Source organism: Ascaphus truei, chromosome 3 (genome assembly GCF_040206685.1).
Source record: "Ascaphus truei isolate aAscTru1 chromosome 3, aAscTru1.hap1, whole genome shotgun sequence".
NCBI classification, from domain to species: Eukaryota; Metazoa; Chordata; class Amphibia; order Anura; family Ascaphidae; genus Ascaphus; species Ascaphus truei.
The window spans coordinates 419761262-419833350 of NC_134485.1; the positions used below are offsets into that span (position 1 = coordinate 419761262).

A 72089-nucleotide genomic window follows, 5' to 3' on the forward strand; every position below is an offset into this window, starting at 1 on the left:
CTTCTAATTCTTCGTTGTCAGAGAGGCTACCATCGGCTTGAGGCCCTTGCCCTCTCATAGAGTGAATTTCATTAACACCCTTTGGGGTGTAGATAGAACTCTTTGGTTCAAGAGACCGCCTGACTGCTTCAACTGGGTATGGTTCCTTAGTAACAGGACCATGGCCTTATCCTTCGTTGGAGTTTGAAGATGTCCCTTCTAAGGGATCCTCACTTTCCTCAGATAACTGATCCAGTATAACGTTTGAATCTTCTACTTGTCTTGCCTTTGAAAGGTCAGCTTCACACTTGAGGAATGGGTAACAGGTGATTGCGATGCCAGACCTTTACCCTGCCTTCCGAATTCTTGATGCGGTAAACAGGGAGCCCAGGCATCTGAGATTCCACTTCAAAGGGAACGTCTCTCCAACGGCCAGCTAACTTGTGCTTCCCCAGTATTCCCAGGTTCCGTAGAAGAACCTTGTCTCCAGGCTGAAGCTCCCAAAATAGTACCTTGCAATCATACCTCCACTTGTTCTTGTTTAGCTTAGCAGTGGCTTCATCCGCCAAGCTATATGCTCTCTGGAGGTTGTCCTGCAGCCATTGTATGTACTGGTATTGAGTGGTATTGGAGATTCCATCGGTGGACACCCTCAGGCGAATATCCACCAGCAACCTGGCTCAACTGGATCAAAATCGCGCACCCCTTTGCATGCGTGCAGGGGTGCCCAGAGACTTTGCCATCCAGTTATTCATTCTGTGGACATTTTATTTAGTTTCCCCACCCCAGTAAGTGGTCATTAAGTGTAATTGTGAAGATTTGTGCGTTTGTTTGAAAATAAATAAATCACAATTTATTTTGCCCGCCTTCTTGTGCTCAATCCAGAATCCCAAAATATAAATATGTTCATAAGTACTGGTCTACCGTGACAACACCACTCCTGTTCAGGATCCTAGAAGCTGTCTGAGCTCTTCTCTTACCCCTTGGTAGGGTAAGAGGAATTGGTTTCCCTACCACTCCCCTGCGGGAGGGCCTCAAGCTTGTCAGATCCCTGACAGCCTGGATAGGGTAAACCTTGCCTCTCTCACGGTAGAGGCAGGCTGACTAAATTCAGGAAGTCAGTCCACTAAGTACAGATCCAGTAAGACCCACCCCTGTGCCTCTTATTGAACACAGGGCCTGAGTGCCTACCTTCTCTGACTCACTGCACTGCACTGTGTGGGGAAAACCCATGATTACTCCTGGCAAACCAGCCCTTACCAGGTATTACTGCACAGGAGGGGAGGCAGAATAGTAGTCCAAACTAGCCATGGCTACATATGTAAGGATAGAACAAAAGAGAAAGCGCACAAACACCCATAGAGAAGTACAGTTTTAATAAAAATGTATATAAAAACACATGGCTTTTCACTTACATGGTGTCCTAACTAAAACCCTTCACACTTTTAAGGGGAAGAGTGGCGCCCACTCAGGGGTCCTATCAAGGCCTGCGTAGTCCGGATCCTTGTGTGCTGTGTACACTGTCGGTACAGTTGCTGTGACGTCACCCACTGTGCAATCTCCGCAGCAATTTTTTTGATAACCGGAGGGACCAGGACTTCATCTCAAGAATATGGGCTACCAGCCAAACTTCAGGAAACACTGCCAACCCTACGCGTTTCGTGATATCAATCACTTCATCAGGGCAGTTACATTTACATTACATTTAATTAGCTGATTACATTTGTTTATTTGATATTTCACTGTATTATTTAGACACTTTTGGAAAATAGTTATCCCTTACACTTTGTATTCATTTTTGATTTATATCTTTATATTATTTCCCTTAGATCATCACTTTAGTAGCACACTATTATCTTCCCTTCAACATGTGAGGATTGATGTAACACACTAAAGACTACTACTATAGCACAGTGGACAATTTCCACTCCGACCAGCATTATTAACTGCTAATTCCTCCAAAGCTACAGTATCATAACAACCAAGCATGGAGAGCAGTGTGGGTGAGGGAGGAGGGTATTGAGAAGCCTGATACTTTTGGGAGGCGGAGGGTGAGTAGAGAAAGGGATCTGAATTGTAAGCTCTCCGAGGCAGGAATTTCCTTTCCTTTTGTCTGCTCTTATGTAAGGGATCGGGGGACATGTGCCTCTCAGTGGGTCCCCGTCACCTCAGACCCCAGTGCGGCTGTCAGCTCCGGTTCCCCGCTGCCTTGGCTCCTTACCTGTCCTGCCCCCACGCCATGCCGCTCTTCCGCGGCGCACGCCAGATCCTCCCGCACGCGGCCGGGGCGCGCGCACGGCAAGCTTACAAAGTGCACGCGCACCCGATCCTCTTACCAGTCCTCCTGTGCCACTGGCTCCGCCCCCATCGACTGCAGGCAATTGCCATTACTCACACCTCTGACTCCCTCCCTGATCACCTGGACCTATCCCTGGGATCACCCAGACAGGCCTCCACTCCACCCCTTGCTACCATTGGCCCTCCTGCCTTTATAACCCCAGTCTGCCCTCTTCTTCCTTGCTCTGTATAGTTTCTCTGTGACTCTTGTATGCAGTGTCTATGCCAAGCTCTGTTCTCTGTTACAGCTCTTGTTCCTGTCCCTGCCTTGTTGGATACCTTTGGATTTGATCTCGGCTCTGTTTGACTACGTGCACCTCGCAACCCCTGGATTCGGCTTTGGACCTCACTACTATCTCCTTCCCCTGACCCACGGCTCTTGGATTTGGATCTCCGTACCTCTGGCACCCCGGACTCAGCAAGTATCACGTTAACCCTTTCTCACCAGGCCCGGCAACGCACCTTACCACACTCCGGGCATGCCTTCACTGCTGTGGGTGCGTGTTATACCCTTACCCACCTCAGTACTGGGGACTGGCCAGGTCTGCGGGCATACAGGCGTTATATTATGCAGAGCCCAACAAATGCAGACCCCCCTGAGGTGGGCTACGGTGTCACTATGGATCACTGGCAATTTCTAAGTGACCAAGTAACCGCCGTGGTGCAAAAACTTTCTAGACTCTCCCTGTGGGAATCTCCAGCTGCACCATCACCCCCTGCCCCAGTACCTATGGGCAACTCGGAGCCACGTATTCCTCCTCCCAACCGGTATGCCGGTGACCCTGTTTCTTGCCGGGGATTCTCGAACCAATGTGATGTCAAGTTCGAAATGTCCCCATCTCGGTTTCCCACTGGTCGTTCTAAAGTGGCCTATGTCTATGCCCTGCTCACTGGCGACGCTCTCGCTTGGGCTTCTCCCCTCTAGAAACACAGATCCGACATAACCCAAGACTATCCCAAATTCCGGCGAGAGTTCCAGCAGGTCTTTGACACACCAGCGCATAGGGAGACTGCCGCTTCTTCCTTATTTCATCTCTACCAGGGTCACAGGTCGGCTGTAAGATACGCGGTGGAGTTCCGCACCATCGCTGCAGAGACTCAGTGGAATGATGAAGCTCTCACCGCGGCATACTGGCAGGGCTTGTCCGAATCCCTCAAGGATGACCTCGCGGCTCATGTTCGGCCCTCAGCTCAAGAGGATCTCATTGCCCTCAGCATCCGGATGGACCAGCGCCCCCGTTTACTGTCGCCCTTGCCTGTTTCTCCTAGGCCTCCTCCCTTGGCTCTTCCTGCATTGGACGCTCCCGAACCGATGCAAATCGGTAGCCAACAGCTTCGGACCGCTGAGAGAACACGCCGCCAAGATGAGGGTCTCTGCTACTACTGCGGTTCCCCGGAACACCAACTACGTCACTGTTGCTTGAAACCGGGAAACGAGAACGCCCAGTAAAGGTAGAGGGGCTTCTACTGGGTACCATTTCTCCTTGCCCCTCTTCCCCCAAGGAGCTACCGAAGAGAATCCTTCTTCCCATAACTCTTTAGGGTCCTAATGTTAAGGAAGAGATTGAAGCCTTCATCGACTCCGGGTCTGGTGGTAACTTTTTGGATCACGATTATGCCTGCAACAACCAAATCCCGTTAGTCAAGAAGAAGTCACCCATCGGCCTGGAGGCTATCAACGGCCGACTGCTTCAACCAGCCTTCATTATATTCCCCCCACCCTGACCACCACGGATGGTCATACTGAAGTCATCACCTTCGATGTTTTCCACTCTCCTACTGTCCAGGTCATCTTGGGATTGCTGTGGCTCCAGCTTCACAACCCGCATTTTGATTTGACAAAGGAACTACCGATCCAGTGGGCTTTACCTTGAAGAAGACGGTCACTCCTCCCGTTACTGTGCTCGCTGGCCTCAACACCACTTCTCCTTCTCTCTCTACCCTGCCGGAGGTATACCATGACCTTTTGGATGTCTTTAACAAGACTCAGGCTGAAGTTTTACCTCCTCATTGTTCATACGACTGCCCCATCGAATTAATTCCTGGAACCACACTCCCCAAGTCTAAGTCGTACCCCCTGTCTGTGCCCGAGACCGAGGCCATGGCGACCTACATCCAGGAGAACCTTAAGAAATTTTTTATTCGGAATTCCACCTCCCCCGCCGGGGCAGGTTTCTTCTTCGTGAAAAAGAAGGATGGCTCTTTAAGACCCTGTATCGACTTTCGTGGGCTTAACAAGATTACAGTTAAAAACCGGTACCCTCTTCCTCTAATTTTGGAACTCTTTGACCGGCTCCAAGGAGCCTCTATATTTTCCAAGCTCGACCTGAGAGGAGCCTACAATCTTATCCGAATACGAGATGGTGACGAATGGAAAACTGCATTTAACACCTGTTCGGGTCATTATGAATATCTAGTGATGCCGTTCGGCCTTTGCAATGCCCCTGCCGTCTTCTAAGAATTTATGAATGATATCTTCCGGGACATTCTGGGTATTTTCATCATAGTATACTTAGACGATATCCTCATTTTCTCCAAGAACCTGGAAGAGCACATTCGTCACACCAAAGTGGTTCTCTCTCGGCTTTGTGCTAATAGCCTCTACGCGAAGATGGACTGCGGCTGTCAGCTCCGGTTCCCTGCTCCCTCGGCTCCTTACCTGTCCTGCCCCCATGCCATGCCGCTCCTCCGCGGCGCACGCCAGATCCTCCCGCACGCGGCCGCGGCGCGCGCACGGCAAGCTTACAAAGTGCGCGCGCACCCGATCCTCTTACCAGTCCTCCCGTGCCACTGGCTCCGCCCCCCATCGGCTGCAGGCGATTGCCATTACTCACAACTCTGACTCCCTCCCTGCTCACCTGGACCTATCCCTGGGATCACCCAGACAGGCCTCTGCTCCACCCCTTGCTACCATTGGCCCTCCGCCTTTATAACCCCAGTCTGCCCTCTCCTTCCTTGCTCTGCATAGTTTCTCTGTGACTACTGTGTGCAGTTGTCTATGCCAAGCTCTGTTCTCTGTTACAGCTCTTGTTCCTGTCCCTGCCCCTGTTGGATACCTTTGGATTTGATCTCGGCTCTGTTTGACTACGCGTACCTCGCAACCCCTGGACTCGGCTTTGGACCTCACTACTCTACTAACTCCTGCCCCTGACCCACGGCTCTTGGATTTGGATCTCCGTACCTCTGGCACCCAGTATCACGTTAACCCTTTCTCACCAGGCCCGGCAATGCACATTACCACACTCCGGGCACGCCCTCACTGCTGTGGGTGCGTGTTATACCCTTACCAACCTCAGAACTGGGGACTGGCCAGGTGTGTGGGCATACAGGTGTTACATCTTATTTGCTGCACTTATGGTTATTGTGCTATAATTAAATGTACTGCAATGTCTCTCTTGTCAAACGCTACTGTAGGTATAGCGTGAGGCGCTATATACTGTAAATAAAGATATACATATATACATATACAGTATAAGAGCGGACTGATGCTTGTGGAGATGTGGTTGGGATAAAAGTTCAGCAGAACGCTGATATCAGGGAGGCAAGGAAAACAAAGGGTTCACAGAAGCGGAGGGGGGTAGTGAGAAAGCCTGATGTAAGGAAGACAAAGAGATTGGACATGCCTCACGCCTCTAGTTGGCGGGTGGAGAAAGGCACCAGGGAAACCTAATGCTTGTGGGGTAAGAGAAGAGAGGGTCCAGAGAATCCATATGCGTGGGGGGGTGAGAGAGTGAAGGGATTGGAGAGGCTTGATGTTTCTGGGGAGCGAGAGGAGAGGTGAATCGAAGGTGTGATGTTTGGAGGGGAGAGGAGAAGGGTCCAGAAAAGCCTAATGTTTGAGGAGTGGGCTGGGGAAGAACTAGCCTGGAGAAGTCTGGTTCTTTGGGGATGTATCCAAAATTAACTGATGTAATGGAATCATGTAATTTGTGATGTCATCAGTAATTTCATTTGTGACATCATGTATGATGACATCACTAAAGCATTGGGGGGGGGGGAGAGGGGGTTGTGACGGTGAAGGGGTACCCAGGCCAGTAAATAAAGGTATTTTGCCCAGTTGGGTGCCCCTGAGCCATATTGGGGATTGTAGTTTGTCAGCTCGGCAACCCAGTAATGGCAGTAACCCTGTGATTTTAATAAAAATGCCTGTGTGTCTCCCACCATCTATAAGGTGGCGAGAATAATGTTCTTTCTACTGTGAAATGTATTACAACAGCAGTGTTTCCCTGTAAACGCGCAAAGGAAAAATGTTTTTAAAACCCAGAAGCTCCCGCCTTATACCTTTCTCACTGACTGCCCCGCACCTCTGGAATGCCGTTCCCCTCCACACCCGACTAGCACCCTCTATATTTACCGTTAAGACCCACCTAAAACCACACCTGCTTAACGAAGCATATGAGTAGCTCCGTATTGTATTGTATGTCTTTATTTATATAGCGCCATTAATGTACATAGCGCTTCACAGTAGTAATACATGTGGTAATCAAATAAATAACAGATAATATAAATAACAGATCATGGGAATAAGTGCTTTAGACATTAAGGAAGAGTAGTCCCTGCTCCGAGGAGCTTACAGTCTAATTGGTAGGTAGGGAGAACGTACAGAGACAGTAGGAGGGAGTTCTGGTAAGTGCGTCTGCAGGGAGCCAAGCTTTATGTATCATGTGTCCAGTATTATCCACAGTGCTATTCATATTCTTGTTTAAGCAAATGTGTCTTAAGGTGGGTCTTATAGGTGGATAGAGAGGGTGCTAGTCGGGTATTGAGGGGAAGGGCATTCCAGAGGTGCGGGGCAGTCAGTGAAAAAGGTTTAAGGCGGGAGAGAGCTTTAGATACAAAGGGGGTAGAAAGAAGACATCCTTGAGGAGAACCCAAGAGTCGGATGGTGTGTAACGAGAAATTAGGGCTGAGCTGTAAGGCGGGGCAAAAGAGTGTAAAGCTTTAAAAGTGAGGAGGAGAATTGAGTGTGATATGCAGGATTTGATCGGAAGCCAGGAGAGTGATTTCATGAGGGGAGATGCTGAGACATATCTAGGAAAGAGTAGAGTGATTCTGGCAGCAGCGTTTAGGATAGATTGTAGGGGAGACAGGTGAGAGGCAGGAAGGCCGGACAGCAGGAGGTTACAGTAATCAAGACGGGAGAGAATGAGGGCCTGAGTCAGAGTTTTAGCAGTCGAGCAACAGAGGAACGGGCGTATCTTTGTTATATTGCGGAGGTAAAAGCGACAGGTTTTAGAAACGTTTTGAATGTGAGAGGAGAATGTGAGAGAGGAGTCAAGTGTGACCCCTAAGCAGTGTGCTTGAGCTACTGGGTGAATGATCGTACTTCCAACAGTAATGTGGAAGGAGGTAGTGGGGCCAGATTTGGGAGGAAGTATAAGGAGTTCTGTTTTTGCCAGGTTGAGTATAAGGCGACGGAGGGCCATCCAGGATGATATAGCAGAGAGACATTCAGAAACTTTGGTTTGTACAGCAGGTGTAAGGTCGGGTGTTGAAAAGTAAATTTGTGTGTCGTCAGCGTAGAGGTGATATTTAAACCCAAGAGATGTTATTAGGTCACCTAGAGAGAGTGTGTACAGAGAAAAGAGAAGAGGTGCCAGGACAGAGCCCTGGGTACCCACACAGTGAGATCAATAGAGGAGGAGGTGGTGTTAGCAGAAGAGACAATGAAAGTACGATGGGAGTGGTAAGAGGAGATCCAGGATAGAGCTTTGTTCCGAATACCAAGAGTATGGAGAATGTGAAGGAGAAGAGGGTGGTCCACGGTGTCAAATGCTGTGGAAAGGTTGAGTAATATGAGCAGAGTATAATGACCTCTGTCTTTGGCAGCATGGAGGTCATCAGTTATTTTAGTGAGGGCTGTTTCCGTGGAGTGAGCAGTGCGGAAGCCAGATTGTAGAGGGTCTAGGAGAGAATAGGTGTTGAGAAAATGAAGCAAGCGAGAGAATGCAAGATGTTCAAGGAGTTTAGTGGCAAAAGGCAGGAGGGAGACAGGTCGATAGTTAGATGGACAGGTAGGATCAAGCTTGCTGTTTTTGAGTAATGGTATAACTGTTGCATGTTTGAAGGAGGAGGGAAAAGTACCAGAGTAGAGTTAGGCGTTAAAACTGTGTGTGATCATAGGGATTATAGTAGGACTAAGAGGTTTTAGGAGATGGGAGGGAATGGGGTCAAGAGGGCAAGTGTAAGAGGAAGAAGAGGAGATCAACAGTGATACATCCTCCTCTGAGACCGTGGAAAAAAAGTCAAGAAAGGCAGGAGGTGAGTAAGGAAGAGGTGTAGTATGGGAGGAAAAAACAGATGGGATGTTCTGACGTCTGGATTCCACCTTTTCCTTAAAATAGTCAGCAAAGTTCTGAGCGGAGATGGAGGAAGAAGCGGCAGCTTAGGGTGGTTTGAGTAGAGCGTCAAAGACAGTCGGCGTGGGTTAGACTTTTGCGTGTTGATAAGTGAAGAAAAGTAGGCTTGTTTAGCTTGCAAGAGGGCAGAGTTGAGACAGGATAGCATAAATTTGTAGTGAAGGAAGTCTGCGAGAGTATGAGATTTCCTCCAGAGGCGTTCAGAGGAACGAGTGGAGTAATGTAGCATGCGCGTGTGGGAATTTAGCCAGGGTCTGGGGTTAGAAGGGCGAGGACGGCAAAGAGAAAGCGGGGCATGTAGATCAAGAGAGGAGGATAAGGCAGAGTTTTAGTTCCTGAACAGGTTGTCAGGGTCTGCAGCAGAGCTGGGAGTGGAGAGGGGGGAGCGTAAAGTGGACTCAAAGTCAGGTAGGTGAATAGAGCGCAGGTTTCTGCAGAACCGGGGGGTAGATGGAGTTGGAGAAGGGGAGAAGCGAGATAGAGAGAATCCGTGGCTAATACTATACACCTGATACATGAAGCTTGGCCCCTTGCAGACACACTTACCAGAATGTCCTCCTACTGTCTCTGTACATGCTTCCTACTTACCAATTCGATTGTAAGCTCCTCAGATCAGGGACTCCATCTCCTAAATGTTAATTTTTAAGTCTGAAGCACTTATTCCCATGATCTGTTAATTTTATTTGTTATTTATATGATTGTCACGTGTATTACTACTGTGAAGCGCTATGTACATTAATGTCGCTATACATACATACAAAAATGCATACATTAGAAGCCCAGACTTTAATAGGCCTATTATCATGCAGACCGATGCATCAGAGATAGGGCTAGGATCAGTGCTGTCACAACAGTTTGGAGGGGGTAGAACATCCGATCCTTTTTCTGAGTAGGAAATTGTTCCTGAGGGAAAAAAACTACTCAGTGATTGAGAAGGAGTGCCTCGCTGTAAAGTGGGCAATTGAGGTCTTGAGGCCTTATCTGGCAGGAGTCCATTTTACCTTGGTTATAGACCATGCTCTATTAAAGTGATTAAATTCAATGAAAGACTCCAATACTAGGTTGACCAGGTGGTATATTGCCTTCCAACCCTTCTCGTTTAAGATTCAGCACAGGCCTTGAAAGGAAAATACAAAAGCCGATTTCATCTCTAGAGAAGGGGTGGTTGGTCGGTCATCAGGCATGCGTGGCCCCAGCCACACACTAACAGGGGAGGAATGTAACAGGGTGAATACAATATACCAGCCCTCTGCCTGGTAGACCTATGTGTAGGTCTGCAGTGCAGCAGTGACCAGGTTAAAATTCAGCTAGGAAAAAGTTTTGTTAATTGGTCAGGTCCCAACTGCCTCGTTAAGGGGCTTTAAAAACCCAGGCTGATCACGCATGCCTGGCTGTCTGACCCAGTGAAACACACTGAAACAATGAAATGATGTACTTGCTGTCTTTCCTATAATAACTGTTTGCTATATTGATACTTTGGACTTAAAACAGCCCATGTTGGGAAAAGGGGAAATCCCTGCTCAGGAATGATCTTTCAGTTTTGTTTATGTTTTGCAGAGAAGAAGCTGTATTATTTTTGAATGCCACATTTTTTAAGCTAAATAAACAAGCCAATTCAGAACCTCACATGTTGTTGCATTGACCCTGCAACAGGGGGGCTATCACTAAAAGGGACATATGCGTAGTTTAGAAGGCAATAATTGATCGGCAGACACCTGGGCTGTCAGCTTCAAAGGAAACTGTCACGATTGTGCTCGCCACAAACCGGGACGGATCGCAGGGCTGAGGCTGGGATATGAAATCACCAACCTTAGACCACGCAGACTTGTCCGGAGTGCGCAGTTCATAGTCAAACAGGCCGGGTTCAGGACTGGAGATAACAGCATAGTCGTTGGATGAGCCAGAGTCGGGGTAGGAGATATCCGGGTAGTCGTAGTCCAAGCAGGGAGTCGGCAACAGGAAATCAAGCTGGTCTTTTTGCGTCAGCGCAATCGCTGCAGGTCGGGAACGAGGTTTGCGCGAGTGGCGTCCACGACCCATGGCGCCGGTCTAGGAGAGGGAAGACTGACCGCAATGGGCACACCGCCAGGCAGCACTAGTAACCCCGTGTTACACCGCAAAAGAAGCAGGTCTCTAAGAACCAGGAACTCAGCGTAGCAGCAGCAGGCCTGGAGGAAACTGGACGAGTACAACGAACTGGAACAAAAACAGAGATACGTAACGAGAGAACAGGGCTTGTGGCAGAAACACAGGTAACATCCCAAAAGGATCTACGCTCGGCAAGGAAGTGAAGGCAAAGCAGGATATTTAAAGCGACAGTGACCAATCCGGACGAGGAGCATGGCAGAGGCGTGTTGAGGAGCTGCTTGTGATTGGCTGAGAGACCAGGAAGTAGTGGAGCACAGCTGAGAGTCTGTAACACCAGTGCCAGAATCCAAGATGGCGATGGCAGAGTTCAAGGTATGCACTGGGCGACGGCATGGGAAGCGACGGGGGGCAGGGGCAGCAGCCGCTGCAGTACTGGTAGTGGGTAAGGAGGGGTCACGCCGCAAGGGACTTGGCCCCCGATTCCTTACAGAAACTAACATTCCTGAAACATCCCTTGTACATCACAGAAAGGAGACGACACACTGTTTACTTGGAGGATTTTATTAAAAATGAGAATATCCTGTAATGTCATCTAATGTGCATAATAAGAGTTACATATCTGTGATCGTTGTAAGAAGACAAATCAAATTGTAGCACACACTACATTGGTAAGAGGTGCCAAGGACAGATATCCATTTGTCACTCAAATTTAGTTGCAAGACGGTCATAATTCTGTTTATGTCCGTCATAATCGCCCGAATCTACTGATATGACTCACGTGTGTCTAAGTGTTAGAGAAGGGAACTTAAGAGTGTGTTTACTGTATATATCTAGGCACTTTTTTTTTTTATTATTTTTTTTTTCAATGTTTTTATTAGGCATTTTTAGAAAATACAACATTTCTAACATATATCGTAGCCTAATATTTTCCAAAACATATTTTTTTAAGGGGGGAAAAAGAAAGGCAACCTAAGTTGTCCAGGAAAGAGAGGGGGAGCCTTCATAGAGAGAAGGTAAGAGGGAGGGTGATGGGGTAGATGAGGGGGTGTGAGGGAGGGGAGGGGGAGGGGGCTGGGGAGGGTTATTGTCGACCCACTTGGCTGTTAGGGTGTTTCTGGTGAGATTTGTGTGAGTTTTTTCTTATGGAGGGGGAGTTGGTCTCCCTCTCACCTGGGATGGTCGGGGCGCTCTAGTAAAGTGGAACCAGGGTTCCCAGATATCCTCAAAGGCCGGGGTTTTTTGTCTGATGTTGGCTGTGAGCCTTTCCATAGTCATTACATCCCCAATCCTTTTCTTTATCGTGTTGAGCGCCGGCGTAGTCATTTTCCTCCAGGAGGCCGCAATACAGCATCTCACCGCAGTGAGAATGAAGGATATTCATTTCCTGGTGGGCCGAATTATATTCGGCATGGGTGCAGCCAACAGGAAGGTCAATGGTTCAATAGGAAGTTCTAGGTCGGTGACCTCTTTTATAAGAATTTGGACCTTGGCCCAGTATTTCACAATTTCTGGACAGGTCCACCAGATGTGGGCCATGTCCCCTCTATTACCACAGCCTCTCCAACATTGGTCTGATGCCAGAGGGTAGATCTGGTTTAATCGTGCTGGGGTAAGATACCAGCCAAACATAATTTTGTAGATGTTTTCCTTAATTGTGGTGCAAAGGGAAGTTTCTGAGGCTGCCTGCCAGATTTCCTCCCATGTCTCTCTTTCTATGTTAACGTTTAGATCAGCTGACCATCGCAGCATATAGTCGTGCTGTGTCGGGGACGTTGAGCGCATTAGGATATTGTATATGTCCGAGATAAGTCCCTTCTGGTAAGACTGGTCCTCACATAGATGTTCAAACGTAGTGAGAGCGGGGTATTCTGGATGAGGGCACGTAGCTCTAACAAAATTTCTAATTTGTAGATATTTAAAGGTGTCCAATTCTGTAATTTAAAATTTGTTCCTCAGTTCTTGGTAGGTCAGGAGCTTCCCTAGGCTCAGTATGTCGGCAATCGCCTCTATACCCCGTGTGTGAAAGTGGGCGAACAGCTTAGATCCGCATCCTGGAGGGAATTTAGGGTTATTAACGAGGGGAGTGAGTTGTGAGTTTGTGGATGAGAGATTAAATTTAAGTTTACATCTGGACCAGGTGTCCCACGTGAATCGTGAGGCCTGTAGTTTAAGATTGTGTAAGTGGCCATCTCCTCTGTTCAGGCTCCAGAGGGAGGCTTGCAGAGAAGGCAATTTGGCACACCGAGTTTCCATTCCCACCCAGCAACATCGGGTCGGGTCTGAGTTCCACATTACTACCTGCCTGAGCTGAGCGGCTAGATAGTATTTGTATACTGCACCGACACACTTTATTCGAGCAAATACCCGGTATGTACCTGGCAGATACCTGGAATGCGCCGCTCCTCACCTCTGACAAGCCCCGTTGTGTTTGCCTTCCCAGCCTGGGTTCATGCCTGGCTGATGGGCGGCTGATCTGTTAAATGATAATGATTAGGATTTAATAGGCTGCAATGCTTCGCATGTCTACCAGATGGCATAAATTCATGAATTGTAATGCAGTATATATATATATACTGTGCAGTATTGCAGCCAGCGGGAATAAAATGCTTCAATCCCTGCTTGGAAAATACCTCAATGCACTCGGGCAGAAAACAGTCACAAACCTCAATACACCCGGGTATACCCGAATTCGTGGGACTAGCCAAGCTCGGATAAAGTGTGTCGCCAGTGTAGGTCAGGCACCCCCATCCCTCCTCTGGATCTCGTGGTCATCAGGACTGATCTGGCGACCCTGGGCCTCTTACCCTGCCAAATGAAGTGGAGTAGTCTATTCTGTATATATTTTAGATCAGCGGCCGGGACCTGGATTGGGAGCATCTGGAATAGGTACAACATTCTTGGGAGTATATTCATTTTGGTAGAGATCATCCTCCCAATCCATGAGATCTGATAACCTTCCCACCGATCTAGATCCCTTTTGATCTGATCCCATAGTTTCGGGTAGTTATCCCTATATAGGTCCCGATAGTGCCTAGATACATTAATTCTCAGATACTTAATGCATGAGGGGCACCATCGGTAGCTGAAATTTAGCTTAAGGAGTTTGACTGTGGGGTCGGGAAGACTAAGATTTAGGGCCTCAGATTTGTCGCTGTTTATTTTATACCCTGATACCTTTCCAAACTCCGTCAGTTCCATCTGGAGGTTGGGGAGGGAAGTTAGGGGTCTGGTCAAGGTCAGGATAATATCGTCAGCGAATAGGGAAATTTTGTATTGTTCAGTGGCCATGGGTATACCCTGGATGTTTGGGTTTTGTCTTATTTTGGCCGCCAGTGGTTCAATCGTGAGAGCGAAAAGGAGAGGGGAGAGGGGGCAACCCTGTCGGGTGCCATTTCTAATGTGAATTTGTTCCGCTCCTCCACCCGATAGTCTAACTGAGGCGGATGGAGTTTGGTAGAGCGCCTGGACACCCTTAAGAAAGGAATCCCTGAATCCGAATTTTTTTAATGTTTGGTCTAGGAACAGCCAGTCAATTCTGTCAAATGCCTTCTCTGCGTCTAAGCTTAGTAACATAGCTTGTGAGTCTGTAAGGTGGGCATGGTCAACTAAGTTAATGATTTTACGGGTATTGTCTGAGGCCTGGCGGCCCAGGACAAACCCGACCTGGTCCATGTGTACTAGTCTCGGGAGAATTGGATTAAGTCTGTTCGCCAGTATTTTACTGTATAGTTTTAGATCATTGTTCAACAGCGAGATTGGTCTATAGCTACCGCATTGTGTGGGGTCCTTCCCTTCTTTGAGGATTATGGCCAAATTGGCGGACGACATTGAAGATGGGATAGGACATCCTTCTAGAAATGAGTTGAACAATTGTAAAAGGTGGGTGGACAGAATGGGGAGAAACTTCTTATAGTAGGCATTCGTGAAACCATCAGGGCCCGGGGCTTTAGAAATTTTGGAGGCCTTAACGGCCCATTCTAGTTCTTCCGCCGTTATTGTGGCGTTCAGGAGAAGGATTTCCTCCTCTGTTAATGAGGGGAGGTCGCAATCAGCTAGATAGTCAATGGTAGCCGATAGCTCCTTCGGGTCTGGGCTAGCAGAGTGAGCCCTTAGGTTATATAGTTTAGAGTAAAATTTAGTAACGTCTTTTGAGAGCAAGATTTTTTTAAGTCGTAAAACCGTCAACCTAGAAGCTGACTTACAACAGGGGTGAAGAAACAACGACAAAGCCCTGGTCTGTGGAGCCATTCCACGAATCTAGCAGCATATCCTCACATTTAAAGTAACAGGTTTACATTAACTTTATCACTGAAAATAATCACTGTTTTAAACACATAATCACGATTAATAGAGCGCAGTTCACTCTTTGTTTCTATTACAACAGGGGTGGACTTATGTTGTTTCAATGGGGAAAAATTAGTACATAAGTCTTAGCAGGGTATTATGAAAATCAGAATTCAACAGAGGTGTGTTTGAGACCAAACACGTGAATTTTTATATTTTTACATCAGTGACCTCTCTGGTGGAAAACCCTAACATATTGTAATGTACTGTATAGCGATTTCTATTTTTTCCTGTTATTTTAAGAAACTGTTCTGCATTTACTGTAGCTGTTGTGACAGAGTCACTGACTCAGTAAGCTGGAATTGAGGATGTGTGTACTTTCCAGCACTAAACCAGTTAACCTACAGTTGGAGATCAGCATACACCTGCAGCCTAATTAAACAGGAGACCTGAGAGACTGCTGGTTTAAAAGCAGGAAGTGACTCACACACAAGGAGAGCTTGTTTTTTCCCCAGGAGGGTGGAAAGAATTCTCCCGGCTAGGAAGCCGTAGCTGCTGCTGCTGCTCTGGTCCCCCAGTCCTGCGAGGAGCTATGCTGCTGGGACCAGCTGGGACCCCAACCCAGGATAAAGATAAAGATAGCTGCGAGCTGGATACAGCCTGCTCCCCGGAACCGTGTTAGTGTTTGCTGTTGGAGCTGCATTACAGATAAGACTTTATTATGATACTTATTGGTGATACTTTGAGTAGCATATGTTTTGGGCATAACCAGATTAGCTGGCTGACCTGGTAGTAAGGGCTCAAGAAGTGAGTTAGTTTCCCTAACGGGAATAGGCTTTAATTTCTAGGAAGTAGTTTTTTAAAGGGACAGTGCACCCGTACTTTATTTTTGCTGTGGCTAATGAACCTCTATAGTTTTACGTTTCCCAACATGTCTAGTGTCTTACTGACCCCGCCGCGAGGCCATCCTGCCACACTGTACAGTATGTTCTTGTAATGATCTTTTTCTGTAATCTGAAGCATTGTATTTTTATATATATATGAAGCCCTTGGACCCCCACCCTAGGTGAGATTTGGTCTGCTACTCCATATTATGTGGTGGTGCATACCTGTGAGGTAACAAGAGGGCTGAGTGCTCTGCAGTGTTGTGGGGAGAACAGGACAGGGTTTACAGGGTACCTTATTTGTGGCTGCAGCGTCCATACTGACACCTTTCTTTGTTCTTAGACAGTGAATAACTCTCATAGATGGAACAATGGTGTTTATTGCATGCTCAGGTACATATCTTTCCTTGCTTCCCCTACTGGTAGGGCTGGAGTCCCACACCAGGCCTTCTGCATGGTTCTCCTCCTGAGGCCTCCTTGTGAAACCCAGGGTAGCTGTTACTCACTGCACAGGGGGAGGAAAGAGACATCCACTTTTGTGAGAGTGCCAGTATTTATACCCTTTGGGTTGATTGTAACGCTGCCCCTAACAAGAAAGATCTGGATACTGACAGGTCATCACATCCTGTATGTGACCCAAATGGTACCCACCCCTCAGGCTGACACTCTCTGGCTGTTGCTAGGACCGGCCTTAGTTACATCAAATGTATCTAAGACTGCAAAAGCACACAAGGCCTTTCTGAAGGAATAAACCCATTCAGTCCCTGCACCTAACAGGACTTACACTGGTAGGGCCCAGGAAAATAACTAGCGGCCGGAGCCTATGCTACATATATTAAACAATTCTTTAATAAGTAATGCTTTGGGGCTCAATTAACTGATGCATGCTCTGGAGAGAGTATTTACATGTTTAGACACATTTTGCTACAACAGATTGTTTTGTGTTAACTGCATAGTTTTTTCTATAATATTAAGGGACCTGAGACCCTGGCAGATATATTAATTACATAGTTTACATAAATTCTCGGTTGGTGGCAGTGGATAGACGTGTGTATTAACCCTGGTTGCATATATAAGTCACGTGCTCACTTGTGTGCTGTTTGTGACAGATGGTATATTGGGACGAATTTAGCTGAGATATTGTTCATTTGAGGGACTTTTGCGATAGTCAACATCACGTGCTCATAGGTGTGTCGTACTTGACAATCAGCAAGAGATTTTTTTTATAGGTGTATTCTATGCAGGGTTTTCAAAATCTCACAGGTTTCTTCTTCATGTCTATTGAAGCATGTGTACTAAAAGTTAAGTGTGTTACATACTCTTGACATTGTACACTGTAAGGTCTCTGGTGGTTCTATCCTAAAGTGATTGCAAAAGAGTGCCACTTTATTATATATTTGCGCAACACTTCGTCCCTAATCCCATAAATGAAAGGACTGAGAAACCGAGGCAGGCACATCAATAGGAGGAAGTTGGTTATAGGAAAAAAAGCAAAATAATCTTTGAGGTATGTCTCCGTAAAATGAGATGTGAAAGCGGACATGCATAACAGGAGCTGGAAAGCGTGGAGTATGACTGTTTTCCCAGCCTTAAAAGCAGATGATTTGTTTGAACTAAGCTTCCGTGCAATCAGCATGATCCTGATGTACGTGTACACGATTATCAGTCCCACCATGGTAAAGCTGAAGATGATGGTGATGTATCTCATGTTGTTTTGCATTGGGGTCTTTATCAACATTGGCCGGCCACAAATCCCACTGAGAGAGAAATACTTTGTCTCAACTGAGGAGCTCAGGGCAATGAAATCAGCAACACAAGGGCTGAATCCCACGGCCCATATGATTGCAATGGCAGCATGAGATCTCTGTGGGGTGCAAAGCTGTGCATGTCTTAGTGGGTAGCAAATGGCTACATAGCGTTCAAGAGACATGACTGCCAAGTAATAGGGGGTGGCCATAAAGGAAGTTAAGGATAGAATCACTAAGACAATGCATAATGGCACAGGGAGGTTTATCACGTATATGTTAAACACCACCAGAAAAAACCCCAGGACGAGATACAGTGTGTCATTAATGAGCATATAGACAAAAAGGACATAGCGAGTGTTCTCTCGAATATGAGCTGTGGTAAAGTAGACACTGAGTATAATTGTAAGGAAGTACAAGAAGATGCAGAAGCAGAGGACCAACAAGATTAGATAAGCCATCCTCAGACTCTCAATGTTCTTGTTGCTATCGACGGACACTTGGGTGATATTGCTGTGCAGAGCCGTAGAGTTCGCCATTTGCTGAATGACTGCGGCTGAGTTTTCTTGAGGTTTTCAAACTTATAACAAAAAAACAAACAAAAATAAGATTATGATCAGCGTAGAACCCGAAATCTATTCCAAAAGCGTGAACGTGTTGCAACATCTTATTTTGTTATTGCTCGGTTTTTCATTTTAAAAACAAAATCCATACTGTACTTGCAGTAAATAATTAAAAAGCAAAGACAGCTGAAAATAGTCTTCAATGAAAAGGACTAATCTGATTCGTACAGACAGTCACATTATAAAGGGCAATAAAATGTCCTTTTCTTGCCATTTTACGCTTTTTGGATAATGAGAAGAGCTGGACAGGAGATGTTTACTCCATATTCAATATGGTAAGAAGTTAACAACATGAATGGTGCATCAAAATTCCCCTGAGTGGAAGTTGATGCATCCTTAACTTTGCACCAACAATACCTCTCAGTAGCCCAGATACATGCACCTCTGTTAAAACTGAGTTTATATCGCACCGATAACATTTTATGATGGAATTAATCAAGATTGAGTTACTAATAAACCAGGTGCACGAAGTCACGATGTGGGAATGAATGTGACCATTAATAATGTGTTAATCACTGCATCTTGATCACTATTATAATATTTCTATCATAACTTTTTGTAATATATATTATTACAGAACCCTACGGTAGAAATAACATGAACCCATTTGATGCCTGTGGTTACCAAGGTTAACCCCTACCGCATTCCCCCAGAATGCCTAACCACCCACCCAGGTGAACTATCCCAATCATTGATCCCCCTACTTCCCCTCAAATAAACCTACTGCCCCCCTATAGACTAATATCCAATAACCCTATTAGCCAAATGTGGCTAATCGTGCTCATGGCCACTAAAAAAACATCATAAAACACGTATTAAAAAAAGGCCATTAATTGTCACTGTGGCTACCTAGGCCATCTCAATGGGGATCTAGATAGCCACATTGGTAAGAAATGGTAACGTAATAAAAAATAGGATACATTATCGATATTAAAACACACTACCTACCCCCCTTCCAACCATTCTTGCAATCACTGAAACCTGGTTAAATGACAGTAACACCGCCCTGTACAAAATTATCCCACAAGACCATAAAACCTATGCCAACAGCAGCCCATCAGGGTACAGAGGGGGCATACCCAGTGCCGTCTTAGTGCATGGGCACGCTGGGCAGTTGCCCGGGGCCCCCACAAGCATAGGAGCCCCATGCTAATCTATGCACAGACCAGAATTTAACACAAATTTTCAGATCACCCGCCTCAACATTTAAATCTCCCGCTAACTCGGTAGAAGGAGAAAAATTACGACTTGTAGCGGAGGGTTGGGATGTCTGCATTTGCGAGATAAATTTTGCAGTTTTTATTGCTTGCAATGTTACAGTATGTGAGTGGTTGTGTAGGCAGGGCCCAGTACACTGCTTTGCCCGGGGGCCTATAATGCTGTTAAGATGGCCCTGGGCATACCCAGGGTTTATAAAGAAAATATTAAATGTACTGTCACCAAAAGAAACACTTTTCTTTCTTTTGAGAATCTTACCATTAAAATTTAACTAGATAATTGTACAAACGTCTCTGACACTGTCATATTCTGACCTCTGGGACCTTTCAGTACATTTCTGATCGACATACAGAAAGTAGCCACAAAGCAAATCACTCCAACCAACAAAAATATCCTCTGGAGGTGAATTCCACTCTTACAGATGCAGCTGCCGTTATCCGATCATTTACCGAATTGGTTTTCGAGATTTCCCCGAATTTCTCATAAACTTTGCCACAGCAGACTAATGGCCCAACAGATTAACACAGCAGGGGTCGCCTTTCCAAACCCTGATTGATTATTTGCTCCACCTTTGGAGTTTTCAATGGGTGCATCGGAGCAGGGTTTGCTCTGTGTATGCGATATTCAAAACAATGAGATAAAAACCTCAGTGGCTAATAAAGCACAATGCTTTACTAAGCACAAAGATAATCAAGAAGTTAACCTCTCCCATCCCCACCCCCCTGGGTGGCCTATGCACCCATCCCGGGGCAACTACTTTGTTTATCATGTGATTTAAAAAATGTATTTCCTTTCAAATGTTTTTATTTAAAACAAAATTATCGCAAAAGCTCTATTACCCACATTTGGCTAATAGGGTTATTGCCAATTAGTCAAGTTGGGGGATGGGTAGTTTTTTTTGGGGGGGGGGTGAGGGCGGGGGGTAAGTGATGGGTGTAGTTGCCTGAGAGTGGTTGATTAGGCCACCCAGGCGTGGTTGTCGGGGCTTGGAAGAGCAGTGCTAGTAGAGAGAACCTCATCTCCTAAAACCTCTTGCTCCTACTCTAATTCCTATGCTCATACATATTTTCAACTCCTCCCTCTACTCTGGTACATTTCCCTCCTCTTTCATACATGCAGCAGTCATACCATTACTCAGAAACAGCAAGCTTGACCCTACCTGTCTCTCTACCTATCATACTGTCTCTCTCCTGCCTTTTGTCTCTAAAATCCTTGCACACCCTGTATTCTCTCGCTTGTTCCATTTTCTCACCACTGATTCTCTCCTAGACACTCTACAATCTGGCTTCCGCACTGCTCACTCCACTGAAACAGCCCTCACTTAAATAACTAATGACCTCCATGCTTCCAAAGACAGAGTTCATTATACTCTGCACATATTACTCGACTTCTCTGCAGCCTTTGATACTGTGGATCACCCTCTTCTCCTTCACATTCGCCATACACTTGGTATCCGTAACAAAGTTCTATCCTGGATCTCCTCTTACCTCTCTCATTGTACTTTCAGTGACTCTTTTGCCAACACCTCCTACTCCTCTATCGATCTCTCTGCGGGGGTACCCAGGGCTCTGTCCTCGGACCTCTTCTCTTTTCTCTGTGCACACTCTTTAGGTGACCTTACCACATCTCTTGGGTTCAAATATAACCTCTATGCAGATGGCATACACATTTAATTTTCAACCCCTGACCTTACACTTGCTGTAAAGACCAGTTTCTGAATGTCTCTCTGCCATATCATCCTCGATGGGCCCCCGCCTACTCAAACTTAACTTCTCAAGAATGGAGCTTGTCATATTTCCTCCCAAACCTTGTCCTACAACCTCCTTCTGCATTACTCTTGGAAGCACTATCATACAGTATACCCAGTATCACAAGCATGCTGCCTAGCGTCATATTTGACTCCTCTATTACATTCTCCTCTCATATTCAATATGTAACCAAATCTTGTTGCTTTTTTCCTCCGTAATATTACAAAGGTACACCTTTTCCTCTGTTGCTCTACTGCTAAAACTCTGACACAGGCACTCAGTCTCTCCCGTCTCCACTACTGTAACTTCCTGCTGTCCAGCCTTCTTGCCTCCCACCTGTCTCCCTTACAATCTATCCTAAACGCTGCTGCCAAAATCACTCTACTCTTTCCTAAATCTGTCTCAGCGCCTCCCCTGCTGAAAATCCTCTCCTGCCTGCCTATCAAATCCCGTATCACACACTCAATTCTCCTCAATTTTAAAGCATTACACTCTTCTTTCTATCCTTATATCTCAGCCCTAATTTCTGCCTATACACCATCATGACTCGTTCTGCTCAAGGATGTCTTCTCTCTACCCCCTTTGTATCTAATGCCCTCTCCCGCCTTAAACCTTTCTCACTGACTGCCACAAACCTCTGGAATGCCCATTCCCTCAATAACCAATATCTTAAATCTCACCTCCTTAACGAAGCATTTGGGAAGGTCCGTGGCTGGTACTATATACTTCATACATCGACCTTCGCCCCTTGCAGACGCACTTACCAGAACACCTTCCTTCTGTCTCTGTACATTCTTCCAGTTACCAATTGTATTGTAAGCTCTTCGGAACAGAGACTCTTTTTTCTAATGTTAATTTTACGGTATGTTTGAAGCGCTTATTCCCATTATGTGTTATTTGTATTATTTGTTATTTATATTTTTATGTAACATGTATTACTGCAGTGAAGCGCTATTTACATTAATGGTGCAATATAAATAAAGGCAAACTGTGACGGTTCTCGTCTCAAATCAGGAAGCGGACCCTCAGGGCTGAGGTAGGAATGCAGAATAACCGACTAGAGCCCAGCGACAGAGTCCTAAAGGAGTATACGTAGTCGGTAGGCAGACAGTCAGGGCTGGCGTCAGTGGTTCAGAGTCCAGACGACAGGCAAATGGTCAGGGCAGGTGGAAGGCAGCGAGGTTGGGGTCACGGTCAGGGTCAGCAACAGGGATTCCAAATAGGCAAAAGGGTAATGCGTGACAGCGAAGATCAAACGGAGCTGCAGCAAACAGAATTTTGCTTGGCGTCTCCCACCAGGAACAGCAGCCTTATATAGCAGGCTGCCAGTACACAAAAGGACCAGTTTGAGCAGAAAGGGCAGGCAGTCTGGAAAATCTGAGCTGGCAGCAAAACCTGGCATGTATCAAGCAAAATCCTTACACAGATATGTAGCAGGGTACCCTCCCTTGCTTCCTCCTTGGCAGTGCTCCCGTCGTGTGGAAGGGTTTAGTGAGCTGTGTCGGCCATGTTGTGGTTGGTGCAGTCACATACATATGGACTACATGTAAAGCAGCGGCCATCTTGAGGTTGGCGCTGCAAGAGGAGGAGATCCTGTCATTCAGGATATCCTCCGCTGACTGGAGATGGCGTGTCAGTCCAGACGGAGCAGGCGTAGGGAGAGGTAGCCTCTGGACTAGGCCATACACGTTCCCATAGGCCCCAGTTAGTTTCCGCTACACTGGCTGGAGCGCCTCGCATCAAAAGTGCTACTGGGTGTGATGGTAGTGATCCCATCAGCCGTTGTTTGAACCGGTACTGATCCACCACTGCGGCCAAAATTATTTTCTTAGAGATCAGTGTCCAAAGGGATAGTTGGAGCCTGCGTGCAAATGCAGATAATGCTTCTCCCTCCTTTTGGCGGAAAACCTTAATCTGAGCCAGGAGCCCATCCTCGTCGCCTTTGCTGGTATAAGATTGGGTTAAGAGTTCCACTAACTCGTGAGCGGTAACGTCACCATCTGTGTCTCGGTGTATCCGTACAAGTTGCGAGGCCGGGGATAGGAGGCATTCGGCCAGCCTCTGTCTCTAGACGGCCTCTGAGCAAGAAAACTCATCTAGAACGCGGAGAGCGTGTTCCCTCCAAGCCTCGAACTCTTCTTCTCCTAAAGGCATGGGTACTATCCCGGAGAAGGCCTTGAGATTTCTGTAATTCTGCGACTGTGAAGACATATTAAGGGCCTACAGTAGTTGCGGTAAGGTCAATCCCAGTGCGGAGCCGCCACTTGATAAGCGACCATCATTTCCAGCCCTTGGACTAGGGATGGGTGACTGTGGGGGACTCCCGGCCCAGCTGAGGGCCCCAAGTGCGGCACTTGGGGTGAAGGTTACACGGGGTACAGGTACGTCTACCCTGTTGGGGGTACTGGAGATTGGTGCAGGAGTCGGCCATCCCCCGAGGAGATGGGGGACGTTGCGGCTTGAGAGGGGGCCTCTGAGGAGAGTCATGAGATGAACATTTTCCAGATCTCTACTAACTAAGGATATATGAGCGGGTAGCCTTCGGGCGGGGCCTCTGGTGTATGGAGAGCCTGTGGAGCATCTCCCTGGCATATTTCTTGACCCGACGTTAGTAATATCGTGCTCTACTGATATGTGGTATGAAATTCGCGCCTTCTAATCCATGCTTTGCTTAGACCGAGAAAGTCATATTTAGGTGGTCCCTGATCCCTGTTTGGAAAATGAGAGCGGGGACATTCCCCACTGCAACCGTGGCTGGGTGGTTCTTTGACCTTAAAGGCCCAGGCATGGACCTCCTGTCTTGAGGGCACCAGCATGGTGGAGAATTAGATTGACTTAATTTGGACTGAATAGGGCACCCCAGGTCTGAGCTCTCAGCAGCGCCTCCAATTGTAGCACAATTTTCCCCACCCCCTGGGAGATATGGCGGCTACTGTGTGTTATGGTGCGTTACCTGTGGCTCACAGGAGGGCTGAGCCTCCACTGCTTGGAGCCTGGGATGTGTCTGATTCGTCTGGTGACATTGCCTCCACCTGTACGGGATCCTACTATGTGGGATAACCCCGTTACAGGACCTCATGCAATAAAACACACACTGCTAAGAGTAACAGTTTTGCTGTATGCAATAGAACAAACACAATGTACAATTCTACCAACTAGGCCACGCTCGACCGTACCCTCAGCACCTTCCCACATCATGTCCACACCTGGGTAGATAGATAGTCCCCCAAAGTCCTGAGGGGCCCTTGGGCACCCAACCACCCTGGTGTCCATGAATAAAACCAGAGCAAAATCGCTCAAAATTCTGGTGCTATAAAGTAATCACCAGTCTCTTGAAGAACAGAGGAACAGTTCTGTTGTATATGGTATAAATTTCGCTCTCAATGAGAGTCAGTTACTCACGGCTTGGGGATTAGGCTGGTCAGTAGAGGAAGTCATGCTGTTTTGGATCCTGTGGGTCCGTTGATCAACCGCTCCGCGTGTCCTGACTGGATGCAAACTTCGAATGGCTTATCACTTGTTGCACCAATGATGTCGAATGCAGGGTCTCAGTACCCCCCACGCCGTGTATCACTCCATTGTTAGCGGTCTCTGCAGTTCAGCGTCTCCGCCTGCAGAGAGTCTTGATGGGATTCCCAGCCTCTCCTCACTGATAGCCTGACGTCACCTCTTGCCGGGTAGATAATAATGCGCTAGTATGGCAGCCTGCATTCACAAACAGCATGTAGATGATCTTCTGTTCTTCGTGCTGCCTGGTGTGTGGAAACCAGCATGCAACAACTCCCATCCAGGAAAAACCGGGGCACAGCATCAATCGTTGGATAAGTAATTCAAAAGGTTTATTCATATTAAAAACATGGACAAAAACAAAGTACTGATACAGTCACTCTAACGCGTTTCACACGCAGGGTGCTTTATCAAAGAGTAACAGGTGCCTTCTGAATAACTTTCTTATAGCACCTCCCTGAAGCCTCCTTCAGACTTCGTCCAATCACACAAATAATTGTGATCTCTTCCAGGTGGTAGTATGTAAATGAAGAGATCACAATTATTTGTGTGATTGGAAGAAGTCTGAAGGAGACTTCAGGGAGGTGCTATAAAAACATTATTCAGAAGTCACCTGTTACTCTTTGATAAAGCACCCTGCGTGTGAAACGCGTTAGAGTGACTGTATTAGTACTTTGTTTTTGTCCATGTTATTAATATGAATAAACCCTTTTGAATGACTTATCCCACAATTGATGCTGTGCCCCGGTTTTTTCCTGGATGGGAGTTGTTGCACCCTGGTGTCCACAAGTAGCAATTCCCACCCGTGTGTCCGCCTCAGAGTTGGGTGGTGTCCGGAAGGAGTGTCCCACCGTAACAGTCTCTCTCTCCTAAAGGTTGGTCTGGTGCCAGACCCCAAGCGCCAGTCCACAGCCGCATCCTGGCTGTATACCTGAACTGACGGTGCAAAGCGGGGCAATGTCCCTGTCTAAGGGGCAAGTCCCTATCGCAACCACAACCTATGTGGCAGGCGGGGCCTAGCTTGGGCTTAACTGGGGTCTCTGGCTCAGTGCAGGGGCCACTGACACCTTGCACATACACACCCTACCCCTCTGATGTCCCATCTCCGACTGACGAGGTCCAAGCACGCAAATTGTATCTATATTTGTGGAGCAGGGAATCTGAGAGCCCCTTTGGCTTATCTGGGGCACCTGCATACTTGCCCCTATTCCTTATGGGGCTTGTAGTCCCATCGGAGCCCTGTTTCTCTAAGGGTCGCCTCTTGCGCATGCGCGATCTCACTGCGTATGAGTGCGCAACTTCACCATGGCAGCGCCCTGCACAGGGAGCCGCCGGGAACCTCCGGCAATGCAGTCGCTGCTCCACAAATCCTGTAGCGGAGGTAAATGGGGAAACCAGGGGAGAGACCCTGCTATATATATATATATATGTTACACTACAACATTCTCCCCCCTGTCCCACACCCAATGTAATAGTATATATATAACAGTCTTCGACAAATACGGTCCCCTGGACGCCCGGGGCGACTGCATTTTACCCCCTGACGAGTTGTTTCGGAGGGGCGGCAGTTTGGCATTCTCCTCCTCCAACTGCACTTAAAATGGCCGCGCAGCAAAAGCAGCGCGCCACATGAGCAGTGTCAGCCCCCTCCCCCCGCCCTTAGCCTCATCCTACAGAAGCGTGGGAGGAGCACCATCAGACAGGAGCCACCAGGAGTGTTGCAGGGCCTGAGGGGGGAGTGCGCCTGATGCCAACATGAGGTGGAGGATATGAGGTGGAGGCAGTGGCAACAGGGACTGGACCAGGTACCGTGGAAAGGGGGACACATGCACACACCACCGCACCCCACCCCCTGCAGAGCCGAGGTAACTATCCCGGGCCGGGTGGCTGCGGTGGGTCGAGCCCCAGCCATCCCGGTGCTGTGTCTTCCCAGGTCCCCGCTTCCCCCCCGGTCCCCGTGTCCCCCCACCCCCCCGGTCCCCGTGTCAGCCTGCGGGGCAGGAGATGGGAGCGGGGCTTTCCCCTCAGGTCCCTGCTTCCCCCCGTTCCCAGCGTTAGCCCGTGGGGCAGGGATGTCCCCTCAGGTCCCCGCTTTCCCCCGGTCCCCGTGTCAGCCCGCGGTGCGGGAGATGGGAGCGGTGAAGTCTCCTTAGGTCCCCGCGTACCCCCGGTCCCTGTGTCCGACCGCGGGGCGGGAGATGGGATGTCCCCCCCTGTCCCTGTGTCAGACCGTGGGACGGGAGATGGGTTGTCCCCCCCTGTCCCCGTGTCAGACCGCGGGGCTGGAGATGGGATGTCCCCGTGTCAGACCGTGGGGCGGGAGATGGGATGTCCCCCCCTGTCCCCGTGTCTGACCGCGATGGGTGCGGGGCTGTCCCCTCAGGTCCCCGCTTCCCCCCGGTCCCCGTGTCAGCCCGCGGGGCATGAGATGGGAGCTTGGATGTCCCCTCAAGTCCCCGCTTTCCCCCGGTCCCCGTGTCAGCCCGCGGGGCGGGAGATGGGAGCGTGGATATCCCCTCAGGTCCCCATTTCCCCCCAGTCCCTGTGTCAGCCCGCGGGGCATTTGATGGGAGCTGGGATGTCCCCTCAGGTCCCCGCTTCCCCCCGGTCCCTGCGTCAGCCAGTGGGGCGGGGATGTCCCCTCAAGTCCCCTCTTTCCCCCGGTCAGCGTGTCAGCCCGCGGGGCAGGAGATGGGAGCGGGGAAGTCCCCTCAGGTCCCCACTTACCCCCGGTCCCCATGTCAGCCCGCGGGGTAGGGATGGGATGTCCCCACCTGTCCCTGTCCCCGTGTCAGCTCGCGGGGCGGGAGATGGGAGCGGGGATATCCCCTCAGGTCCCCATTTCCCCCCAGTCCCTGTGTCAGCCCGCGGGGCATGAGATGGGAGCTGGGATGTCCCCTCAGGTCCCCGCTTCCCCCCGGTCCCTGCGTCAGCCAGTGGGGCGGGGATGTCCCCTCAAGTCCCCGCTTTCCCCCGGTCACCGTGTCAGCCCGCGGGGCGGGAGATGGGAGCGGGGAAGTCCCCTCAGGTCCCCACTTACCCCTGGTCCCCATGTCAGACCGCGGGGTGGGGATGGGATGTCCCCACCTGTCCCTGTCCCTGTGTCTGACCGCGGGGCAGGAGATGGGATGTCCCCCCCTGTCCCCGTGTCAGACCGCGGGGCGAAAGATGGGATGTCCTCCCCTTGTCCCTGTGTCAGACCGCGGGGCAGGAGATGGGAGCAGGGATGTCCCCCCAGGTCCCTGGTTTCCCCCGGTCCCGGGGCGGGAGATGGGCACGCGGGATGAGGGGAGCGTGGTGGTGCTGGTCGCGGCCTTTCCTCTCCCCCCCACGTGTGTGTGTAGAGAGAGAGTGTGTGTGTGTATATATGGGAGAATGTGTGTGTGTGTGTGTATATATATGTGGGAGAATGTGTGTGTGTGTGTGTGTGTGTGTGTATATGGGAGAATGTGTGTGTGTGTGTGTGTGTGTGTGTTTGTGTATACATGGGATAATGTGTGTGTGTGTGTGTGTGTGTGTGTATGGGAGAATGTGTATGGCAGTGTGTGTGTGTGTGTGTGTGTGTGTGTGTGTGTGTGTGTGTGTGTGTGTGTGTGTGTGTGTGTGTGTGTGTGTGTGTGTGTGTGTGTGTGTGTGTGGATGGGAGTGTGTGTGTGTGGATGGGAGTTTGTGTGTATGGGAGTTTGTGTGTGTATGGGAGTGTGTGTGTATGGGTGTGTGTGTGTCTGTGTGTGCATGTGACACCACAGGTACCCCCCCAATTAGTCAACCCCTCACCAACCAGTAGCCCAGTCCCCAGTCACCCCCCCTGTCAGTCAGTCACTCACCCTCCAGTAAGTCAGTCACCCCCACCCCCCAGTCAGTCACCCCCCAGTCAGTCAGTCACCCCCAGTCAGTCAGCCACTCCCCCAGTCAGTCAGTCACCCCCCAGTCAGCCAGTCACCCCTCCAGTCAGTCAGTCTGTCACCCCCCGTCAGTCAGTCAACCCCCCAGTCAGTCAGTCACCCCCCCCCCAGTCATTCACCCCCCCCCAGTCAGTCCCCCCCTCTCTGGTCTCCCCTATCTCCCCTCTCTCTGGTCTCCCCCCTCTCTGGTCTACCCCCTCCCTGGTCTCCCCTCTCTCTGGTCTCCCCCCTCTCTGGTCTCCCCCTTTCTCATCTCCCCCCTCTCTGGTCTCCGCTCTCTCGTCTCTCTCCCCCGTCTCCCCTCTCTCCCGATGTCTCCCCTCTCTCCCCCGTCTCCCCTCTCTTCCCCGTCTCCCTCTCTCGTCTCTCTCCCCCCTCTTTCTCTCTCTCCTCTCCCCACACTCTTTATCGCTCTCCTTCTCTCTCTCTTCTCCCCTCTCTCTTTCTCTCTCTGTCCTCTCCCCTCTCTCTTCCTCTCTCTCCTCTCCCCTCTCTCTTGCTCTCTGTCCTCTCCCCTCTCTCTTCCTCTCTCTCCTACCCCCTCTCCCTTTCTCTCTCTCCTCTCCCCTCTCTCCCCTCCCTTTCTCTCTCTCCTCTCCCCTCTCTGTTGCTCTCTCCTCTACCCTCTCTCTCCTCTCCCCTCTCTCTTGCTCTCTCTCCTCTCCCCTCTCTCTTCCTCTTTCTCCTTCCCCCTCTCTCTTTCTCTCTGTCCTCTCCCCTCTCTCCTCCTCTCTCCTCCTCTCTCCTCTCTCTTTCTCTCTCCTCTCTCTTGCTCTCTCTCCCCTCTCTGTCTCCCCTCTCTGTCTCCCCTCTCTGTCTCCCTTCTCTGTCTCCCTTCTCTGTCTCCCCTCTCTATCTCCCCTCTTTGTCTCCCCTCTCTGTCTCGGTATCTGGATATCTTATTTACCCTGTATATCTTAAATGTCCTATACAGTACTAGACCAAAATAACCTATACTGCTTTTTTCCAGATTTGACTCTCAAGCTTCAGATGGGAGACATCGGAATCCCCCCTAACCCAGAAGACAGGTAGGGAACGCCTCCCCTCCAACATATAACATTGCAGGAATGAGGTACCTGGACATTGAGGGACTGCGGATCAGGTAAGATCCCAGGTGGGATTGCTGCTTCAGATATTGTGAAGCGGGTGCATCCAGGCACTGGTTAAGGGGTGCAGGAAACTAGTCATGCACATCAGGCTTTTTTTTGTAAATCTGACATGTATACACACATGTATACACACACGCGTAACCAGGACTAATTGTAGTATAATGTAATACAATAAATAAACTTTTGTCAAAAACGAATGTTGTTCTTACTAGGAATTTATTCAATTTCTTTATCTTTGAAAGCGGGGCGGGACTAGGTGGCGAGTCGATTTTGTTTGTTTGGGTGATTTGTCGACGTGTGTGTGTGTGTGTGTGCAGTCACAGCTGGCGGGAGGTGGGGAGCCACCTGTTCGGATCGCCGGACGTTCCACTCTCCCTACCCCCCTCCTCCTTTCCACTTTGTGTGTGTGTATGGGAGAGTGTGAGTGTGTGTATGACACTGTGTGTGTGTGTCACTGTGTGTGTGTGTCACTGTGTGTGTGTGTCACTGTGTGTGTGTGTGTCACTGTGTGTGTGTGTGTGTGTGTGTGTGTGTGTGTGTGTGTGTGTGTGTGTGTGTGTGTGTGTGTGTGTGTGTGTGTGTGTGTGTGTGTGTGACACTGTGTCTGTGTGTGTGATACTGTGTGTGTGTGTGTGTGTGTGTGTGTGTGTGTGTGTGTGTGTGTGTGTGTGTGTGTGTGTGTGTGTGTGTGTGTGGCACTGTGTCTGTGTGTGTGATACTGTGTGTGTGTGTGTGTGTGTGTGTGTGTGTGTGTGTGTGTGTGTGTGTGTGTGTGTGTGTGTGTGTGTGTGTGTGTGTGTGTGTGTGTGTGTGTGTGTGTGTGTGTGTGACATTGCGTGTGTGTGTGTGTGGGGGAGACAGTGGAAGGGAGAGAGAGAGGGGGAGCTAGAACATTAAATCCCGGGCAGCGCCGGGTATATCAGCTAGTATATACAGTATATATGACAACCACATTACTGAGGTCCCTTTAAATCCCAAATAAGGCCGGAAACACAGTACTTCTATTTAAGTGGGGTTTATTTATAGGGGTTTAAGTAACATATTCGCAGGTCCACCGTACCTTTAAGACAACAAAACTAAAAGCATAAATAAAAACCTATCCTGGTCAGGGATCTAACTTACTTCTTCAGCCCTGTCTACTGGGCAGCTAGCTAAGCCAGTTCACACCCCAAAACATGCCTTGGCATAGGCAATAAAGAAACAGCATAGTCTTTTGTCATATTGTAGCAATAGAAAGGGTTTTACTTATCTTAGTCCATCTGGCGATGTCCCTGCTTCAGCATGGCTCTTTCAGCAGTGTCTCTCACTCTCTCTCAGCTTCTTTACACTGCTTCAGCACGGCTCTCAGCAGCTTCTCTCACAATCTGCCAACTTCTTTAACCATCCCCTGGTTGCTGGGGAGCCCCTTCTGCCTCCCTACTTCTCTGAGGGAAAACCAGTCAGTCTCTCTCACTGCCTCCCTGGCTTTCTGGGTCAGGCTCAGCCTGTGACCAAATACTTCCTTGTTTTTGAAGAGATCAGCCCAGGCTGATTAATTAGATTTCAGGTGTTCTTGACAACTCCAGGGAGGATTAACTCTTTCCAGCACCTAGATGCCAGTGCTGTTAACACTATATATATATATACATATATATATGTATATATGTGTATATATATACAGTGTTCGACAAACCTATACATTTGCACGCCCCGGGCGAGTGGATTTAACATCGTGGTGAGCTCGTATTGGCCCAAGCAGCACACGTGTGGTAGTAGGTGGCGAGTAGATGTTTTTGTTCGGCGAGTAGATTTTTTGGTGATTTGTCGACGACTGTATATATATATATATATGTGTGTGTTGCTCTACAACATTCTCCCCCTTGTCCCACACACAATGTAATAATACACCCTGGACTACTCAAAAGCTTTGCATTGTCTATGGACACAACGTTGCTGCCTGCAAACAATTACTCATATTTCTAATTATACTGCTACTCTCTTTATCACGGGATATTGAACTCAATCCAGGCCCTCCATTTTCAACTCTGTCTCATACGTAGGGTGACCACATTTTAAAAAGTTAAAACTGGGACACCTTAAAAAATTCTTTCTAAAACAAATGACAGCACTTAAAAATAAATATTGTTATGGTGTTTGTCTTATAGTGACCCCAATTACGCTGTATTATTGATTTATTTCTCCGTTCCCACTTCTCACCCCATCCTCTCTCCAACCTACACATTCTCTCTCCCCTCCACCCTGTTCTCTCTCTCCACCCTCCCCGTTCTCTCTCCCCTCTCCTCCCCATTCTCTCTCTCCCACAACCCCATTCTCTACGTCTCTCTCACCCTCCCCCATTCTAAATCTCCCCCCATCCCCATTCTCTGTCTCTCCCTCTCCGTCCCATTCTCTATAAGAGTTAGGCAAGAGATTGGGAATGGATTGATCCTGGTATTCTTGATTCAATAATTTGACATCAACTAGGCCCATCTACTGGCAGCTTTTGAAATCCTGTATTTCAACTCTTCTAAAGTAAGGTGCACAGCCTTATATTGTGTATCTACCTTTCTGATAATGATTTTGCTACTTAAGTCTATTCTGTTTGTCTACTATTTCCTCATGTGTAGCGAATGTCAGCGGTGCGCAAAGTGGGGGGCACGGAATATTTTTATTTGGGGGGGGGGGGGGGGCGTGGTGGTTGCAGAGGCCCCGCGCTCTTCCCTGAGTAATTTAAATTAAATATCGGGGGATCACACTGGGCCCCTGCAACCTCAACTTACCGAGATTCAGCCGGCTTCTGGACGCGTCACCATGGTGTCAATTGAATCTGGGGGTCACGTGATGTCACATGACCCGCGGCGGCATTTGGCGCCGGTTCACCAACATGTGGGGGCATGAGTGCTGGGGCTAGCAGGCAAGGGGGCGCTGCGCAGAAACTTTGCGTACCCCTGCAGTATGTTACTCTATCAACTACAACCTTCCCCCCCCCCCCGGCCCACACCCAATCCAATACTACTACACCCTAAAAGCGTCCATGACGGTGACAATGCATTTGTTTTGCCACCGTCGCTGGCACCATAAGCGCAGCCTAAGCCTAAATCCATAAATCCATAATTCTCCCCAAAACATGGCTTACCCATAAAAGTTTGATGCAGCTAAAAAAAAACAAAAGACAGTGGCAATGCACTCACAAGTCATCCCCCTACTGATACACGCTACATTCATTGTTTAAAAATATATATGCAGCCGTTCATTTAATCTATTAAATATAGCAGGGGAGCGCAAACTTTTGGAGCTGCGCCCCCCTGCCAAATCCCATTCGCTTTCGCGCCCCCCCTTACCTTGTTTGCAGGGGTCAAATGACGTTGCCAAGGCGATGGGCAAGTAATGTCATATGACACAGTGGCAACGTGTCTCAGCAACTTTCCTGAATCCCGGTAACAGAGTTACAGAGGCCTCGCAATCCCCCAGCAATTGAAATGCTTCGGGGAAGGGTGCGGGGCCTCTGCAACTACCCCCCACTGTGTGCCCCCTGAAATATAGCAAAATCAAAACATACCCAAAACATATAGTAAAACTCATACCAGTCATATCCCCTCATTTATCAAATGTGATTATAAAAAAACACCCATGTAAATATAATAATGGTCCTTTCATAGATAACCATCTAAACAATTACTCACTATTGTATTACAAGAATAGTCCTTATTTTATATTTGAGACCTTTGAAATGACGTATAAGTGAGGAAATGTCCCTTTCAAGGGCTCTGTAAGTTTGCATTGAGCTCTTTTGATGTCAGTTTTAAACTTTTCTCTTGGTTTCCTCCTTCTTAAACTCTGCCAGTCATGGTTATTAGCAGCTCTTTTTAATGGGGCTCCACTATCTGTATTTGATTTTTCCGTGAATCAACTGCTAGTTCCACTATCAAGGACCATCTAGTCAGGAGTTATTAAGAGGAACATTCAAGGACTAGTAATAAGGTCAATACGTGGGAATAATGTGCAAGGATGGTTCAAATATGCCAGATATCAAGCATGTGAAGGACAACAAAAGTTTTGACAAAGCTGATGGAACAATTGAAAATCATTCATTAATTGTAGAAGCGGTGGAGATGTATATATTTTATCCTGTCCATGTTCCTGGACTGTCGGAAAAACAAAAAATAATTTAGGAGATACCAATTGGCTGCACTATATAAACAGCGTGAGTAACGGCCAATAATAAAGTTAAACTATCTTTGGAATTGGATCCATACTAGTAGGAGCCTCTATGTAAGAGGAACCAGCAGATGTATCAGGGAACAACTAAATACCGATAGTGGGGCCACATAAAAAAAGCAGAAAATAATAATCACTGACTGAGCCTGAGAAAGGGCAAAGCTAGAGAAGAGTATTAAACTGACATCACCAAAAGAGCTCAATACAAACTTATAGAGCTATTGAAAGGGACATTATTTTCTTACTATACTTCATTTGAGAGGACTCTATAATATTGGGACTATTCTTGTAACACAATAGTGAAGAGATGTTTATCTATGAAAAGGCTGTAATATTTATGGATATACCTTATAATTGCATGGGGAGCATTTACAAAAGTCTCCCAGCTGCAAAACGAGTTAAAAAAGAATTGAATTCAATTTTTCCAAGGGAGAACTTCAATTCCCTTCTCACTGAATTCCTTTTCATTGATAACTATGGTGCTGTATTGTGCATTGGTGATGTGTAAGGTTGGGCAATTTTGCAGGTTCAAAATCCGAAGTTTGAAGACAATTCAAAGTTTCAGTTGAACTTCGTCTGAATGTTCGAATTAGAGTGAAAACACCCCAAAAGTTATTGTACATGTGTTGGATTTCTTTTTTTATAAACTGAGCCAACTTAAAAAAACAAAACAAAACAAAAAAAACAACACATATCTGTATCAAAGGCTGTAAAACTGGGGCAAAAAACAGCATACCAGATTTATCTAAGAAGAAAATACCATTGGTTTCAATGGAATGATTTTCCTTGAAGTATTTTTGCCCCAGTTTTGCAGACAAGAGATTGTGTCTTGTGCAAAATCTGTCCCAAAATGTTTTAAGGAGAATTACATTTAAATCAACTGGATTGTATAAGCATAAAGAGAAAATTGGTGGGGGGTGGGGGGGTTGTGGAAATCTGATGTTGCTTATTGTTTTATTTGGCCACCAGTCTTTCCCAGTTATTGGGTACAAAGAAAGAGAATCCTATATTTGATCAAACACACATAATTAGCTAAATTAACGTATCAACTTTTTTTATTCAAAAGAATTACACAGGGTTTGATTTTCCTCTGACTACAAGTACCAAAACACGTGAATTTAGTTATGGGATTTAATTTAAAATCCTCAGACTCTTATTTTAGGTGAAATAAAAGTTATACTCACAGTGCAACTGTTCCCTTAGCATTGCAGTCCCAGCATACTGCACAGGTAGATATTAGAAGTGCACCTGTTCCGTTAGCATTGCAGTCCCAGCATACTGTACAGGTAGATATTAGCAGTGCTCCTGTTCTGTTAGCATTGCAGCCCCAGCATACTGTACAGGTAGATATTAGAAGTGCACCTGTTCCGTTAGCATTGCAGTCCCAGCATACTGTACAGGTAGATATTAGCAGTGCTCCTGTTCTGTTAGCATTGCAGCCCCAGCATACTGTACAGGTAGATATTAGAAGTGCACCTGTTCCGTTAGCATTGCAGTCCCAGCATACTGTACAGGTAGATATTAGCAGTGCACCTGTTCCGTTAGCACTGCAGTCCCAGCATACTGTACAGGTAGATATTAGCAGTGCACCTGTTCTGTTAGCATTGCAGCCCCAGCATACTGTACAGGTAGATATTAGCAGTGCTCCTGTTCCGTTAGCATTGCGGTCCCAGCATACTGTACAGGTAGATATTAGCAGTGCTCCTGTTCCGTTAGCATTGCGGTCCCAGCATACTGTACAGGTAGATATTAGCAGTCCAGCGGCTGTAGGTAAGATTCTTATAGAAACTGTCATCCTAAGGTATTTATCTCCTCCTAACTCCCTATTGTATTCAGCATCATTTACTCTTTGGCTGCCATACAGACTTGCATCACCCTGTCCTGCAATACTTTGCCTATCCCTCCAGCAGGCGAAGGGTTACACATGTAGTGAGATTTCTCCGGTCACAGCATTACCAGATCTCCCAGATGACACACCAAAATCAGAGATTTGTTTTTTATCACAAACCTTCACCAATCCAAGTAATTTTGTAGGTATATAGTGTACTTATTAAACGTGTGTGGGGTTCCAGCACTCAAGAATCACAGTAAGCGGGTAGCTTGAATCACTAGTATGATGTATCATGATTTATAGCATATTATAATAAAGTAAGGGATGATCCCTATAGTATGGCAGGCCCTGCAATACTCCACTAGAGTGACAGGGGCTATCTGGGGCCTAAGGGGAAAGGTCTGGGCTAGTCCAGGAAGCTGACTGCTCCCTGGACACTTCCTTCCCGGCTCCGTCAGGACTGAAGGTCATCCTAGATCCCCGCGTAGGATATCCTGGATTCCTCCATGCTTCCTTCCTGTCTTTTCTGGAAGTGCCCCGTCCAATATAGCCCCCACGATCTCTATTTCCCATTGAATTGTATTGCGGTGTCACATCCAAGATGGCTGACGATTCTGCGCATGCGTGTCAATTCCAATATGGCCACTGCCACTACCACATATCTCAGCGGAGAAGCGGAGCATCTCCCCCACATCCAAGGTACGGAAGGGTGAACCCACTACATCCTTCGCCTGGTGGAGAATTCAACCTCCCCGCTGAGAACTAAACACACACGTTTATATAATGAAAACATAATATGTATATACTTAAATGGCATTCAAAACTTAAGTCAGAATAACAATAATGGAGGCTAACTTTCACCGAGATGACTGCTGAGGTTCATAGTGGGGTGCGCCTAATGAATCGTAAGCCACCCTCATTGGAAGGCATCTCAGTCTTTGACTCCGACAAACTTCTTCAATCTCTTCTAATTCTTCGTTGTCAGAGATGCTACCATCGGCTTGAGGACCTTGCCCTCTCATAGAGTGAATTTCATTAACACCCTTTGGGGTGTAGATAGAACTCTTTGGTGCAAGAGACCGCCTGACTGCTTCAACTGGGGATGGTTCCTTAGTAACAGGACCATGGCCTTATCCTTCGTTGGAGTTTGAAGATGTCCCTTCTAAGGGATCCTCACTTTCCTCAGATAACTGATCCAGTATAACGTTTGAATCTTCTACTTGTCTTGCCTTTGAAAGGTCAGCTTCACACTTGAGGAATGGGTAACAGGTGATTGCGATGCCAGACCTTTACCCTGCCTTCCGAATTCTTGATGCGGTAAACAGGGAGCCCAGGCATCTGAGATTCCACTTCAAAGGGAACGTCTCTCCAACGGCCAGCTAACTTGTGCTTCCCCAGTATTCCCAGGTTCCGTAGAAGAACCTTGTCTCCAGGCTGAAGCTCCCAAAATAGTACCTTGCAATCATACCTCCACTTGTTCTTGTTTAGCTTAGCAGTGGCTTCATCCGCCAAGCTATATGCTCTCTGGAGGTTGTCCTGCAGCCGTTGTATGTACTGGTAGTGAGTGGTATTGGAGATTCCATCGGTGGACACCCTCAGGCGAATATCCACCAGCAACCTGGCTCAACTGGATCAAAATCGCGCACCCCTTTGCATGCGTGCAGGGGTGCCCAGAGACTTTGCCATCCAGTTATTCATTCTGTGGACATTTTATTTAGTTTCCCCACCCCAGTAAGTGGTCATTAAGTGTAATTGTGAAGATTTGTGCGTTTGTTTGAAAATAAATAAATCACAATTTATTTTGCCCGCCTTCTTGTGCTCAATCCAGAATCCCAAAATATAAATATGTTCATAAGTACTGGTCTACCGTGACAACACCACTCCTGTTCAGGATCCTAGAAGCTGTCTGAGCTCTTCTCTTACCCCTTGGTAGGGTAAGAGGAATTGGTTTCCCTACCACTCCCCTGCGGGAGGGCCTCAAGCTTGTCAGATCCCTGACAGCCTGGATAGGGTAAACCTTGCCTCTCTCACGGTAGAGGCAGGCTGACTAAATTCAGGAAGTCAGTCCACTAAGTACAGATCCAGTAAGACCCACCCCTGTGCCTCTTATTGGACACAGGGCCTGAGTGCCTACCTTCTCTGACTCACTGCACTGCACTGTGTGGGGAAAACCCATGATTACTCCTGGCAAACCAGCCCTTACCAGGTATTACTGCACAGGAGGGGAGGCAGAATAGTAGTCCAAACTAGCCATGGCTACATATGTAAGGATAGAACAAAAGAGAAAGCGCACAAACACCCATAGAGAAGTACAGTTTTAATAAAAATGTATATAAAAACACATGGCTTTCACTTACATGGTGTCCTAACTAAAACCCTTCACACTTTTAAGGGGAAGAGTGGCGCCCACTCAGGGGTCCTATCAAGGCCTGCGTAGTCCGGATCCTTGTGTGCTGTGTACACTGTCGGTACAGTTGCTGTGACGTCACCCACTGTGCAATCTCCGCAGCAATTTTTTTGATAACCGGAGGGACCAGGACTTCATCTCAAGAATATGGGCTACCAGCCAAACTTCAGGAAACACTGCCAACCCTACGCGTTTCGTGATATCAATCACTTCATCAGGGCAGTTACATTTACATTACATTTAATTAGCTGATTACATTTGTTTATTTGATATTTCACTGTATTATTTAGACACTTTTGGAAAATAGTTATCCCTTACACTTTGTATTCATTTTTGATTTATATCTTTATATTATTTCCCTTAGATCATCACTTTAGTAGCACACTATTATCTTCCCTTCAACATGTGAGGATTGATGTAACACACTGAAGACTACTACTATAGCACAGTGGACAATTTCCACTCCGACCAGCATTATTAACTGCTAATTCCTCCAAAGCTACAGTATCATAACAACCAAGCATGGAGAGCAGTGTGGGTGAGGGAGGAGGGTATTGAGAAGCCTGATACTTTTGGGAGGCGGAGGGTGAGTAGAGAAAGGGATCTGAATTGTAAGCTCTCCGAGGCAGGAATTTCCTTTCCTTTTGTCTGCTCTTATGTAAGGGATCGGGGGACACGTGCCTCTCAGTGGGTCCCCGTCACCTCAGACCCCAGTGCGGCTGTCAGCTCCGGTTCCCCGCTGCCTTGGCTCCTTACCTGTCCTGCCCCCACGCCATGCCGCTCTTCCGCGGCGCACGCCAGATCCTCCCGCACGCGGCCGGGGCGCGCGCACGGCAAGCTTACAAAGTGCACGCGCACCCAATCCTCTTACCAGTCCTCCTGTGCCACTGGCTCCGCCCCCATCGACTGCAGGCAATTGCCATTACTCACACCTCTGACTCCCTCCCTGATCACCTGGACCTATCCCTGGGATCACCCAGACAGGCCTCCACTCCACCCCTTGCTACCATTGGCCCTCCTGCCTTTATAACCCCAGTCTGACCTCTTCTTCCTTGCTCTGTATAGTTTCTCTGTGACTCTTGTATGCAGTGTCTATGCCAAGCTCTGTTCTCTGTTACAGCTCTTGTTCCTGTCCCTGCCCCTGTTGGATACCTTTGGATTTGATCTCGGCTCTGTTTGACTACGTGCACCTCGCAACCCCTGGATTCGGCTTTGGACCTCACTACTATCTCCTTCCCCTGACCCACGGCTCTTGGATTTGGATCTCCGTACCTCTGGCACCCCGGACTCAGCAAGTATCACGTTAACCCTTTCTCACCAGGCCCGGCAACGCACCTTACCACACTCCGGGCATGCCTTCACTGCTGTGGGTGCGTGTTATACCCTTACCCACCTCAGTACTGGGGACTGGCCAGGTCTGCGGGCATACAGGCGTTATATTATGCAGAGCCCAACAAATGCAGACCCCCCTGAGGTGGGCTACGGTGTCACTATGGATCACTGGCAATTTCTGAGTGACCAAGTAACCGCCGTGGCGCAAAAACTTTCTAGACTCTCCCTGTGGGAATCTCCAGCTGCATCGTCACCCCCTGCCCCGGAGCCACGTATTCCTCCTCCCAACCGGTATGCCGGTGACCCTGTTTCTTGCCGGGGATTCTCGAACCAATGTGATGTCAAGTTCGAAATGTCCCCATCTCGGTTTCCCACTGGTCGTTCTAAGGTGGCCTATGTCTATGCCCTGCTCACTGGCGACGCTCTCGCTTGGGCTTCTCCCCTCTAGAAACACAGATCCGACATAACCCAAGACTATCCCAAATTCCGGCGAGAGTTCCAGCAGGTCTTTGACACACCAGCGCATAGGGAGACTGCCGCTTCTTCCTTATTTCATCTCTACCAGGGTCACAGGTCGGCTGTAAGATACGCGGTGGAGTTCCGCACCATCGCTGCAGAGACTCAGTGGAATGATGAAGCTCTCACCGCGGCATACTGGCAGGGCTTGTCCGAATCCCTCAAGGATGACCTCGCGGCTCATGTTCGGCCCTCAGCTCAAGAGGATCTCATTGCCCTCAGCATCCGGATGGACCAGCGCCCCCGTTTACTGTCACCCTTGCCTGTTTCTCCTAGGCCTCCTCCCTTGGCTCTTCCTGCATTGGACGCTCCCGAACCGATGCAAATCGGTAGCCAACAGCTTCGGACCGCTGAGAGAACACGCTGCCAAGATGAGGGTCTCTGCTACTACTGCGGTTCCCCGGAACACCAACTACGTCACTGTTGCTTGAAACCGGGAAACGAGAACGCCCAGTAAAGGTAGAGGGGCTTCTACTGGGTACCATTTCTCCTTGCCCCTCTTCCCCCAAGGAGCTACCGAAGAGAATCCTTCTTCCCATAACTCTTTAGGGTCCTAATGTTAAGGAAGAGATTGAAGCCTTCATCGACTCCGGGTCTGGTGGTAACTTTTTGGATCACGATTATGCCTGCAACAACCAAATCCCGTTAGTCAAGAAGAAGTCACCCATCGGCCTGGAGGCTATCAACGGCCGACTGCTTCAACCAGCCTTCATTATATTCCCCCCACCCTGACCACCACGGATGGTCATACTGAAGTCATCACCTTCGATGTTTTCCACTCTCCTACTGTCCAGGTCATCTTGGGATTGCTGTGGCTCCAGCTTCACAACCCGCATTTTGATTTGACAAAGGAACTACCGATCCAGTGGGCTTTACCTTGAAGAAGACGGTCACTCCTCCCGTTACTGTGCTCGCTGGCCTCAACACCACTTCTCCTTCTCTCTCTACCCTGCCGGAGGTATACCATGACCTTTTGGATGTCTTTAACAAGACTCAGGCTGAAGTTTTACCTCCTCATTGTTCATACGACTGCCCCATCGAATTAATTCCTGGAACCACACTCCCCAAGTCTAAGTCGTACCCCCTGTCTGTGCCCGAGACCGAGGCCATGGCGACCTACATCCAGGAGAACCTTAAGAAATTTTTTATTCGGAATTCCACCTCCCCCGCCGGGGCAGGTTTCTTCTTCGTGAAAAAGAAGGATGGCTCTTTAAGACCCTGTATCGACTTTCGTGGGCTTAACAAGATTACAGTTAAAAACCGGTACCCTCTTCCTCTAATTTTGGAACTCTTTGACCGGCTCCAAGGAGCCTCTATATTTTCCAAGCTCGACCTGAGAGGAGCCTACAATCTTATCCGAATACGAGATGGTGACGAATGGAAAACTGCATTTAACACCTGTTCGGGTCATTATGAATATCTAGTGATGCCGTTCGGCCTTTGCAATGCCCCTGCCGTCTTCTAAGAATTTATGAATGATATCTTCCGGGACATTCTGGGTATTTTCATCATAGTATACTTAGACGATATCCTCATTTTCTCCAAGAACCTGGAAGAGCACATTCGTCACACCAAAGTGGTTCTCTCTCGGCTTTGTGCTAATAGCCTCTACGCGAAGATGGACTGCGGCTGTCAGCTCCGGTTCCCTGCTCCCTCGGCTCCTTACCTGTCCTGCCCCCATGCCATGCCGCTCCTCCGCGGCGCACGCCAGATCCTCCCGCACGCGGCCGCGGCGCGCGCACGGCAAGCTTACAAAGTGCGCGCGCACCCGATCCTCTTACCAGTCCTCCCGTGCCACTGGCTCCGCCCCCCATCGGCTGCAGGCGATTGCCATTACTCACAACTCTGACTCCCTCCCTGCTCACCTGGACCTATCCCTGGGATCATCCAGACAGGCCTCTGCTCCACCCCTTGCTACCATTGGCCCTCCGCCTTTATAACCCCAGTCTGCCCTCTCCTTCCTTGCTCTGCATAGTTTCTCTGTGACTCCTGTGTGCAGTTGTCTATGCCAAGCTCTGTTCTCTGTTACAGCTCTTGTTCCTGTCCCTGCCTTGTTGGATACCTTTGGATTTGATCTCGGCTCTGTTTGACTACGCGTACCTCGCAACCCCTGGACTCGGCTTTGGACCTCACTACTCTACTAACTCCTGCCCCTGACCCACGGCTCTTGGATTTGGATCTCTGTACCTCTGGCACCCCGGATTCAGCAAGTATCACGTTAACCCTTTCTCACCAGGCCCGGCAATGCACATTACCACACTCCAGGCACGCCCTCACTGCTGTGGGTGCGTGTTATACCCTTACCAACCTCAGAACTGGGGACTGGCCAGGTGTGTGGGCATACATGTGTTACATCTTATTTGCTGCACTTATTGTTATTGTGCTATAATTAAATGTACTGCAATGTCTCTCTTGTCAAACGCCACTGTAGGTATAGCGTGAGGCGCTATATACTGTAAATAAAGATATACATATATACATATACAGTATAAGAGCAGACTGATGCGTGTGGAGATGTGGTTGGGATAAAAGTTCAGCAGAACGCTGATATCAGGGAGGCAAGGAAAACAAAGGGTTCACAGAAGCGGAGGGGGGTAGTGAGAAAGCCTGATGTAAGGAAGACAAAGGGATTGGACATGCCTCACGCCTCTAGTTGGCGGGTGGAGAAAGGCACCAGAGAAACCTAATGCTTGTGGGGTAAGAGAAGAGAGGGTCCAGAGAAGCCTTATGCGTGGGGGGGGGGGGGTGGGTGAGAGAGTGAAGGGATTGGAGAGGCTTGATGTTTCTGGGGAGCGAGAGGAGAGAGGAATCGAAGGTGTGATGTTTGGAGGGGAGAGGAGAAGGGTCCAGAAAAGCCTAATGTTTGAGGAGTGGGCTGGGGAAGAACTAGCCTGGAGAAGTCTGGTTCTTTGGGGATGTATCCAAAATTAACTGATGTAATGGAATCATGTAATTTGTGATGTCATCAGTAATTTCATTTGTGACATCATGTATGATGACATCACTAAAGCATTTGGGGGGGGGGAGAGGGGGTTGTGACGGTGAAGGGGTAACCAGGCCAGTAAATAAAGGTATTTTGCCCAGTTGGGTGCCCCTGAGCCATATTGGGGATTGTAGTTTGTCAGCTCGGCAACCCAGTAATGGCAGTAACCCTGTGATTTTAATAAAAATGCCTGTGTGTCTCCCACCATCTATAAGGTGGCGAGAATAATGTTCTTTCTACTGTGAAATGTATTACAACAGCAGTGTTTCCCTGTAAACGTGCAAAGGAAAAATGTTTTTAAAACCCAGAAGCTCCCGCCTTATACCTTTCTCACTGACTGCCCCGCACCTCTGGAATGCCGTTCCCCTCCACACCCGACTAGCACCCTCTATATTTACCGTTAAGACCCACCTTAAAACACACCTGCTTAACGAAGCATATGAGTAGCTCCGTATTGTATTGTATGTCTTTATTTATATAGCGCCATTAATGTACATAGCGCTTCACAGTAGTAATACATGTGGTAATCAAATAAATAACAGATAATATAAATAACAGATCATGGGAATAAGTGCTTTAGACATTAAGGAAGAGTAGTCCCTGCTCCGAGGAGCTTACAGTCTAATTGGTAGGTAGGGAGAACGTACAGAGACAGTAGGAGGGAGTTCTGGTAAGTGCGTCTGCAGGGAGCCAAGCTTTATATCATGTGTCCAGTATTATCCACAGTGCTATTCATATTCTTGTTTAAGCAAATGTGTCTTAAGATGGGTCTTATAGGTGGATAGAGAGGGTGCTAGTCGGGTATTGAGGGGAAGGGCATTCCAGAGGTGCAGGGCAGTCAGTGAAAAAGGTTTAAGGCGGGAGAGAGCTTTAGATACAAAGGGGGTAGAAAGAAGACATCCTTGAGGAGAACGCAAGAGTCGGATGGTGTGTAACGAGAAATTAGGGCTGAGCTGTAAGGCGGGGCAAAAGAGTGTAAAGCTTTAAAAGTGAGGAGGAGAATTGAGTGTGATATGCAGGATTTGATCGGAAGCCAGGAGAGTGATTTCATGAGGGGAGATGCTGAGACATATCTAGGAAAGAGTAGAGTGATTCTGGCAGCAGCGTTTAGGATAGATTGTAGGGGAGACAGGTGAGAGGCAGGAAGGCCGGACAGCAGGAGGTTACAGTAATCAAGACGGGAGAGAATGAGGGCCTGAGTCAGAGTTTTAGCAGTCGAGCAACAGAGGAACGGGCGTATCTTTGTTATATTGCGGAGGTAAAAGCGACAGGTTTTATAAACGTTTTGAATGTGAGAGGAGAATGTGAGAGAGGAGTCAAGTGTGACCCCTTTAACAGTGTGCTTGAGCTACTGGGTGAATGATCGTACTTCCAACAGTAATGTGGAAGGAGGTAGTGGGGCCAGATTTGGGAGGAAGTATAAGGAGTTCTGTTTTTGCCAGGTTGTGTATAAGGCGACGGAGGGCCATCCAGGATGATATAGCAGAGAGACATTCAGAAACTTTGGTTTGTACAGCAGGTGTAAGGTCGGGTGTTGAAAAGTAAATTTGTGTGTCGTCAGCGTAGAGGTGATATTTAAACCCAAGAGATGTTATTAGGTCACCTAGAGAGAGTGTGTACAGAGAAAAGAGAAGAGGTGCCAGGACAGAGCCCTGGGTACCCACACAGTGAGATCAATAGAGGAGGAGGTGGTGTTAGCAGAAGAGACAATGAAAGTACGATGGGAGTGGTAAGAGGAGATCCAGGATAGAGCTTTGTTCCGAATACCAAGAGTATGGAGAATGTGAAGGAGAAGAGGGTGGTCCACGGTGTCAAATGCTGTGGAAAGGTTGAGTAATATGAGCAGAGTATAATGACCTCTGTCTTTGGCAGCATGGAGGTCATCAGTTATTTTAGTGAGGGCTGTTTCCGTGGAGTGAGCAGTGCGGAAGCCAGATTGTAGAGGGTCTAGGAGAGAATAGGTGTTGAGAAAATGAAGCAAGCGAGAGAATGCAAGATGTTCAAGGAGTTTAGTGGCAAAAGGCAGGAGGGAGACAGGTCGATAGTTAGATGGACAGGTAGGATCAAGCTTGCTGTTTTTGAGTAATGGTATAACTGTTGCATGTTTGAAGGAGGAGGGAAAAGTACCAGAGTAGAGTTAGGCGTTAAAACTGTGTGTGATCATAGGGATTATAGTAGGACTAAGAGGTTTTAGGAGATGGGAGGGAATGGGGTCAAGAGGGCAAGTGTAAGAGGAAGAAGAGGAGATCAACAGTGATACATCCTCCTCTGAGACCGTGGAAAAAAAGTCAAGAAAGGCAGGAGGTGAGTAAGGAAGAGGTGTAGTATGGGAGGAAAAAACAGATGGGATGTTCTGACGTCTGGATTCCACCTTTTCCTTAAAATAGTCAGCAAAGTTCTGAGCGGAGATGGAGGAAGAAGCGGCAGCTTAGGGTGGTTTGAGTAGAGCGTCAAAGACAGTCGGCGTGGGTTAGACTTTTGCGTGTTGATAAGTGAAGAAAAGTAGGCTTGTTTAGCTTGCAAGAGGGCAGAGTTGAGACAGGATAGCATAAATTTGTAGTGAAGGAAGTCTGCGAGAGTATGAGATTTCCTCCAGAGGCGTTCAGAGGAACGAGTGGAGTAATGTAGCATGCGCGTGTGGGAATTTAGCCAGGGTCTGGGGTTAGAAGGGCGAGGACGGCAAAGAGAAAGCGGGGCATGTAGATCAAGAGAGGAGGATAAGGCAGAGTTTTAGTTCCTGAACAGGTTGTCAGGGTCTGCAGCAGAGCTGGGAGTGGAGAGGGGGGAGCGTAAAGTGGACTCAAAGTCAGGTAGGTGAATAGAGCGCAGGTTTCTGCAGAACCGGGGGGTAGATGGAGTTGGAGAAGGGGAGAAGCGAGATAGAGAGAATCCGTGGCTAATACTATACACCTGATACATGAAGCTTGGCCCCTTGCAGACACACTTACCAGAATGTCCTCCTACTGTCTCTGTACATGCTTCCTACTTACCAATTCGATTGTAAGCTCCTCAGATCAGGGACTCCATCTCCTAAATGTTAATTTTTAAGTCTGAAGCACTTATTCCCATGATCTGTTAATTTTATTTGTTATTTATATGATTGTCACGTGTATTACCTCTGTGAAGCGCTATGTACATTAATGTCGCTATACATACATACAAAAATGCATACATTAGAAGCCCAGACTTTAATAGGCCTATTATCATGCAGACCGATGCATCAGAGATAGGGCTAGGATCAGTGCTGTCACAACAGTTTGGAGGGGGTAGAACATCCGATCCTTTTTCTGAGTAGTAAAGTGGGCAATTGAGGTCTTGAGGCCTTATCTGGCAGGAGTCCATTTTACCTTGGTTATAGACCATGCTCTATTAAAGTGATTAAATTCAATGAAAGACTCCAATGCTAGGTTGACCAGGTGGTATATTGCCTTCCAACCCTTCTCGTTTAAGATTCAGCACAGGCCTTGAAAGGAAAATACAAAAGCCGATTTCATCTCTAGAGAAGGGGTGGTTGGTCGGTCATCAGGCATGCGTGGCCCCAGCCACACACTGACAGGGGAGGAATGTAACAGGGTGAATACAATATACCAGCCCTCTGCCTGGTAGACCTATGTGTAGGTCTGCAGTGCAGCAGTGACCAGGTTAAAATTCAGCTAGGAAAAAGTTTTGTTAATTGGTCAGGTCCCAACTGCCTCGTTAAGGGGCTTTATAAACCCAGGCTGATCACGCATGCCTGGCTGTCTGACCCAGTGAAACACACTGAAACAATGAAATGATGTACTTGCTGTCTTTCCTATAATAACTGTTTGCTATATTGATACTTTGGACTTAAAACAGCCCATGTTGGGAAAAGGGGAAATCCCTGCTCAGGAATGATCTTTCAGTTTTGTTTATGTTTTGCAGAGAAGAAGCTGTATTATTTTTGAATGCCACATTTTTTAAGCTAAATAAACAAGCCAATTCAGAACCTCACATGTTGTTGCATTGACCCTGCAACAGGGGGGCTATCACTAAAAGGGACATATGCGTAGTTTAGAAGGCAATAATTGATCGGCAGACACCTGGGCTGTCAGCTTCAAAGGAAACTGTCACGATTGTGCTCGCCACAAACCGGGACGGACCGCAGGGCTGAGGCTGGGATATGAAATCACCAACCTTAGACCACGCAGACTTGTCCGGAGTGCGCAGTTCATAGTCAAACAGGCCGGGTTCAGGACTGGAGATAACAGCATAGTCGTTGGATGAGCCAGAGTCGGGGTAGGAGATATCCGGGTAGTCGTAGTCCAAGCAGGGAGTCGGCAACAGGAAATCAAGCTGGTCTTTTTGCGTCAGCGCAATCGCTGCAGGTCGGGAACGAGGTTTGCGCAAGTGGCGTCCACGACCCATGGCGCCGGTCTAGGAGAGGGAAGACTGACCGCAATGGGCACACCGCCAGGCAGCACTAGTAACCCCGTGTTACACCGCAAAAGAAGCAGGTCTCTAAGAACCAGGAACTCAGCATAGCAGCAGCAGGCCTGGAGGAAACTGGACGAGTACAACGAACTGGAACAAAAACAGAGATACGTAACGAGAGAACAGGGCTTGTGGCAGAAACACAGGTAACATCCCAAAAGGATCTACGCTCGGCAAGGAAGTGAAGGCAAAGCAGGATATTTAAAGCGACAGTGACCAATCCGGACGAGGAGCATGGCAGAGGCGTGTTGAGGAGCTGCTTGTGATTGGCTGAGAGACCAGGAAGTAGTGGAGCACAGCTGAGAGTCTGTAACACCAGTGCCAGAATCCAAGATGGCGATGGCAGAGTTCAAGGTATGCACTGGGCGACGGCATGGGAAGCGACGGGGGGCAGGGGCAGCAGCTGCTGCAGTACTGGTAGTGGGTAAGGAGGGGTCACGCCGCAAGGGACGTGGCCCCCGATTCCTTACAGAAACTAACATTCCTGAAACATCCCTTGTACATCACAGAAAGGAGACGACACACTGTTTACTTGGAGGATTTTATTAAAAATGAGAATATCCTGTAATGTCATCTAATGTGCATAATAAGAGTTACATATCTGTGATCGTTGTAAGAAGACAAATCAAATTGTAGCACACACTACATTGGTAAGAGGTGCCAAGGACAGATATCCATTTGTCGCTCAAATTTAGTTGCAAGACGGTCATAATTCTGTTTATGTCCGTCATAATCGCCCGAATCTACTGATATGACTCACGTGTGTCTAAGTGTTAGAGAAGGGAACTTAAGAGTGTGTTTACTGTATATATCTAGGCACTTTTTTTTTTTTTATTATTTTTTTTTTTTCAATGTTTTTATTAGGCATTTTTAGAAAATACAACATTTCTAACATATATCGTAGCCTAATATTTTCCAAAACATATTTTTTTAAGGGGGGAAAAAGAAAGGCAACCTAAGTTGTCCAGGAAAGAGAGGGGGAGCCTTCATAGAGAGAAGGTAAGAGGGAGGGTGATGGGGTAGATGAGGGGGTGTGAGGGAGGGGAGGGGAGGGGGAGGGGGCTGGGGAGGGTTATTGTCGACCCACTTGGCTGTTAGGGTGTTTCTGGTGAGATTTGTGTGAGTTTTTTCTTATGGAGGGGGAGTTGGTCTCCCTCTCACCTGGGATGGTCGGGGCGCTCTAGTAAAGTGGAACCAGGGTTCCCAGATATCCTCAAAGGCCGGGGTTTTTTGTCTGATGTTGGCTGTGAGCCTTTCCATAGTCATTACATCCCCAATCCTTTTCTTTATCGTGTTGAGCGCCGGCGTAGTCGTTTTCCTCCAGGAGGCCGCAATACAGCATCTCGCCGCAGTGAGAATGAAGGATATTCATTTCCTGGTGGGCCGAATTATATTCGGCATGGGTGCAGCCAACAGGAAGGTCAATGGTTCAATAGGAAGTTCTAGGTCGGTGACCTCTTTTATAAGAATTTGGACCTTGGCCCAGTATTTCACAATTTCTGGACAGGTCCACCAGATGTGGGCCATGTCCCCTCTATTACCACAGCCTCTCCAACATTGGTCTGATGCCAGAGGGTAGATCTGGTTTAATCGTGCTGGGGTAAGATACCAGCCAAACATAATTTTGTAGATGTTTTCCTTAATTGTGGTGCAAAGGGAAGTTTCTGAGGCTGCCTGCCAGATTTCCTCCCATGTCTCTCTTTCTATGTTAACGTTTAGATCAGCTGACCATCGCAGCATATAGTCGTGCTGTGTCGGGGACGTTGAGCGCATTAGGATATTGTATATGTCCGAGATAAGTCCCTTCTGGTAAGACTGGTCCTCACATAGATGTTCAAACGTAGTGAGAGCGGGGTATTCTGGATGAGGGCACGTAGCTCTAACAAAATTTCTAATTTGTAGATATTTAAAGGTGTCCAATTCTGTAATTTAAAATTTGTTCCTCAGTTCTTGGTAGGTCAGGAGCTTCCCTAGGCTCAGTACGTCGGCAATCGCCTCTATACCCCGTGTGTGAAAGTGGGCGAACAGCTTAGATCCGCATCCTGGAGGGAATTTAGGGTTATTAACGAGGGGAGTGAGTTGTGAGTTTGTGGATGAGAGATTAAATTTAAGTTTACATCTGGACCAGGTGTCCCACGTGAATCATGAGGCCTGTAGTTTAAGATTGTGTAAGTGGCCATCTCCTCTGTTCAGGCTCCAGAGGGAGGCTTGCAGAGAAGGCAATTTGGCACACCGAGTTTCCATTCCCACCCAGCAACATCGGGTCGGGTCTGAGTTCCACATTACTACCTGCCTGAGCTGAGCGGCTAGATAGTATTTGTATAGGTCAGGCACCCCCATCCCTCCTCTGGATCTCGTGGTCATCAGGACTGATCTGGCGACCCTGGGCCTCTTACCCTGCCAAATGAAGTGGAGTAGTCTATTCTGTATATATTTTAGATCAGCGGCCGGGACCTGGATTGGGAGCATCTGGAATAGGTACAACATTCTTGGGAGTATATTCATTTTGGTAGAGATCATCCTCCCAATCCATGAGATCTGATAACCTTCCCACCGATCTAGATCCCTTTTGATCTGATCCCATAGTTTCGGGTAGTTATCCCTATATAGGTCCCGATAGTGCCTAGATACATTAATTCCCAGATACTTAATGCATGAGGGGCACCATCGGTAGCTGAAATTTAGCTTAAGGAGTTTGACTGTGGGGTCGGGAAGACTAAGATTTAGGGCCTCAGATTTGTCGCTGTTTATTTTATACCCTGATACCTTTCCAAACTCCGTCAGTTCCATCTGGAGGTTGGGGAGGGAAGTTAGGGGTCTGGTCAAGGTCAGGATAATATCGTCAGCGAATAGGGAAATTTTGTATTGTTCAGTGGCCATGGGTATACCCTGGATGTTTGGGTTTTGTCTTATTTTGGCCGCCAGTGGTTCAATCGTGAGAGCGAAAAGGAGAGGGGAGAGGGGGCAACCCTGTCGGGTGCCATTTCTAATGTGAATTTGTTCCGCTCCTCCACCCGATAGTCTAACTGAGGCGGATGGAGTTTGGTAGAGCGCCTGGACACCCTTAAGAAAGGAATCCCTGAATCCGAATTTTTTTAATGTTTGGTCTAGGAACAGCCAGTCAATTCTGTCAAATGCCTTCTCTGCGTCTAAGCTTAGTAACATAGCTTGTGAGTCTGTAAGGTGGGCATGGTCAACTAAGTTAATGATTTTACGGGTATTGTCTGAGGCCTGGCGGCCCAGGACAAACCCGACCTGGTCCATGTGTACTAGTCTCGGGAGAATTGGATTAAGTCTGTTCGCCAGTATTTTACTGTATAGTTTTAGATCATTGTTCAACAGCGAGATTGGTCTATAGCTACCGCATTGTGTGGGGTCCTTCCCTTCTTTGAGGATTATGGCCAAATTGGCGGACGACATTGAAGATGGGATAGGACATCCTTCTAGAAATGAGTTGAACAATTGTAAAAGGTGGGTGGACAGAATGGGGAGAAACTTCTTATAGTAGGCATTCGTGAAACCATCAGGGCCCGGTGCTTTAGAAATTTTGGAGGCCTTAACGGCCCATTCTAGTTCTTCCGCCGTTATTGTGGCGTTCAGGAGAAGGATTTCCTCCTCTGTTAATGAGGGGAGGTCGCAATCAGCTAGATAGTCAATGGTAGCCGATAGCTCCTTCGGGTCTGGGCTAGCAGAGTGAGCCCTTAGGTTATATAGTTTAGAGTAAAATTTAGTAACGTCTTTTGAGAGCAAGATTTTTTTAAGTCGTAAAACCGTCAACCTAGAAGCTGACTTACAACAGGGGTGAAGAAACAACGACAAAGCCCTGGTCTGTGGAGCCATTCCACGAATCTAGCAGCATATCCTCACATTTAAAGTAACAGGTTTACATTAACTTTATCACTGAATAATCACTGTTTTAAACACATAATCACGATTAATAGAGCGCAGTTCACTCTTTGTTTCTATTACAACAGGGGTGGACTTATGTTGTTTCAATGGGGAAAAATTAGTACATAAGTCTTAGCAGGGTATTATGAAAATCAGAATTCAACAGAGGTGTGTTTGAGACCAAACACGTGAATTTTTATATTTTTACATCAGTGACCTCTCTGGTGGAAAACCCTAACATATTGTAATGTACTGTATAGCGATTTCTATTTTTTCCTGTTATTTTAAGAAACTGTTCTGCATTTACTGTAGCTGTTGTGACAGAGTCACTGACTCAGTAAGCTGGAATGGAGGATGTGTGTACTTTCCAGCACTAAACCAGTTAACCTACAGTTGGAGATCAGCATACACCTGCAGCCTAATTAAACAGGAGACCTGAGAGACTGCTGGTTTAAAAGCAGGAAGTGACTCACACACAAGGAGAGCTTGTTTTTTCCCCAGGAGGGTGGAAAGAATTCTCCCGGCTAGGAAGCCGTAGCTGCTGCTGCTGCTCTGGTCCCCCAGTCCTGCGAGGAGCTATGCTGCTGGGACCAGCTGGGACCCCAACCCAGGATAAAGATAAAGATAGCTGCGAGCTGGATACAGCCTGCTCCCCGGAACCGTGTTAGTGTTTGCTGTTGGAGCTGCATTACAGATAAGACTTTATTATGATACTTATTGGTGATACTTTGAGTAGCATATGTTTTGGGCATAACCAGATTAGCTGGCTGACCTGGTAGTAAGGGCTCAAGAAGTGAGTTAGTTTCCCTAACGGGAATAGGCTTTAATTTCTAGGATGTAGTTTTTTAAAGGGACAGTGCACCCGTACTTTATTTTTGCTGTGGCTAATGAACCTCTATAGTTTTACGTTTCCCAACATGTCTAGTGTCTTACTGACCCCGCCGCGAGGCCATCCTGCCACACTGTACAGTATGTTCTTGTAATGATCTTTTTCTGTAATCTGAAGCATTGTATTTTTATATATATATGAAGCCCTTGGACCCCCACCCTAGTTGAGATTTGGTCTGCTACTCCATATTATGTGGTGGTGCATACCTGTGAGGTAACAAGAAGGCTGAGTGCTCCGCAGTGTTGTGGGGAGAACAGGACAGGGTTTACAGGGTACCTTATTTGTGGCTGCAGCGTCCATACTGACACCTTTCTTTGTTCTTAGACAGTGAATAACTCTCATAGATGGAACAATGGTGTTTATTGCATGCTCAGGTACATATCTTTCCTTGCTTCCCCTACTGGTAGGGCTGGAGTCCCACACCAGGCCTTCTGCATGGTTCTCCTCCTGAGGCCTCCTTGTGAAACCCAGGGTAGCTGTTACTCACTGCACAGGGGGAGGAAAGAGACATCCACTTTTGTGAGAGTGCCAGTATTTATACCCTTTGGGTTGATTGTAACGCTGCCCCTAACAAGAAAGATCTGGATACTGACAGGTCATCACATCCTGTATGTGACCCAAATGGTATCCACCCCTCAGGCTGACACTCTCTGGCTGTTGCTAGGACCGGCCTTAGTTACATCAAATGTATCTAAGACTGCAAAAGCACACAAGGCCTTTCTGAAGGAATAAACCCATTCAGTCCCTGCACCTAACAGGACTTACACTGGTAGGGCCCAGGAAAATAACTAGCGGCCGGAGCCTATGCTACATATATTAAACAATTCTTTAATAAGTAATGCTTTGGGGCTCAATTAACTGATGCATGCTCTGGAGAGAGTATTTACATTTTTAGACACATTTTGCTACAACAGATTGTTTTGTGTTAACTGCATAGTTTTTTCTATAATATTAAGGGACCTGAGACCCTGGCAGATATATTAATTACATAGTTTACATAAATTCTCGGTTGGTGGCAGTGGATAGACGTGTGTATTAACCCTGGTTGCATATATAAGTCACGTGCTCACTTGTGTGCTGTTTGTGACAGATGGTATATTGGGACGAATTTAGCTGAGATATTGTTCATTTGAGGGACTTTTGCGATAGTCAACATCACGTGCTCATAGGTGTGTCATACTTGACAATCAGCAAGAGATTTTTTTTATAGGTGTATTCTATGCAGGGTTTTCAAAATCTCACAGGTTTCTTCTTCATGTCTATTGAAGCATGTGTACTAAAAGTTAAGTGTGTCACATACTCTTGACATTGTACACTGTAAGGTCTCTGGTGGTTCTATCCTAAAGTGATTGCAAAAGAGTGCCACTTTATTATATATTTGCGCAACACTTCGTCCCTAATCCCATAAATGAAAGGACTGAGAAACCGAGGCAGGCACATCAATAGGAGAAAGTTGGTTATAGGAAAAAAAGCAAAATAATCTTTGAGGTATGTCTCCGTAAAATGAGATGTGAAAGCGGACATGCATAACAGGAGCTGGAAAGCGTGGAGTATGACTGTTTTCCCAGCCTTAAAAGCAGATGATTTGTTTGAACTAAGCTTCCGTGCAATCAGCATGATCCTGATGTACGTGTACACGATTATCAGTCCCACCAGGGTAAAGCTGAAGATGATGGTGATGTATCTCATGTTGTTTTGCATTGGGGTCTTTATCAACATTGGCCGGCCACAAATCCCACTGAGAGAGAAATACTTTGTCTCAACTGAGGAGCTCAGGGCAATGAAATCAGCAACACAAGGGCTGAATCCCACAGCCCATATGATTGCAATGGCAGCATGAGATCTCTGTGGGGTGCAAAGCTGTGCATGTCTTAGTGGGTAGCAAATGGCTACATAGCGTTCAAGAGACATGACTGCCAGGTAATAGGGGGTGGCCATAAAGGAAGTTAAGGATAGAATCACTAAGACAATGCATAATGGCACAGGGAGGTTTATCACGTATATGTTAAACACCACCAGAAAAAACCCCAGGACGAGATACAGTGTGTCATTAATGAGCATATAGACAAAAAGGACATAGCGAGTGTTCTCTCGAATATGAGCTGTGGTAAAGTAGACACTGAGTATAATTGTAAGGAAGTACAAGAAGATGCAGAAGCAGAGGACCAACAAGATTAGATAAGCCATCCTCAGACTCTCAATGTTCTTGTTGCTATCGACGGACACTTGGGTGATATTGCTGTGCAGAGCCGTTGAGTTCGCCATTTGCTGAATGACTGCGGCTGAGTTTTCTTGAGGTTTTCAAACTTATAACAAAAAAACAAACAAAAATAAGATTATGATCAGCGTAGAACCCGAAATCTATTCCAAAAGCGTGAACGTGTTGCAACATCTTATTTTGTTATTGCTCGGTTTTTCATTTTAAAAACAAAATCCATACTGTACTTGCAGTAAATAATTAAAAAGCAAAGACAGCGGAAAATAGTCTTCAATGAAAAGGACTAATCTGATTCGTACAGACAGTCACATTATAAAGGGCAATAAAATGTCCTTTTCTTGCCATTTTACGCTTTTTGGATAATGAGAAGAGCTGGACAGGAGATGTTTACTCCATATTCAATATGGTAAGAAGTTAACAACATGAATGGTGCATCAAAATTCCCCTGAGTGGAAGTTGATGCATCCTTAACTTTGCACCAACAATACCTCTCAGTAGCCCAGATACATGCACATCTGTTAAAACTGAGTTTATATCGCACCGATAACATTTTATGATGGAATTAATCAAGATTGAGGTACTAATAAACCAGGTGCACGAAGTCACGATGTGGGAATGAACGTGACCATTAATAATGTGTTAATCACTGCATCTTGATCACTATTATAATATTTCTATCATAGCTTTTTGTAATATATATTATTACAGAACCCTACGGTAGAAATAACATGAACCCATTTGATGCCTGTGGTTACCAAGGTTAACCCCTACCGCATCCCTCAGAATGCCTAACCACCCACCCAGGTGCAACTACCCCAATCATTGATCCCCCTACTTCCCCTCAAATAAACCTACTGCCCCCCTATAGACTAATATCCAATAACCCTATTAGCCAAATGTGGCTAATCGTGCTCATGGCCACTAAAAAAACATCATAAAACACGTATTAAAAAAAGGCCATTAATTGTCACTGTGGCTACCTAGGCCATCTCAATGGGGATCTAGATAGCCACATTGGTAAGAAATGGTAACGTAATAAAAAATAGGATACATTATCGATATTAAAACACACTACCTACCCCCCTTCCAACCATTCTTGCAATCACTGAAACCTGGTTAAATGACAGTAACACTGCCCTGTACAAAATGATCCCACAAGACCATAAAGCCTAGGCCAACAGCAGCCCATCAGGGTACAGAGGGGGCATACCCAGTGCCGTCTTAGTGCATGGGCACGCTGGGCAGTTGCCCAGGGGCCCCACGAGCATAGGGGCCGCATGCTAATCTATGCACAGACCAGAATTTAACACACATTTTCAGATCACCCGCCTCAACATTTAAATCTCCCGCTAACTCGGTAGAAGGAGGAAAATTACGACTTGTAGCGGAGGGTTGGGATGTCTGCATTTGCGAGATAAATTTTGCCGTTTTTATTGCTTGCAATGTTACAGTATGTGAGTGGTTGTGTAGGCAGGGCCCAGTACACTGCTTTGCCCGGGGGCCTATAATGCTGTTAAGATGGCCCTGGGCATACCCAGGGTTTATAAAGAAAATATTAAATGTACTGTCACCAAAAGAAACACTTTTCTTTCTTTTGAGAATCTTACCATTAAAATTTAACTAGATAATTGTACAAACGTCTCTGACACTGTCATATTCTGACCTCTGGGACCTTTCAGTACATTTCTGATCGACATACAGAAAGTAGCCACAAAGCAAATCACTCCATCCAACAAAAATGTCCTCTCAGGTGAATTCCACTCTTACAGATGCAGCTGCCGTTATCCGATCATTTACCGAATTGGTTTTCGAGATTTCCCCGAATTTCTCATAAACTTTGCCACAGCAGACTAATGGCCCAACAGATTAACACAGCAGGGATCCCATATCTAAATGGCTCAAGACTTGGCTCTTCGAAATCGCCTTTCCAAACCCTGATTGATTATTTGCTCCACCTTTGGAGTTTTCAATGGGTGCATCGGAGCAGGGTTTGCTCTGTGTATGCGATATTCAAAACAATGAGATAGATACCTCAGTGGCTAATAAAGCACAATGCTTTAGTAAGCACAAAGATAATCAAGAAGTTAACCTGTCCCATCCCCACCCCCCTGGGTGGCCTATGCACCCATCCCGGGGCAACTACTTTGTTTTTTATGTGATTTAAAAAATGTATTTCCTTTCAAATGTTTTTATTTAAAAAAAAATTATCGCAAAAGCTCTATTACCCACATTTGGCTAATAGGGTTATTGCCAATTAGCCAAGTTGGGGGATGGGTAGTTTTTTTTGGGGGAGGGGGTGAGGGCGGGGGGTAAGTGATGGGTGTAGTTGCCTGAGAGTGGTTGATTAGGCCACCCAGGCGTGGTTGTCGGGGCTTGGAAGAGCAGTGCTAGTAGAGAGAACCTCATCTCCTAAAACCTCTTGCTCCTACTCTAATCCCTATGCTCATACATATTTTCAACTCCTCCTTCTACTCTGGTACATTTCCCTCCTCTTTCATACAGTACATGCAGCAGTCATACCATTACTCAGAAACAGCAAGCTTGACCATACCTGTCTCTCTAGCTATCATACTGTCTCCCTCCTGCCTTTTGTCTCTAAAATCCTTGAACACCCTGTATTCTCTCGCTTGTTCCATTTTCTCACCACTGATTCTCACCTAGACACTCTACAATCTGGCTTCCGCACTGCTCACTCCACTGAAACAGCCCTCACTTAAATAACTAATGACCTCCATGCTTCCAAAGACAGAGTTCATTATACTCTGCTCATATTACTCGACTTCTCTGCAGCCTTTGATACTGTGGATCACCCTCTTCTCCTTCACATTCGCCATACACTTGGTATCCGTAACAAAGTTCTATCCTGGATCTCCTCTTACCTCTCTCATTGTACTTTCAGTGACTCTTTTGCCAACACCTCCTACTCCTCTATCGATCTCTCTGCGGGGGTACCCAGGGCTCTGTCCTCGGACCTCTTCTCTTTTCTCTGTGCACACTCTTTAAGTGACCTTACCACATCTCTTGGGTTCAAATATAACCTCTATGCAGATGGCATACACATTTAATTTTCAACCCCTGACCTTACACTTGCTGTAAAGACCAGTTTCTGAATGTCTCTCTGCCATATCATCCTGGATGGGCCCCCGCCTATTCAAACTTAACATCTCAAGAATGGAGCTTGTCATATTTCCTCCCAAACCTTGCCCTACAACCTCCTTCTGCATTACTCTTGGAAGCACTATCATACAGTATACCCAGTATCACAAGCATGCTGCCTAGGGTCATATTTGACTCCTCTCTTACATTCTTCTCTCATATTCAATATGTAACCAAATTTTGTTGTTTTTTCCTCCTGATTATTACAAAGATACGCCTTTTCCTCTGTTGCTCTACTGCTAAAACTCTGACACAGGCACTCAGTCTCTCCCGTCTCCACTACTATAACTTCCTGCTGTCCAGCCTTCCTGCCTCCCACATGTCTCCCTTACAATCTATCCTAAACGCTGCTGCCAAATCACTCTACTTTTTCCTAAATCTGTCTCAGCGCCTCCCCTGCTGAAAATCCTCTCCTATCTGCCTATCAAATCCCGTATCACACACTCAATTCTCCTCACTTTTAAAGCTTTACACTCTTCTTTCTATCCTTATATCTCAGCCCTAATTTCTGCCTATACACCATCATGACTCGTTCTGCTCAAGGATGTCTTCTCTCTACCCCCTTTGTATCTAATGCCCTCTCCCGCCTTAAACCTTTCTCACTGACTGCCACAAACCTCTGGAATGCCCTTCCCCTCAATAACCAACCAGCACCTCTCTATCCACCTTTAAGACATATCTTAAATCTCACCTCCTTAACGAAGCATTTGGGAATGTCCGTGGCTGGTACTATATACTTCATACATCGACCTTGGCCCCTTGCAGACGCACTTACCAGAAAACCTTCCTACTGTCTCTGTACATTCTTCCTACTTACCAATTGGATTGTAAGCTCTTCGGAACAGAGACTCTTTTTTCTAATGTTAATTTTACGGTATGTTTGAAGCACTTATTCCCATTATGTGTTATCTGTATTATTTGTTATTTATATTTTTATGTAATATGTATTACTGCAGTGAAGCGCTATTTACATTAATGGTGCAATATAAATAAAGGCAAACTGTGACGGTGCTTGTCTCAAATCATGAAGCGGACCCTCAGGGCTGAGGTAAGAATGCAGAATAACCGACCAGAGCCCAGCGACAGAGTCCTATAGGAGTATACGTAGTCGGTAGGCAGACAGTCAGGGCTGGCGTCAGTGGTTCAGAGTTCAGGCGACAGGCAAATGGTCAGGGCAGGTGGAAGGCAGCGAGGTAGGGGTCACGGTCAGGGTCAGCAACAGGGATTCCAAATAGGCAAAAGGGTAATGCGTGAGAGCAAAGATCAAACGGAGCTGCAGCAAACAGAACTTTGCTCGGCGTCTCCCACCAGGAACAGCAGCCTTATATAGCAGGCTGCGAGTACACAAAATGGCCAGTTGGAGCAGAAAGGGCAGGCAGTCTGGAAAACCTGAACTGGCAGTAAAACACGGCATGGATCGAGCAAAATCCTTACAAAGGTATGCATCCCTGGCAGTGGTCCCGTCGTGTGGGAGGGTTTAGTGAGCTGTGTCGGCTATGTTGTGGTTGGCGCAGCCACATACAAATGGACTAGGCCATACACGTTCCCATAGGCCCCAGTTAGTTTCCCCTACACTGGCAGGAGCGCCTCGCATCAAAAGGGCTACTGGATGTGATGGTAGTGATCCCATCAGCCGTTGTTTGAACCGGTACTGATCCACCACTGCGGCCAAAATTATTTTCTTAGAGATCAGTGTCCAAAGGGACAGTTGGAGCCTGCGTGCAAATGCAGATAATGCTTCTCCCTCCTTTTGACGGAAAACCTTAATCTGAGCCAGGAGCCCATCCTCGTCGCCTTTGCTGTATAAGATTGGGTTAAGAGTTCCACTAACTCGTGAGCGGTAACGTCACCATCTGTGTCTCGGTGTATCCGTACAAGTTGCGAGGCCGGGGATAGGAGGCATTCGGCCAGCCTCTGTCTTTAGACGGCCTCTGAGCAAGAAAACTCGTCTATAATGCAGAGAGCGTACTCCCTCCAAGCCTCAAACTCTTCTTCTCCTAAAGGCGTGGGTACTATCCCGGAGAAGGCCTTGAGATTTCTGTAATTCAGCGACTGTGAAGACATATTAAGGGCCTACAGTAGTTGCGGTAAGGTCAATCCCAGTGCGGAGCCGCCACTTGATAAGCGACCATCATTTCCAGCAATTGGACTAGGGATGAGTGACTCTGGGGGACTCCCGGCCCAGCTGAGTGCCCAAATGCGGCACTTGGGGTGAAGGTTACACGGGGTACAGGCACGTCTACCCTGTTGGGGGTACTGGAGATTGGTGCAGGAGTCGGCCATCCCCCGAGGAGATGGGGGACTGTGACAGGGTGAAGTCAACCCCTATCAGTTATGCCTGGGAAACATATGTCTGAGTGCTTCATCCAGCACTCATAAGGGTTAACTCAGGTGGAAGCTAGCTAATCATGATGTAAGCTGACACCTGAGAGCCAGCAAGGTAGATAAGGATCTTGTTACCAGCAGTAGCTGCCTGTCTCAGATGAGAGCACATGGATAGATGTGCTGCTAGCCAGAAGGATACAGCACACTACTTACTGCAGCCAAAGTAAGATTTCTTTCATTTGTTTGCATGACTGCTTAAAAAGACTCTTACGGTTTTGGTATGGTTTTGCCAGCCAGCCTGCTAGCTAGGACTGCTGTGTTAGTCAGTTTTCTCCCAACGTGGAGCAGGATTTATTTGCTTAAAGGGACAGTGTACCCGCATGTTATGTTGCTGTGGAGAAATAAAGCCACTGAACGTTTTCATTTATCCTGAAACTACACGTGTGGACTGTTCCCTGACCTCGGCTACAGGCCGTCCTGCCACAGGGACGTTGCGGCTTGAGAGGGGGCCTCTGAGGAGAGTCATGAGATGAACATTTTCCAGATCTCTATTAACTAAGGATATATGAGCAGGTAGCCTTCGGGCGGGGCCTCTGGGGTATGGATAGCCTGTGGAGCATCTACCTGGCATATTTCTTGACCCGGCTTTAGTAATATCGTGCTCTACTGATATGTGAAACAATGGAAACAATGGAGGATTCGGGCGCAACTGCGCATGTCTGATTCAGAGAGGCTGCTGGGATCTTCAAAAAACTTTATTGATGGAACACACAAGGGCTAGCACCGCATTCTCCCCCTCAACGCGTTTCACCCTTAGGAATAGGGCTTCGTCTACTGATATGTGGTATGAAATTCGCGCCTTCTAATCCATGCTTTGCTTAGACCGAGAAAGTCGTTTTAGGTGGTCCCTGATCTCTGTTTGAAACATGAGAGCGGGGACATTCCCCACTGCAACCGTGGCTGGGTGGTTCTTTGACCTTGAAGGCCCAGGCATGGACCTCCTGTCTTGAGGGCACCAGCATGGTGGAGAATTAGATTGACTTAATTTGGACTGAATAGGGCACCCCTGATCTGAGCTCTCAGCAGCGCCTCCAATTGTAGCACAATTTTCCCCACCCTCTGGGAGATATGGCGGCTACTGTGTGTGTATGGTGCGTTACCTGTGGCTCACAGGAGGGCTGAGCCTCCACTGCTTGGAGCCTGGGATGTGTCTGATTCGTCTGGTGATATTGCCTCCACCTGTACGGGATCATACTATGTGGGATAACCCCGTTACAGGACCTCATGCAATAAAACACACACTGCTAAGAGTAACAGTTTTGCTGTATGCAATAGAACAAACACAATGTACAATTCTACCAACTAGGCCACGCACGACCGTACCCTCAGCACCTTCCCACATCATGTCCACACCTGGATAGATAGATAGTCCCTCAAAGTCCTGAGGGGCCCTTGGGCACCCAACCACCCTGGTGTCCATGAATAAAACACCAGAGCAAAATCGCTCAAAATTCTTTTGCTCCAAAGTACCTCACCAGTCTCTTGAAGAACAGAGGAACAGTTCTGTTGTATATGGTATAAATTTCGCTCTCAATGAGAGTCAGTTACTCACGGCTTGGTGATTAGGCTGGTCAGTAGAGAAAGTCATGCTGTTTTGGATCCTGTGGGTCCGTTGATCAACCGCTCCGCGTGTCCTGACTGGATGCAAACTTCGAATGGCTTGTCACTTGTTGCACCATTGATGTCGAATGCAGGGTGTCAGTACCCCCCACGCCGTGTATCACTCCATTGGTAGCGGTCTCTGCAGTTCAGCGTCTCCGTCTGCAGAGAGTCTTGATGGAATTCCCAGCATCTCCTCACTGATAGCCTGACGTCACCTCTTGCCGGGTAGATAATAATGCGCTAGTATGGCAGCCTGCATTCACAAACAGCATGTAGATGATCTTCTGTTCTGCATGCTCCCTGGTGTGTGGAAACCAGCATGCACCAACTCCCATCCAGGAAAAACCGGGGCACAGCATCAATCGTTGGATAAGTAATTCAAAAGGGTTTATTCATATTAAAAACATGGACAAAAAACAAAGTACTGATACAGTCACTCTAACGCGTTTCACATGCAGGGTGCTTTATCAAAGAGTAACAGGTGCCTTCTGAATAACTTTCTTATAGCACCTCCCTGAAGCCTCCTTCAGACTTTGTCCAATCACACAAATAATTGTGATCTCTTCCAGGTGGTAGTATGTAAACGAAGGGGAGTGTGTTGTAAGAAAAGCCTGATTTGTTTAATTTTTTTATTATTGTTGTCTGTGTATAAATGTATGATTATAGAGATATGTTTGATCTCTCTATGTTTGCACTTTTGATTGTTTACCAAGTTTGTTCACTGATGGCTTTCTTACAGCACACTCCCCTTTATTTACATACTACCACCTGGAAGAGATCACAATTATTTGTGTGATTGGAAGAAGTCTGAAGGAGACTTCAGGGAGGTGCTATAAAAACGTTATTCAGAAGGCACCTGTTACTCTTTGATAAAGCACCCTGCGTGTGAAACGCGTTAGAGTGACTGTATTAGTACTTTGTTTTTGTCCATGTTTTTTTTTTTTTTTTCACAAATCTTTTTTATTGGGTACATTTTCAGTATACAGGCGATCAACTTGAGAAATTTGTGCTGTTACATGCTTATTGTGTCGCCCGTTATTCACAAACATTGTTTACAGATTTTCCATGTATTAAACATACATTTTTCTTAACTCTGAAGTCGAGCTTGGTTTCATTTTAGCTCTAAGTGCGAGCGATTGTGTTATCTCCGGGTCTATTCACCTCGTTACATACTTGTGTTACACATCATAGCTACGGTTTTCTCCAGCTCGATTCCTATCTACTTAACCTTAAACTTTAAACCTTATATTCTAACCTATCTTGTCGTGTTAGTCTTGTTCACTCCTTTCCTGTTTTCCGTCCTCTGTCTCCAGTCTTTACCCTAGACTAAACTGTCCCCTGTCTGCGAGTCTCTTTCCTCGAGGAACCAGTCCCATCTTTGGCGGAAATCTTCCGTTGTTCTGTTTCTGTCTATGGACGTCTCCAGTTTGTCTATTGTCATTAGTTTGTATAATGTGTCATGTAATTGTTCCATTGAGGGCTGTTGTGTTTGTATCCAGTTTATCATAATGGTCTTTCTTGCCGCTAGTAGTATAATCTCTGTGGGTCTGGTTACTGCTCTGCTGATTTGTTTGCCCTCCGTCCAGTTCTCTATATTTGCAAATATAATAGGTATTGGGTCCTTTGTCCATGAGACTTTTAATTTTGTTTTCATATAGTCTAGCACTTGGTCCCAATATCTAGATATATGTATACATGTCCAGAGGCAGTGTTTAAGGTCTGCCTTTGATGCCTTGCATTTAGGGCAGAACGTGGTGTCCTCTGTCCTGGTCTTTATTTGTCTTCTAAATGCTATGTATGCTCTATGTGTTATTTTGTACTGCATTTCCCTCCATGTCTCTGACGGTATAATCTTGTGTACCCTGTGTATGCCCTGTATTAGCTGTTCCATGTTTTGTATTTCTGGGAAGTCTTTTTTCCATGCCCTGAGTGTGTTGGCGTGTGTGCTCTCTATATCTTGATCTCTAATAATATTGTATAGTTCTGACAGTTTACTTTTATCATGTTCTTTTGCTTTAAAATAGTCGTCTATTCTATTGTTGTTTAGTATTGTATTTTTATGATTTGTCAGCTTTTTACAGTAACTGATTAACTGTGTGTATGAGAAGGCGTGTATTAGGTTTTGGGGGATGTCCCATTTTTGTGCTAGCTCCTGGAATGTCATATATTCCTGTTTGTCTGTGTTAATCACGTCTTTTAGGCAAGTGATCCCTTTTTGTTTCCAAACTTGGAATGATGTTTGGGTATGTCCTGGTGTAAATTTGGGGTTATCTTGAATTGGCAGATATCTTGAGATTGTATATGACTGTTTAAACTTTTTCCTAACCGTTTTCCATGTTACTATAGTATCTTTAATTAGTATGTTGTTTCTTTGGGCCACTGGGATATCTCCCCATTTAGTGTGTAATAGCTCTTTTAGGGAGGTCCCTGGAGAGAATTCCTTTTCTATTTCTAGGGAGGAGTAGTGATTGGTATCATTTATCCAGTCTCCTACGTGTCTCATTATGCTTGCTATATTATAGTTCCTGATGTTTGGTATGTTGATACCTCCCATTTCCTTTGGTAGTTGTAGTTTTTTTAGAGCTATTCTACTTCTCTTATTTCCCCATAGGAATTTTGTTATTGCTCTATTTATTTCCGTATTGTCGTCATGTTTGAGGAGCATAGGGAGAGTCTGCATGGGATAGAGGAGTCTGGCAAACGAAATCATTTTGATCGCACTTGCTCTCCCAAATAATGATAATGGTAGTGTCATCCAGTTTTTTAGTTCCTGTACTATTTTTTTTATAATAGGTTTAAAATTATTCTCGTATAGTCTGGAAATTTCTGCCTCCAGCATGATCCCTAGGTATCTAATGGGTTTTTTTGTTACTTTTACCGGGAAATTATATGATGCCCTAGTATCTGGGTTTTTTTTAATGTACATCATTTCTGTTTTAGATATATTTATCTTAAAGCCTGCGAATGACCCGAATGTCTCTATTTGTTGTAGGACCTTTTTGATTGATTTGTCTGGGTTAGTCATGAACATTAGTATATCATCTGCGAACATTGATAGTTTCAATTCTGTTTTGTTTATCTTGATCCCCCTAAAATCCTCCATTTGTCTCAGGTAGATAGCCAGAGGTTCTATTGCTAGATTAAATAGCAGGGGTGACAGCGGGCACCCCTGGCGTGTCCCCCTATACAGTTGGAATGGGTCTGATAGGTGTCCTGCTGCTATTATTCTAGCCTTTGGGGTGTTGTACATTGCCTTTAACATATTACTAAAATTTCCCTTGAGTCCGAATTTGTCTATCACAAAAAACACATGTTCCCACATTATATTATCGAATGCTTTCTCGGCATCAATTGTTACTAGGGCTGTATTCTCTATCTTGTGTAGTCTGACCCACTCTATTGCCGCTAGTACTTTTCTAATGTTTTTCACTGCGGATCTTCCTTTGACAAATCCCGACTGGTCAGGGTGTATCAAGGACGGAAGAATGTTTGCTAACCTATCTGCCATAATTTTGGTGAATATTTTCGCGTCTTGATTAATCAGTGAGATAGGTCTATACGACTCTGGTCTCATGGGGTCCTTGCCCTGTTTGTGTATTATCATTATGTGGGCCATTTCACTTGTTTGCATAAACTTGGCGTCTTTGAGTGCCTTGTGGTATAAATGTTGTAATGGTTCTATCAAGTCTTCTTTTAGGAGTTTGTAATATTCCCCTGACATGCCGTCTGGGCCTGGGGCCTTACAGTTTTTTAGGTTTTGAATTGTATCCTTTATCTCTTTTTGAGTGATGGGGGAGTTTAAACTATCCATTTCTTCTTGACTTACTTTTGGTATTTTAATATCTTTAAAAAAAATATCTCTTGCTTCTGTATTTATTTGTCCTTCCTTATACAGTTTACTGTAGTATTCTTTGAAAACCCCGTTTATTTTTTTTGCTTCTGTGATTATCTCTGTCTTATCATATATTTTAGTGATGGGTGTAGTTGACCTGTAGTTACGCATAAGGTTTCCCAATAGCCTCCCCGTCTTGTTGCCGTGTCTGAAAAATTTGGCTTCTTTCACTGATTTTTTCCCTAGTTCTTTTTTTTCTAGCCATACCTCACATATGGATTTTTTTGTCCATGTTTTTAATACAAATAAACCCTTTTGAATGACTTATCCCACGATTGATGCTGTGCCCCGGTTTTTTCCTGGATGGGAGTTGTTGCACCCTGGTGTCCACAAGTAGCAATTCCCACCCGTGTGTCCGCCTCAGAGTTGGGTAGTGTCCGGAAGGAGTGTCCCACCGTAACAGTCTCTCTCTCCTAAAGGTTGGTCTGGTGCCAGACCCCAAGCGCCAGTCCACAGCCGCATCCTGGCTGTATACCTGAACTGACGGTGCAAAGCGGGGCAATGTCCCTGTCTAAGGGGCAAGTCCCTATCGCAACCACAACCTGTGTGGGAGGCGGGGCCTAGCTTGGGCTTAACTGGGGTCTCTGGCTCAGTGCAGGGGCCACTGACACCCTGCACATACACACCCTACCCCTCTGATGTCCCATCTCCGACTGACGAGGTCCAAGCACGCGAATTGTATCTATATCTGTGGAGCAGGGAATCTGAGAGCCCCTTTGGCTTATCTGGGGCACCTGCATACTTGCCCCTATTCCTTATGGGGCTTGTAGTCCCATCGGAGCCCTGTTTCTCTAAGGGTCGCCTCTTGCGCATGCGCGATCTCACTGCGTATGAGTGTGCAACTTCACCATGGCAGCGCCCTGCACAGGGAGCCGTCAGGAACCTCCGGCAATGCAGTCGTTGCTCCACAAATCCTGTAGCGGAGGTAAATGGGGAAACCAGGGGAGAGACCCTGCTATATATATATAAATATATGTTACACTACAATATTCTCACCCCTGTCCCACACACAATGTAATAGTATATAGATAACAGTCTTCGACAAATACGGTCCCCTGGACGCCCGGGGCGACTGCGTTTTACCCCCTGGCGAGTTGTTTCGGAGGGGCGGCAGTTTGGCATTCAACTCCTCCAACTGCACTTAAAATGGCCGCGCAGCAAAAGCAGCACACCACATGAGCAGTGTCAGCCCCTTCCCCCACCCTTAGCCTCATCCTACAGGAGCGTGGGAGGGGCACCGTCAGACGGGAGCCACCAGGAGTGTTGCGGGGCCTGAGGGAGAGTGCTCCTGATGCCAACTTGAGGCGGAGGCAGTGGCAACGGGGACTGGACCAGGTACCGGGGGAAGGGGGACACACGCACACACCACCGCACCCCACCCCCTGCAGAGCCGAGGTAGCTATCCCTGGCTGGGTGGTTGCGGTGGGCCGAGCCCTAGCCATCCCGGTGCTGTGTCTTCCCAGGTCCCCATGTCCCCCCACCCTCCCGGTCCCCGTGTCAGCCCGTGGGGAAGGAGATGGGAGCGGGGCTGTCCCCTCAGGTCCCCGCTTCCCTCCGGTCCCCACGTTAGCCCATGGGGTGGGGATGTCCCCTCAGGCCCCCACTTCCCCCCGGTCCCTGTGTCAGACCGTGGGGCAGGAGATGGGATGTGTCCCCCTGTCCCCGTGTCAGACCATGGGGTGGTAGATGGGTTGTCCCCCCCTGTCCCCGTGTCAGACAGCGGGGCTTGAGATGGGATGTCCCCGTGTCAGACCGTGGGGCGGGAGATGGGATGTCCCCCCCTGTTCCCGTGTCTGACCACGATGGGAGCAGGGCTGTCCCCTCAGGTCCCTGCTTCCCCCCGGTCCCCGTGTCAGCCCACGGGGCGGGAGATGGGAGCGGGGAAGTCCCCTCAGGTCCACGCTTACCCCCGGTCCCCGTGTCAGACCGTGGGACGGGAGATGGGATTTCCCCCCCTGTCCCCGTGTCAGACCCCAGGGCGGGAGATGGAATGTCCCCCCCTGTCCCCGTGTCAGACTGCGGGGTGGGAGATGGGATGTCCCCCCCTTTCCCTGTGTCAGACCGCAGGGCGGGAGATGGGATGTCTCCCCCTGTCCCCGTGTCAGACCGCGGGGCGGGAGATGGGATGTCCCCCTTGTCCCCATGTCAGACCGCGGAGCGGGAGATGGGATGTCCCCCCTGTCCCCATGTCAGACCGTGGGGCAGGAGATGGGATGTCCCCCCTGTCCCCGTGTGAGACCGCGGGGCGGCAGATGGGATGTCCCCCCTGTCCCCATGTCAGACCGCGGGGCGGGAGATGGGAGCAGGGATGTCCCCCCAGGTCCCCGCTTCCCCCCGGTCCTGGGGCGGGTGTGTATATATGGGAGAATGTGTGTGTGTATATATGGGAGAATGTGTATGGGAATGTGTGTGTGTGTGTGTGTGTGTGACACCACAGGTACCCCCCCAATCAGTCACCCCCTCCCCAACCAGTAGCCCAGTCCCCAGTCAGTCAGTCACCCCCCCAGTCAGTCAGTCACCCCCCCTCCAGTCAGTCACCCCCACCCACAGTCAGTCAGTAACCCCCCTCCAGTCAGTCACCCCCACCCCCGGTCAGTCAGTCACCCCCCCCCCCCAGTCAGTCAGTCACCCTCCCCCAGTCAGTCAGTCACCCCCCCAGTCAGTCAGTCAACCCCCAGTCAGTCAGTCACCCCCCCATTCAGTCAGTCACCCCCCGGTCAGTCAGTCACCCCCCCCCCAGTCAGTCAGTCACCCTCCCCCAGTCAGTCGGTCACCCCCCCAGTCAGTCAGTCAACCCCCAGTCAGTCAGTCACCCCCCCCATCAGTCAGTCACCCCCCCTCTCTCTTGTCTCCCCTCTCTCTGGTCTTCCCCCTCTCTGGTCTCCCACCTCTCTGGTCTCCCACCTCTCTGGTCTCCCCCCTCTCTGGTCTCCCACCTCTCTGGTCTCCCCCCTCCCTGGTCTCCTCCCTCTCTGGTCTCCACTCTTTGTCTCTCTCCCCACGTCTCCCCTCTCTACCCCTTTTCCCCTCTCTCGTCTCTTTCCCCCTCTCTCTCCTCTCCCCTCTCTCTTTCTCGATCTCTTTCTCTCTTTCCTCTCCCCTCTCTCTTTCTCTCTCTCTCTCTCCTCTCCCCTCTCTTTTTCTCTCTTTCCTCTCTCCTCTCTCTTTCTCTCTCTCCTTTCCCCTCCTCTCTCTCCTCTCTCCCCTCTCTCCTCCTATCTCTCCTCTCCCCTCTCTCCTCTCCCCTCTCTCCTTCTCTCTCTCCTCTCCCCTCTCTCATCTCCCTTTCTCTCTCTCCTATCCCCTCTCTCTTGCTCTCTCTCCGCTCCCATCTCTCTTGCTCTCTCTCTCCTCTCCCCTCTCCCCTCTCTCTTCCTCTCTCTCCTCCCCCCTCTCTCTTTCTCTCTCTCCTCTCTCCTCTCTCCTCCTCTCTCTTGCTCTCTCTCCTCTCTTTCTTGCTCTCTCTCCCCTCTTTCTCTCTGTCTCCCCTCTCTGTCTCCCCTCTGTCTCCCCTCTGTCTCCCCTCTCGGTCTCCCCTCTCTGTCTCCCCTCTCTGTCTCCCCTCTCTGTCTCCCCTCTCTGTCTCTGGATATCTTACTGTATTTACCTTGTATATCTTAACTGTCCTATACTACACCAAAATATCCTATACGGCTTTTTTCCAGATTTGACTCTCAAGCTTCAGATGGGAGACATCGGAATCCCCCTTAACCTAGAAGACAGGTAGGGAACGCCTCCCCTCCAACATATAACATTGCGGGAATGAGGTACCTGGACATTGAGGGACTGCGTATCAGGTAAGATCCCAGGTGGGATTGCTGCTTTAGATATTGTGAAGCGGGGGCATCCAGGCACTGGTTAAGGGGTTCAGGAAAGTAGTCATGCACATCTGTTTTTTTTTTGTAAATCCGACATGTATACACACATGTATACACACACACACGCGTAACCAGGACTAATTGTAGTATAATGTAATACAATAAATAAACTTATGTCAAAAACGAATGTTGTTCTTACTAGGAATTTATTACATTTCTTTATTTTTGAAAGCGGGGCGGGACTAGGTGGCGAGTCGATTTTTTTTGTTTGGGTGATTTGTCGACGTGTGTGTGTATATATATATATATACAAATTTTATATATATATATATATATATATATATATATATATTTATAATTTATTTATATATATATATATATATATATATATATATATAATTTTTTATATATATATATATATATATATAATTTTATATATATATATAAAATTGAAATTTGTGAGTGTGTGTGTGTATGTATATATATATATATATATATATATATATATATATATATTTACAAATTTTATATATATACACGTGTGTGTGTGTGTGTGTGTGTATGTATATATATATATATATATATATATATATATATATACATACAAATTTTATATATATATATATATATATATTTATAATTTATTATTTATTTATATATATATATATATATATATAATATTATATATATATATATATATATATATATATATATATATATATATATATATATATATATACATATATATATATATATATATATATATATATATATATATATATATATATATATATATATATATATATATATAATCTGAATATATAAAATTGAAATATGGGAGTCTGCTGTCATGTGGTGAATCTGATTGGTCCTCAGCGTCTGGCCAATACGATTGGTGGCTCTATGACGTCACCCAACTGCCACTCTCTTCTTCTCCTCACTGGCAGCTCGCCTTCCCCCTCGGCCTCACCCAACTGACACACACACACACACACACACACACACACACACACACACACACACACACACACACACACACACACACACACACACACACACACACACACACACACACACACACACACACACCGGCTCCCGGACGGAGGGGAAGCGCGGCACGGCCCTCCTGCCCCACCCGCCAACTCCAGGCTCCTCCCCCCTCACTCCCAACGAGGAACAGAGGGGAAGCGTGGCGCGGCCCTCCTAAACCAGCCGCCAACTCCATGCTCCTCCCCCCTCACTCCCAAAGAGGAACAGAGGGGAAGCGTGGCGCGGCCCTCCTAAACCAGCCGCCAACTCCATGCTCCTCCCCCCTCACTCCCAAAGAGGAACAGAGGGGAAGTTTGATGCGGCCCTCCAAAACCAGCCGCCAACTCCACCCACTCAGTCACCAACCCACCCACCCACTCACCCGCCAACCAACCCACCCACTCAGTCAAACCTCACTCCCAAAGAGGAACTCTTGCCCCCTGCCAACTTCCCGAGCCCACCTCCTGCCCCAGGCAGATGCCACGGAGATATCAGGAGGGGAACCACCACCCACTCAGTCAAGATATGTCTCCCACCCACCCAGTCAGTCACCCAGTCAGTCAGTCACCCACCCACCCACTCAGTCACCCACCCACTCAGTCACCCACCCACTCAGTCAAAGTCACCCACTCAGTCCAAGTCACCCACTCTGTCAAAGTCACCCACTCAGTCAAAGTCACCCATTCAGTCAGTCACCATCCCACCCGCTCACCCACCCACTCAGCCAAAATCACTCACCCAGCCAGTCATCCACCCACCCAGTCACCAACTCAGTCACCGACCCAGTCACGGTCCCACCCACCCAGTCACCCACTCAGTCACCCACCCACTCACCCATGCAGTCCCCAACCTAACACAGTCACCCACCCACTCAGTCACCCACTCAGTCACCCACCTACCCACTCAGTCAGCCACCCACCCACTCAGTCACCCACCCACCCACACAGTCAGCAACCCACCCACTCAGTCACCAACCCACCCACCTACTCAGTCACCAAACAAATCAGTCAACCACCCAATCAGTCAACCACCCACTCAGTCACCAACCCACCCACTCAGTCACCAACCAACCAACCCACCCACTCAGTCAAACACACTCAGTCACCAACCCACCCACTCACCCACTCATGCACCCACCAAACCACCCACACACCCACTCAGTCACAAACCCACCACCCACTCACAAACCCACTCACCCACTCACCAACCCACCAACCCACCCACTTACCAACCCTCTCACCAACCCACCCACTCACCAACCCACCCACTCAGTCACCAACCTACCCACTCAGTTACCAACCCACCCACTCACCAACCCACCCACTCACCAACCCACCCACTCACCAACCCACCCACCCACCCACTCAGTCACCAACCCAACCACCCACCCACTCAACCACCCACTCACCCACTCACCCACCTCTCACCAACCAACCCACCCACTCAGTCACCAACCCACCCACTCAGTCACCAACCCACCCACCCACTGTCACCAACCCACCCACCGGGGGAAGCCTGAGGGAGCACGAGCTGAGGGCCGCGTGCACGGGAGCCTGCACCTGAGGGAGCGCGAGCTGAGGGCTGCGTGCACGGGAGCCTGCACCTGAGGGAGCACAAGCTGGGGGCCGCGTACATGGGAGCGTGCACCTGAGGGAGCACAAGCTGGGGGCCACGTACATGGGAGCCTGCACCTGAGGGAGCGCGAGCT

The 72089-nt window shown here is 47.5% G+C and overlaps 2 protein-coding genes across 2 annotated transcripts; both read right to left on the reverse strand.

Moving 5' to 3' along the window:
• Positions 1 to 17285: 17285 nt before the first annotated feature.
• Positions 17286 to 18241, reverse strand: LOC142490807 (odorant receptor 131-2-like). Its single transcript, XM_075593231.1, has one exon. It carries the CDS (start codon positions 18213 to 18215, stop codon positions 17286 to 17288), a length of 930 nt encoding a protein of 309 aa, XP_075449346.1. The 5' UTR covers positions 18216 to 18241.
• Positions 18242 to 53615: 35374 nt separating this feature from the next.
• LOC142491189 (odorant receptor 131-2-like) lies at positions 53616 to 54546 on the reverse strand. Its single transcript, XM_075593463.1, has one exon. It carries the CDS (start codon positions 54544 to 54546, stop codon positions 53617 to 53619), a length of 930 nt encoding a protein of 309 aa, XP_075449578.1. The 3' UTR covers position 53616.
• Between the last annotated feature and the right edge of the window lie 17543 nt (positions 54547 to 72089).

Coding starts and splice junctions, on each gene's coding strand:
- LOC142490807 (XM_075593231.1), bottom strand. CDS start 18,215: ATGGCGAACTCTACGGCTCTGCACAGCAATATCACCCAAGTGTCCGTC.
- LOC142491189 (XM_075593463.1), bottom strand. CDS start 54,546: ATGGCGAACTCAACGGCTCTGCACAGCAATATCACCCAAGTGTCCGTC.